The sequence below is a fragment of the Cyprinodon tularosa genome, unplaced genomic scaffold (genome assembly GCF_016077235.1).
Source record: "Cyprinodon tularosa strain WSP-4 unplaced genomic scaffold, ASM1607723v1 ctg1095, whole genome shotgun sequence".
Classification (NCBI taxonomy): domain Eukaryota; kingdom Metazoa; phylum Chordata; class Actinopteri; order Cyprinodontiformes; family Cyprinodontidae; genus Cyprinodon; species Cyprinodon tularosa.
In genome coordinates, this window is record NW_024037888.1 from 21,520 (window position 1) to 93,608 (window position 72,089).

General features: G+C 40.5%; 2 protein-coding genes across 2 annotated transcripts; both read right to left on the reverse strand.

Annotated features, from left to right (window-relative positions):
• Nucleotides 1–8,792: 8,792 nt before the first annotated feature.
• Nucleotides 8,793–32,391, reverse strand: fgf4 (fibroblast growth factor 4). Its single transcript, XM_038294080.1, has 3 exons — nt 31,996–32,391; nt 30,130–30,233; nt 8,793–10,186 (listed from the first exon to the last, which is right to left on the reverse strand). Exons 1-3 carry the CDS (start codon nt 32,342–32,344, stop codon nt 10,010–10,012), a joined length of 630 nt encoding a protein of 209 aa, XP_038150008.1. The 5' UTR covers nt 32,345–32,391; the 3' UTR covers nt 8,793–10,009.
• A 12,590-nt stretch (nt 32,392–44,981) lies between these two features.
• On the reverse strand, nt 44,982–48,188 carry fgf3 (fibroblast growth factor 3). Its single transcript, XM_038294093.1, has 3 exons — nt 47,575–48,188; nt 46,459–46,562; nt 44,982–46,085 (listed from the first exon to the last, which is right to left on the reverse strand). The coding sequence occupies exons 1-3, from the start codon at nt 47,816–47,818 to the stop codon at nt 45,690–45,692; spliced, it is 744 nt and encodes a 247-aa protein (XP_038150021.1). The 5' UTR covers nt 47,819–48,188; the 3' UTR covers nt 44,982–45,689.
• Nucleotides 48,189–72,089: the final 23,901 nt, after the last annotated feature.

Here is a 72,089-nt window from a genome sequence, read left to right on the forward strand (position 1 = left end):
CCCTAGGGGTCGTAGAAGGGTCGTTGAAGACCTCTGTTCTAGATCCTTCTGTCCACACCTGCTCCCAATCAGTTAATTAGTCCATTCTTTGTTTTGTTTTGCAGGTATACTGCTCCGCAGTTAGTGGTTGCTGGATTATCGTCATTCTTTCATTACCTCATTCCTTTGGCTTATTTCACCCCAAGTGTCTCCTAGTTTGTGTTTCCTGAGTTTCTTATCGATCTGTTCTGGATTCTGGCTTTTGTATTTTTATTTCATCAAATAGTATCCAATTATCCTGACAGTGCATTTCCACTTGAGGATATCAGAAATACTTTTACTACACTTAAGTATTTTACAGTAATAATGCTGTAGCTGCTCAAATATAAAACATTTTAAAATAAGTAAAATCACATGGTCAAGTAAACAAACCATCAATTCTTTCTACACTTTTAACACCAACGTGTTTAAAAATCTCTTTAAAACTAAAGTATGTTTTGTAACAGTCAGTATTAGAACATGGCGATACAACAAAAAAATATATATTAAAAATGAATCTCTTCCAACAGCCAGTGAGGGACGGAGCGACCGAACCCGACCCGGTGACGGTAGCCACGGCCCTGTGCTGCCCAGTAAGGCAGGCGGGGAGAAGTACGGGGCCACGGCTACCGTCACCAGGTCGGGTTCGGTCACCAGATTTGAAGGCCGATTACGTCATAGCGCGGCGCCGAGGTCTGGTCGGATTCCAAGAGTCCTCGTTATGCGGCCTTAAAATGCGTCCTTCTTTTTGCCCGATTTGAAGGACGGGTCTGATGTATCCTCTGTAGCCTTGGATATCCCAGGATTCATTGCGAGACCAAGCAAGCTCAGAGGAAAAAGGTAGTTGGTATCGAACAGTGGAGAAAATTGGAAGTTCAGTTAAATATAATCTAAGGATGTGAATGGTTCCGTCTGAAATGAATGAAAATAGCTGATTTAATGGTTATTCAGTCAGATATGTGGCGGTAATGTTTGATTTATCTAAAGGTTTTTATCTGTTACTGTGTAAATGGGTTTGGCTGGAATTTAAGGACAGATTCTAATATATCTGCAGCGTGGGGACTATAAATCTGATAGGAGTTTTTATTGCTGTTTTGCACAATATGCTTAACTAAGTACTTTTTTGTTGTTGAATAAAAGAGATATATTTTTATACACACATTGTTTAGATTTACTTATATCTTTCTACCACTTTTATAGAATAGAATAGAAAATCCTTTATTGTGCCGCAATGGGCAAATTTACAGCAGCAAAAAGATTATTGAAAATGGTCACACAAATGTGGACCTTAGAAAAATGTATTGGAATAACATAATAGGAAAGAGTTAAAATATAAACAATAAAATACTGATAAGTGTTTTAACAATATTAAACTGGGGAATAAATAACCAATATGCAGCTATGGACATTTTTACAGTGATGGATATTTGAAAATATCAGCAACATCAGAGATGTGCAGAATGACAGCAGCAGGTTATTTAACTGACTAAGGTTTCTATCATTACATTTGATTTGATTTGTTCCTGCTACCGGTGGTTGGAACCTTTATTCCACTCTGGATTCTCATGAGTCTTTGTTCACTTTATAATAATAAAAAAAAATTAATAAAAAAAATTAAAAGAAACAGTTTTTTTTTGGAAACAGTTTTTTCAGTATTCATTCTTTTCCTACTTTGTGTATCAACTATTACAGTTGATAAGCGAAAGATTGCACGACGGTGAAAGCCGCCAAAGGCTGGACATGTTTGAATCTACAGCCAAAACTCTTTTAGTCTCCTTATTTTTATGGACTTGGAAGAATCCAGTCCAGGTAGACTTGGAAGATGCAGCCATAAATTCAAACAATGCCCTGGTCAGACCCTGTATTTCAGTGAACGCATGGAGTCAGAGTAAACAAAATGCACACCAAGGAGAAGGCCAGTGGCTGGAAGTTGGAGGGGATCTTGCTGGGAGTTGCAGGGGAGGGGGGGCTGCTTTTCGGCTAGCATTTGACTGGGAAGGGCCATTTTGAATGGCCGCTACTGTAGAAACACAAGTGCTTGCAGGATGGAAGTAAATGGGATGCAAATAGTCCAACTTTTAGACCTTCTGAGACCATTAGCATAATTTAATCTACAGAACTGAGGAACTGAGGAACATTCCAACTTCCTGTGCCAGATATTTGAAAGTCACTATTTCTTTTTTACAAAAACGATTTATTTAACAAACTAGTTAAATATTTAGTTAGCTCACTGCTTGCTAAATATTTGGTGCAAGCTACATACTTAGCTAGCCAAATATTAAGGTTGGTAAAAACATATTTAGTTTGGAGTTAAATATTTATTTTACAAACTAGAAAATAAGTTTGGAAAATATTTAGTTAAAATAATAAATATTTTGTTTGTAAATAATTTAAAGCTTGCTAACAATTTTTTTATTGTCAATCTAAATATTTGGTTTGGAATTCAGATTTTTATAAATGAATGAATGAAATAAAAAAAAGACTAGGTAAAAATAACCCCCTCATTTTACTCTTAAAACTCGCTAAATAACCATAAATATTGCTCCTAATTTTTGACTGCTTAACTTTACAATCGGCGCCCCAAAAACATTATTCCTTGATTAATTTAGAGAACATCCCAGGGAAAAGGAGCATCAATACTCTTAAAGTTCTCTTTTATTTTCCTTTTACTTCTTTGTTGTCTCAGAAGTTCAAATTCCAAAAACGTGACCAAGAATATTACATGCAGTTTACATTTGACACCTAATGAAGCCACGCTTGACTCCATGAGTCTGAGATAATGACCTTTACTTTGTGGTACCAGTGAGCAGCTAGGCTGCCTCCTGGGACCAGCGTCCAGCTCATGGACCCAAAATGGCCGGCAGTTGTTCTAACGCAGAATTCAAACTCCCTCCTCCATAACCGCACCACCACCCCTTCATTTTCTATCATGTTAGTCAATATTTGCACCATCAGCTAAACATTGTGACCAAATTATAGAAACAAAGACACAAACTCTAAAGAGGAAACAGTTTATTTTTTCAGTGAAACCACAAAATGGACTTTAGGATGTGCACAGCACATAAGTACATTTAAAGACCTGTATAAAACTACAGGACAACTTCACCAAATCAAAAGTTACAAAATAGTTATAAGACCACTTAGGTTTAAGAATAAGCTGTCGTCACTTTCTCTGAATGGAGGTCTCCAGGCAATGCCACACAGAGGGCTATGATATAAGCATTTTACAGATGTTCACAGATGTGGAAAACTTAAACAGAGTATTAGGGCCAGGCTAGAGATTTTTTATTTATTTTTCTTTGTTGAGTTTTATGAAAACTCTTACAAGAAGCGCTGTCTTCCCTAAAATGATGAATGTTGAGCGTCTTTGGAAGTTATACTTTTTTTTTTTGCATTAAATTATCAGTATTAAAACAGTATTAAAAAATTCTGCAAACGACTGAGCTGGAAGCTTTCTGAAAACAGGTTGTGATACCATGACTTCATTCTCCTAATTTTATGACTTTATTCTCGTATTTAAAAAAGAAAAATCCCTAGCTTGGCCCTAATACTTAAGTTTAAAAGAGAAATTCAGACATTTTACAAACATTTACTGAGCAATTTATTTACAGAAAATGTAAACTTGTGAGGACAAATAAAAACTGTAAATACGTTTTTTTCCTTTTAGCTCAGTCATTAAACCATGTAGATTTATCAGCAGGCAGGACATTCGGATGACAGCGGTTCTCAGAGACCTGAGAGTCGTGGATGGAGGATCCTAATGTCAAAGTCTGATAAATCAACGTCTCTTCTTTTCTTAATTTGACTAGTTTAATAATGCTAAAATTTAATTGGACCTAAGAGGAAGCTTTGCACGTTTAACTCCATATTTAATTGTTCAACTTTTCTGTAATTTTCTGTGAGATTTCTGCTGCAGGATCAGGCCAGATTTTCTTCATTTCTATTATAAATCAGGTTTTCTATGGATAAATTATTTGAAGACTAAATAATAGCAGCAAACTGGCTTCTCATGACCTCCATGCTTTAGTTCTGGAGCGATTCAAATCACCAGTCGGTGTTTGTGCTGCTGAAACCCCAATGATTTTAAAAACAACCCCATAATTCTGCATTCCTCTTATTGATGTATCTTTTAAAATAAAAAAGGTTCTCTTTTATTTATCTAATCTACAGCAGTTAAATTTTATATACTGCTCTGTTTACTTGCTCTAAAAACATTCTAAATGACTTCGTTTCGAGTAAATTCTGGATGCTACCCACTCAGGACACTTGGAATACATTGGACGAACAGTATGGAGGAATATTGACACGTTTTTTGTGGACTTTTATGGACCTTTCTGCCTCGGGCGCCATAGACCTCCATTATTTGAATGTCAGCAGACAGCAAGAAGCCTCCCAGATCTCCAGATGCATTTGAGATATCAAAAAAGTACTCCAGAGTGTTGTTCAGCATGGGGGTGAGTAGAAACTGAAGGCTAATCATGTTTTGGGTGTACTATTCCTTTAACGTCACATTGGAAAACCTCAGCTCAGGTCTGACTCTGACAGCTGGAAACAGGCAGCACCTTTCTACTTATTCTACTTCTTATCGCTTTGCAATGATGGGCTTCAATGGGTAAATATCACCACTTTCACATTTTAATAACAGAAAGCACCAATAATATTCAAATTTGAAATGTAACAAGCGCAGATAACCCAGAGGAAGATCAGTGTGAGGGTGAATACAGAGAGTAAAGACAACCGTAATCCTCTATTCTATAACCATAGCTCTACCATGTTTACGTCCCCATGAGTCATTCAGATTCAGTATGCATCTAATTACCAGATAAAATAGAGCATGAAGATGAAATAAATTGCTCTCAGCAGAGATGTTGATTATTTATTAACTAAATTCATCCTTCTGTCTTTGTGCAGGAAGTCTTAGTATCTCCATTTACTTTCAGCCATTGAGGCCAGAAACACTTTGAACAAAAGCAAATCTAGAATGTAGATCATCACTAGCTTAACTTGGCTGCAAACATTTAGCTCTAACTGACCAATCAGAGCACAGAAAGTGATTGGTTGAAGAAAATGTTTCTCACTAATATTGTTAAAGTCGTAGGGAAATCATGTTTAACTTTAAAATCCTTCCGGTTTAAAAGGAAACGCCGTTTTTTTTTCCATTGGTCCTTGATTTTCTGTTATTCCATCATGTTCTACTCTCCCATATGAGTTTAGTGTCATTTGGACACCAGACATCCGCCGTTAGATTTTTATTTTTATAATTTTTTTCAAAAACAAAGTGGAGCGTGTATGACGTCATCCGCGTGGCGGACTGGAGTTGTGACAGGCAGCCCGGGCCACAGGCGGCTACGCTCTACCCCTTCTATTCATTCTAGCTAATCTGAATCATTCAATTCCATTTGGAGAGCGAGATCATCTGTGGTAGCAGCACTAGACATCTTCCAGGCATGTGAGGAAAACTAGCAGCAGTTCAGAGAACAGGATGAATGAACGGTAGCGGTTATATATAAAGATATAAATATAAAAATCTAACGGCGGATTTTGCTGGTATGCTTTTGCACCATCGGTCTGGAATTTCTAGGGACGAACAGCAGATTCCCACCAAAGCGCAATGGGGAGCCTATTCGAGAACTCGCAAGAACTTCGGAGGATGGTCACGAGAACTTCAGTGGCGCCTGCGGGACAGTTTATCTTCCAAAACAACAATGACACATCTGCAAGATATCACGGTCATGGAGATGGATCTAGAGTTGCTAGACATCCAAGAGGAACAGGTTCTGTTAACGGAGTTGGCAAAAAACCTATTAACCTTTTGCCATAGGTTGTCCATTGTAGTTGTTCCTCGTTTTTTTTAAATGGTGCGCCCCGGGACCTGATCAAGAAGGATGACCACAGCTGGAAAGGCCTACCTAGGACCAATCAAAGCTGCTTTTTTTCTGCGCACCTACGCTTGAGGTCTGCGTGGGTTTGCGACTGTCTGACGCATAGTCAGGATTTTTTTGAGGTGCCCAACGACTTTTGTAGAACCTCTGCGGGGGGGCGTGGTCGCGCACAGAGACAGATTTGACAGTTGCAGAGGCTATGCGTCAGTCACCAATTTAGTGCTACTTGGTCCCAATGTAATTTCCCATTGGGAACCTGCTAGCACTAAGTTGCTAACTGGTTAGCAAGATGCTTCCGAGACACAGGCCACAACCAAACCTGCTTGAGAATCACCCACAACAACAGTTTCTGCCCCTTGATAAACGACCAATCACAATCACTTCATTCACTCATGTAAAGTCGGGCACCACTCGGGACAATTCGGAAATGCAACAGCCGCTTCCCTACGACTTTAAAGTAACATCAGTAGCACTGCTGATCAGTTATTTTAATTTTTTCAAAAATACTTCTGCTGCCTGATCATGCTGTTGTGTGTTACAGGAAGACCTTACTCTTATGTACATATATTTATTTATATATTTATGTAAATAAAGTCCTTTATTTATGTATATGTAAATAAAATGCTAGCTCAAAGACTTTTTGAAGGCACTTTATTTCTATATATTATTCCTTTATCCAGACAGACTTCTTTGGCACTAAACAAACAAAATCCTGTTATTTTTTTCCACTTTGTTGTTCTTTATCAGAACTGATGAGCTTTCCTTGTTTTAGACTTTGACAGCTGCCTGACTATAAGGCACTACTTTTAAATAAGAACAGCTTTATCTTGGGTCAAGGCTTTTGCTTGACTGTTGCATTTCAGCTCTCTGACCTTCCCTATAGACTGCAAGGTTCTCCGCTTATATCATGTCGAAGAGTTTCCTTCACCCTACTGTTGGACGCAGAGCTGTGACTGAGACTGACAGCAGAAAAGTTCAGAGTTCACCCCTCTGGCATTACTATAAACGGACACAGTTGAAGCTGTTGGGTTAAATCTCTCCACCTCCTCTCTTGTCTGTCTCCGTCTTTCTTCTCCCTCTCTGTGTAATATGATATAGATTCAATTAGGCTGCAGTGCAACACATGCTCCCTTTAGCCCATCTTGAACCAGGTGCTGTCATGCTAGACCATCTTCAGAGATTGCTGTAGAGACCTTTCCATTTTAAAAACCTAAGAGTAAATTCTACTGTTCAAAAAATGGCCAAAAATGCACATGGTTACATGGCTGTAAAGGTTTGCTTCAGATGATCTCTTTGGATATTGGAATCTCTCCCTGCTGTGTTAAAGGTTTGCAGAGAACAGAGATATCTAAGGCATACCTGCTGCTCTGGAAGCTTTTTTTAAATGTTTAATTTGGTCGCCTGTTGTCTTTTTTTCTGTTCCTCTCATCTCATCCCGGTGTGGAATAGATTTACTCTTATTCTTCTGTGCTTATTTTCGCTGTTTTATTTTCTCTATTTTAATGCTCCTATTCCTGTCTTGATCTCTCCTAAGCCCAGAACACAATGAATCCGATCTGACAGAAAATTGTGCCTTAGAAAAGGGATAAAGCAGTGATCCTCTTTGAGCCTCACAGAAACCAGAATAAGGAGAAGCAGACAGAGCAGGTCAGCGCAGCGTATCTCTCTCACCTCTTTATGGAAAAAGAAAAACTCAGATAAACTTCCCAGATCTCTCTTGGAATCACCTCTCTCCCTCGGTCACCATAGAAACCGTCCCACACCGTTTATTGCTGCGTTTGTCTTTTCTTTACACATAGAGCTCATTATGTTTTCAATAGATGGACATTATCTATCTGTTCTGGTTCTAGATGCTGCACAGACTCCTTAAGTGGAGCTTTGCTTGTCTCAATGTGTCCAAGTCGAATGTGGGAATTTGTTTTAATATGTGTATAGCACAGAGACAGAAGTGAAAAAAACCTGATTAAGATTAAGAAAAGATTAAAATCTCAGACACATCTGGGGTGTTCAGGGCTTTAGTTTCCCTCCCCTCTTTTTTTCTCATTGTCATGATTTCGGGGGCGGATGACAGGCTTTATTGTCCATTTCATTCCCCTGCTAGCTCCACCCAGTTTCTCATTACCGCTCATCTGTATCACCTGCTCCACTCTCTATTTAACCTGCCTGCTTCCAGTCACCAGTGCCAAATTATTCGGTGAGAGTCTCCTAGCGAGTATTAGTGTTTTCTGATTGCTTGATCCTGACCCGTCCTGCCTTTTGACCTCTGAGCCTGCCTGTTTACGTTCTGATCTGTTTGCTTGACCTGTCCTCAGAATCTTGCTTGATTCTGACTGTTTATGTAACCTTGAACTGCTTCCTGACACTTTTCTGAATCCCTGATCTCCAGGTTCTAAATCCTGGGAACCTCCTTGAAACCAACTTTGGCTTCGCCCTCTAGATTATCCAGCCTTCCTTTGTCTGCTCGGACCTGATTCCCTGCCTGTTAGCTAACCTCGTCCTCTGGGCACGGACTAAACATTGAGAACAGAGGTTCCTGCCTTAGACGCCCACGCTGTTCTCTGCAGATTTTTATCACTTTAAATAAAAACACTGGTTTAGATATGTCTGCCTTAAATACTGGCTCCTCTGTTCTGAGCTTTGACATTCACCTCCCTTTCCTTCTCTGTTGTATATAATTTTACTTCCCAAATCATTCTTCAATAAAGTTTAACTTTTAAAGTTAAACCCAATCCGGGTTTTAGTCTAAGATACCTCAAACTTTTGACCCTGGACTAGTTGTGTAATGTTTAAAAGGTCTTACTGTTCTTAATTAATCATAATAATCAAGCACCTTCTATCTGACTCAAATAAGTCTCAATGTCAGCTATTTACAAAATTGTTCTCCACTGATTTTTTTTTCTTCAAAAGTTCAACTTATGTTTTAACGTGATATTTTCAAAGGCTCTGTAGCAGCAGCTTTGGTTCTACGTCTAACACGGGTAAAAGCAAATGGTACTTATCTGTAAAATTACTGCAGCAAAGATTTAAAAGAAGTCTGGAGAAATTAGTATAGATATGCCTGATAGGAAGGAAAGTCAGAACATTAAATCAGCTGATTCTAACCACCTGCATGGTGTATTCCTCAAAGGAAGAGCTTGTCAGGTTATAGCAAAGCTAAAGGTTGGTTTATGCGTGACATCTCTGCAAGGCCTAATTATGTCATTTTAGCATCCATGCTCCTCAGCACAGCCTGACATTTCTGCACCACTCTGATGAAAGAATTTTAACATTTCAATGTGGAAAAACATAGTGGACAAAAAACAACTCCTACTGACGGGGGTTCATATATAAAAACATCTATTAACATCTATGATTTGGCCCATAAATATCATCACCATCTACAGATTGTGAAACTTTTGGAAAGAAGTTACTTTTGGGTGACACAGAGAGGCACTGAAAATGCTGGAAACAGCTGAGGGATGATGTATGCTTGCGGTCTGTCCCTACACTGCCCTCTAGAGTCCACCAGAATATTGGTACGTGGAGGAACAATGTAAACAAACCTGAAGAATGCGAGGTGAATGCAGGAAATGCTGTGTCTGATTTTCTGCTAAGATGTGTTCTATAAACCTTTTTCTAAAGCTCCTCCAGATCCACCTCCGATTAGAAAAGGAGAAGCATGATTTTTCACCTGCTTCACAAAAAGTGCCGCATTACTTTTAATTTCTATTTTGCATACAAAGCTTCTGACAAATTTCCTTTTCCACCCACTCCCAATAGAAAAACATCAAACATTTCAGCCCTTTCAATGATAACTTATTCGTTTTTCAAGCTGTGCAAAGAATACATCGAAAGATAGGGTTTCACTCTGTAGCAGCATATGTCTGATAAATAAGAAATGAAAACATAAATAAAATGTTAAGTATATTGACTGTCCCTCAGTGAAAATACATCCACTCCTATAAAAATACAAAACAAATGTAAAACATAAATAAAAACAACTGAAAATGTACATAATAAAATATCAAATACGATACACTTACAAAAAGCTTTAAATGAAAGTGCATCATAGCTTGGAGAAGCCCCCCGCTTTCTCCCACCCCAACGTTCACTATTGTTGTGACGTTCATTTAGATTCTGGGCAAGAAATGTGTGACTGTCATAGCCGGAGACACTCTGTTTCCTCTCTTAGTTTTGCCATTCTTACTGAGGCCAATGAACATCCTCGGGTAGACTACCGATTCATAGGCGTTGTAGTTGTTGGCCAGGAGCTTCTCTCTGAACTTGCACTCGTCACTGTAGTGTAACTGCAACAGAAAAGAGATTCTTTAGAAAATGCTAATTGTGTGAAGGAAGGCAGAAATGAAACAAAGAGGCCAAGACATTTTTGGTTTGCATTGTTGTTGTGATTTCTATCAAACAATTGTGTTATTTCTGACTGCAGGGTTATTATTGTGAAGCAGCCTTTTCAGTCTGACTTTACACAAAAAAATCTGATTGTGAAAAGTTGAATGAGGCAAGTGGGGCTGGACACTGGATTCTGAGCCTGTTGTGTTGTGTTTTGTTTTTTGTCTACTGGTTAAGGACCAAAATGTTTTGATGTGCATTCTTCGACTGCATGCCAATAAATGCAGATATTAATCTAGAGCTATTTTGCTCTAGTCTTTATGAAGCAGGCTCTAACCTCTACCTTAGTTTGTTTAGGAGGCAAATACAAGAAACCTTATAAAGGTTGTAAACACATTCTTCTGTTCCATCATCAAAATATGTTTAACACCTCCACAGATAACCCCATCCAGGAAAGACACAGCCAATCAGACACGCTCCAAGCTAATTCTTTGAGCCACAAAAACAGGACTACACTGAAAAACAGGCCAAGCTCCAACATCTAGAAACAAAGGTGTTGATGGCAGCAGCACAGCTGATATTTCTCTCCAGGATGGAGTCACAGCCAAACAGGAACAGACCAGATGAAGCTACTATGAGAAAGAAAATGCAGAGAGAACATAAACTTGTGAGAATAGAGATAGAATGAAAATAGAATGATGAAAAACTGGTCCCTATGTCCTCCAGCAGTCTAAGCCTATAGCAGCACAACTATAGAGATAGCTCAGGATAACCTGAGCCACTCTAACTAGAAGCTTTATCAAAAAGGAAAGTTTTAAGCCTAGCCTTAAAAGTAGACAGGGTGTCTGCCTCACGGATTAAAACTGGTAGTTGGTTCCACAGGAGAGGAGCCTGATAACTAAAAGATCTGCCTCCCATTCTACTTTTAGAAATTCTAGGAACCACTAGTAAACCTGCAGATTGAGAGCGAAGTGCTCTGTTAGGAACATAAGGAACAATCAGATCTCTGATATCAGATGGAGCTTGGCCATTTAAGGCTTTATATGTGAGAAGGAGGATTTTAAATTCTATTCTGATTTAACAGGAAGCCAATGAAGAGAAGCCAGGATAGGAGAGATAGGTGCTGAGTTCGAATCTAGTGGCTGCGTCCTACGAAGGCTAAATTCGTAGGCCGATTACATCCAAGGTGATTCAAGGTCTGTTCAGATTGCCGACAAATGCAGCCTTCTTTTTGCCCGAGTTGAAGGACAGGTCTGCTGTATCTTCCGTAGCCCTGGGTATTCCGTGATTCAATGTCAAGCAAGCCGGCTGCTCTGTGCTCAGGGGAAAAAGGGAAATGGCGCCAAACAGTGGTGAATATTGGAAGTTAGGTTTAATATAATACAAGTATGTGAATAGTTCTGTCTGAAATTAATGTAAATAGTTGTTAAATTGTTATTGAGTCAGATATGTGGCTTATTTATCTGTCTGTGTATAAATGGATCTGGCTTATATTTAAGGACAGATTCTAATATTCTAATATAACTGCTGGGTGGGGACTACATATCTGATATCTGAGACAACGGTACTGCTGCTGAAGCTCCTCAGAAATGTTATTTGTCATGATTTTGGTCCTGATGGAAGGCTTGGTTGGTCATTTCATTCACCTGTCTAGCTCTGCCATGTTTCTCATCACTGCTTTTTTAACCCCTTGGTTCTAGTCATCAGTGTCAGATTATTCTTGAGCCTTTGGTATTGGGAGTTTTCAAGCATTACTAATAGTGTTCTGATTGCCTGATCCTGACCCATTTCTTTATTCTGACTTTGGAGCCTGTCTGCCCCTGTCTGATCTGTTTGCCTGACCTGTCTCCGGACTCCTGTTGGATTCTTCTCTGGACTGAACCTGAATCTGTCTCTTTACTTCACCCCGTGGATTATCCTGTCTTCCTTCGTTTGCTTGAATCTGATCTCCTGCCAGTTCTGCAGCCTTCTAGGCTTCCGCATGTGGAACTCTCTAACAGTGCCCGCTGCGCCTTGTCAGCCGACCAACTGGAAATATCCTCGTTCTCTGGGCAGGGACTGAACTAAAAAAACAGACTTTCCGGCCATAGACGCCCCAGCCTCAGCTCCTGCTGATCCACAAACGATCATTGTTTTAATAAAAGCTTTTGAAGCTATCCCATTGTCTGTCTTGAGATCTCAAAGACTCCCCATTCCAAAGGGGTGGACCCGTTCTTCCGGTTCAATTTGCATGTTTTCTAAGCCAAATCAAGGCTTTGTTTTGGGCTACTCTACAAAGCCTGGAATTCAATGCTAATTCTGACATTTTGAATTGAAAAGCTTCCCGGATAGGAAGCGAAACGTCTTCAAACTTGGAAACAAAATCCAGGGGATTGTTTATTAACTTTTTCGGAATGACTCTGACCTGGATGACTGAACTTCCACAGCATACTCATTTGATTCACCTGTCTAACTCTGGTAACCTGGTTTCTCATTATTGCTCATCTGATCAAACTGTTCTTGCTTCTATTTAAGCTGCCTGCTACATGTCATCAGGGCCAGATAATTTTTTAGCCCGAGACACTAAGGACATTGCTCATGAACCAGTCTCATCAGGTAAGAGCCAGTAAGCCAGTGTTACCAAGCCAGTGGGGGAACTGTGTCAGTGTTACCTCATAGTTCCTGATTACCTGATCCTGACCAGTTCTGCCTCTGAACCACTGAGCCTGCCTATTCCCATCTGATCTGTTTGTCTGACCTGTCTTTGGACTCCTGCTGGATGCTGCTTGTTTCTTCTGGTTTTGAATCCTTAGCACGTCCTTGACACCTGCTTTAACTTCACGCTCTGGATTATCCTGTCTTCCTTCTTATGCTTGGATCTGATCTCCTGCCAGTTCTGTAGTCTTCAAGGCTTTAGCGTCTGGAACTCTGTGTGCGGCAACCCCTACGTCTTGTCAGCTGACCGACTGGAATCAACCTCATTACCAGGTTCCTGCCTTAGACGCCTTAGCAGCCGTTACCACAGATCCCTTTTTAAATAAACACTTTTTGAGTAATCCCATTATTTTTTTTCATGAATACTGGGCCCTCTGTTCTGAGCTTTGACAAAATCAATTAATCTTATTTATAAACAATCCCATAAAATCATTATTGCTAAGAGCAGGTGGGATAGACAGATCAGCAGAGCTATGGCTCTGGGTGAGGTTGGCAACTGGATTAAAAGAAAAATCCACAATTAATCTTATTCTCCTCCAGTGTTAATTTCGTCAACAATGAAGATGACAAAAATATTTCGTCAACGCCCCTTTTTCCCATGACAATGATGATAATGCACAAAAATTGTTTCCAGAAAATAAAAATGACGAAAATAAAAAATGATTTTCGTCAACGAGACTAAGACAGACAAAATTTACGATCCATTGACGAATGGACATTAAGTATGTATTAATGTAATGGTTTATAATTAATATGTAATTGATGATATAAGTGTTCCTTGAGCTTCATAGAAGATTACGCGTTGTTGCGCGGTTTGTCCCTACAGGGCGCCTGTCCCACAGTCCCTCGCGCCGCTCAGTCAGCAGCAGCATAGGGTTTATACTCCTAGCTCAACTTTGCAGTTATTGCAGATACCGGTGTGTGGTTTGTTACACAACGCCTGGATGTATGGAGCCATTTCGTTTACGATGCAAAGGAAAACACCGGAGGAAGGACGCCACCAAAGAGTCACAGAGCGAATCTCAAGCAATATCTGAGGTGCCGACATGCTGCCATATGGAGTAAGGTAAGGAACGGGTGGGCCTGTAGTAGTGGGAACCGGTGTGTGTGCGCACACAGGCACATGAATGTTAATGTATATGTGTGTGCGCGGGTGCGCATGTATGTGTGTGTTTGTATGCATGGGCGTGCATGCATGTGACTGTGTGTGTCTTCCTGTGCCTGTATCTGTCTATCTCTCTGTGATAGAAGAAAGATCCTCTACTGATACACTGTATATTAATCGTTTACATTTCTTCCTCCCAAATAGATACCTGATAAAGTGACACCACAGCCAAATCAGAGGTCAGGGAAGGAAGGGAAGTCTGTTGCAAAGATGTTGGGAGCCCCCCCCACCGTAAAAACCTGACTCCAAAGAGCAGAAAGCCCTGGAGAACTCAATGGCAAAGTGGACTGGGCGTTCTGGCCTCACTGCAGGGACCATTGAGGATGAAGACTTTGTGGATATGATGAAACAAGCCGACAAAAGGTTCAATATGTACAGTGTGATATATATTAAAAAGAGAATCAGAGCGTGCAGTGTTATATAAAGAAAATAAAGAAAAAGAGAAGCTGTGTGAAGAATTTTTATTCTGTACAGTGTGATGTATATATGTTTAAAAAAGCAGTGTGTGGAGAAGTTCTATTATTATTAAAGGTCAGAGAGGACAGGGTTAGGAGGAAATATTGTTATTTCTTTATATTCTATGCCATATGTCAGCACAAGGTCCAAAATATGAAGATGAGAATGTGTGGGACTATTCACATTTTGAACAAAGCCAATTTAAGGCTGCTTTTAAACTATCACCTTTCAATGTCAGCATGGATATTAAAATCCTCTGCTATGAAGTCCCTGATAGCATTCAACTACAAATCAGAAACTCTAAAAAAAGCCAGAAAAACAACAACAAAAAATTCAGAGTAAGGACCTGGTGGACAATACAAAGTTACATAAAGAAGAGGTTTTCTGGCTTTGCAATTTGGATTAGTGAAAACTAAGGGTTAAATCTTCAAAAGAGTTTTAATTATTAACTGCCTTTTGAGTAATCAGTAAGTCAGACTGAAAGATTGCTCCATATACTTTATACATGCTCCTTTTTCTACCTTTAGTATATCCTCTTTGATAATTTGAGATAATGTACAAGTAAATTACTCTACTGTGAGATTAATAAAGTCAATCAATGAATCACTTTCTGGGTATGCGAAAATTTTAATAACTAGAAGGAGTTGCCTCATTTATGCTCACATAATCCTCTTGCTGCAGCCAAGTTTCTGGCAAAATAAATCAATGTGATTATCACAAATCAAGTCATTAACTAGCAGACTTTTCGAGGAAAGAGATCTTATGTTCAATAAGCAATATTTTATCATTTTAATTTTTTCCCAATTGGAGTTATTTTTATAAGATTATCATGATTTACTCCCTTGGGAATCTTTTCTAATTTACTTGATTTTGGTTGTGGGCAAGGCACTGTCTGGAAAGAGTAATGAGTGGGTAGCAGTAGAGACGCTAGAGAGGTAGGTTAAAATGTGACTCTGCTTCCTGGGTTGTCAGGTCTTGGAGAACTAATAAACTCGTCCAGATTCCTAGAAAGAAGAGCTGCACCATCCAAAGTGGGATGGATGCCGTCTCTCCGAATCAGACCAGGCTTTCCCCAAAAGGATTGCCAATTCTTAATGTAGCCCATGTTGTTTTCAGGACACCACCTAGACAACCAGTGGTTGAATGACGACATGCGGCTAAACATGTCATCACTGGTCAGATCAGGGAGGGGACCAGAGAACATTACGGAGTACGACATTGTTTTGGCAAACTTACACACTAATTTTAGTAATCAGCCAAAAAGGATGTCCTTACCGCCAGCATGAGTATCAATCTATATAGTGTCTTTTCCACATTTCTTCATTTTAGATTGTGAATCTAATAATTAACATCAGCGATAACAAATACAATAACCATAGAAATGTTAATATCTCTGCCAACCTTTAAGATTAATTTCACCAACTGATAAAACTAATAAATAAAATCATCATATGCTCACATAGAGGACAGGTACACAGAAAAGACACAAGGGCTGACCCCTTCTCCCTCCCTGGGAATGGGTGGGTGGGGTGTGTGGTTAGGGCATGGTCTGTCTGGGTCATGTTGGGACCATCCTCGGGGGTCCTGACCCGTGGGCCGTTTGGTCTGTATTCTTCTAAGAATATTTGTACTAAAATTTTGTGTTTGTGTTTAAAGTTAAAACACAGTATGATGCGCAGAGAGCCCAAAGGTCTCTGGTCAGTGAGCGGAAGAACACTGTTAGCATATGTTTGCTATTCAGATGTGGTGATGGTGATGACATCACTCCTGCTGGTGCTTCAGGAGAAGTAGAGCATTTGGGAGAACTTACAGAACCATTTCTACAGTAGAGCAACAACATGCACCTGGTGACATGAACACCACCAAACACTACCATCAGACAGAAATGGCTCTAAGCTGGAATACTGGCGTTCTTGACACTACAGCATTATTCTACGAAGTGATTGTGTTGTTGGATTTTTCTGTCTGTTGCTGGCTTGTAGTTACCTATCCCAGCTCAAACATGAACGTTTGTGTTTTCCAACCTTGGATTTACTATAGGTTGAGGGCGACAGTGGCGTCGGATGTAGGAGTTTGACCTGAAATCGAAGGATTGACGGTTCAAGCCCCGGCTCTGACTTTCATTGTCGTTGTGTCCTTGGGCAAGACACTTCACCTGCATTGTCTACTGATGGTGGTCAGAGGGCCTGGTGGCGCCAGTGTACGGCAGCCCCGCTTCTGTCAGTGAGCCCCAGGGCAGCTGTGGCTACAACGTAGCTTGCCACCATCAGTGTGTGAGTGTGTGCATGAATGAATGTAGTGTAAAGCCCTTTGGTCAAGTTACCTGACTTGAAAAAAGGCGCTATATAAGTACATGCCATTTACCATTTACCATTCATTACTATTCCCCCGTTAGATGATTTCCCATTGAGACATGATATGACTACCTATAGCTCTAACCTTGGCAATTATGTAAAATCTTTATTATTAGTAATATCTAAATGCTAATCCTAATCCTAAATCCTAATGTAATCCTCAACATCACAGAGAGTGTCCACTGTCGCTTGTGCAGTGCTCTGCTCAGACTTTACCTGCATGGACCAAAGAAACTTTCCTCACATCAGGGATAAAGCACTCCCTAAAATAGGTCTGGGAGAACTTAGCAAATGCCTTGCCAAATTGTCAAATTTGATGAGCGTGCCACAATTTCAACCTCACAGAAAGAACTGACTAGCCTTGCTCATCAGTGGGAGACACTGGAGATGGCACCTTTACCTGGCTATAAAGTCATGACAGTCATTAAACTGTTAGAAGAGGGTTTGCACAGTGAGGATCATAAGGAGGGCCTGGAGTTGGAGAACACTCACTACTCCTCTTGTAATAAATGTCCCATACAGTAGCAGCCATTCAAAACAGCACTTGCCTGCCGAATGGCAGCCTACTACCCTGTGACTACCAGCCAGACATGGGCAATTTGGAGTCAACAAGTCATCTCCATGTCATGTATTTAATCTACCCAGCCAATTAACCAGGTGAGTCCAATCTGCACAGGTTAATTCACGGTGAAGATTGGACTCACCTGCTTCAGTGGCTGGGTAGAACAAATACATGACATGGAGATGACTTGTTCACTCCACATTGCCCATGTCTGCTACCAGCAATATCCCCTCCAACTTCCAGCTACTTGAGTGACCGCCTCTTGAATATTTTTTTACTCTGACTCCCCCTTAACTGAATTACAGGGTCGGACCAGGAAATGACGGTTCTCTGTTAGGGATGGGAATCGAAAATTAGTTCCTGTTCAGAACCTGTTCCGTGTTCCAACTCCATGGCACTGTTTGGCAGCTCGCTTAACGATTCTCTTAACGGTTCCATGCAGCACCAGAGCCCAGCACTGGGCAGCATAACTTAAGTCACGTTTTTTATGCAAGTTAAGCACACGACATTCGGTAAGCAAGTACGACGTGACCAAGTGTAAGTCTAGTAAAGCAAAACAAAAACAGTTGCAGCAATCGAGAGACTGGCTTCATGTTAATGGAGAGAAAGATGGCAACAAGACACTGGCAACAAGGCAACAATAACATCCGTGGGAGGAAATACATCCAACATGCAGAAAAACCTGCGCACACAACATGGCATAAATTTGAATGAATGCCGTGTTTTTGATGCTTCCAGACAGAAGCTAAAGTTACGACCAGCATGGAAGGAAACTCTGGTGGTTAGTAGCTAGTTTTATATCACTGGCTGTGCTTAATGTGGTTCCTAGTAAATCAGATGCCATTTCTGGAAATGAACCATTTCCTACCTCTCTTTGGTGTTATTAAACATGCTACGAAGTTGATCCACAGTTGAGGGAGCGAGAGAGGGAGATTAATTTATTTCTTGAAATCATACAGTAATGCTTTTTCATTAAACTGATGCCTTCTCCATTAGATTTAGTTGACTGTGACGAGATGGGTAGCCTGGCTGGCTCAGAGACTGGCAGCTCCTGTTCACTGCCTTTTGTTTTCGCAGAAGCAGGCAGAAATAGAATGCCCCAGGCAAAGATAAATGAATTTCACGGTGCACTTACCAAGTTCATTGTTTCACAGAAACGATAAGAGAATCGATAAGGAATCGAATCGTTTCACAGAATCGATAACAGAGTACACAAATTGTGAAAGACTATTTTAGAACAAATGTTGATGTTTAAAAAGGAATGGTAGTAGAACAGCCAATGACCAACCAAGGACTTGTGAATGACCAACCAAGAGCCAGCCAAGGATCAGCCAAGGACCAAACAAGGATGAGCCGAGGATCAGCCACGGACCAGTCAAGGACCAGCCATGCACCAGCCAATGACCAAACAAGGATGAGCCAAGGATCAGCCAGGGGCCAGCCAAGGACCAGCCGATGACAAACCAAGGTCCAGCCAGGGACCAACAAAGGACCAGCCAATGACGAACCAAGGACCAGTCAAGGACTAGCCAAGGACCAGCATATGACCAAACAAGGACCAGCCAAGGATCAGCCAGGAACCAGCCAAGGACCAGCAAAGGACTAGCCAAGAACCATCCAAGGACCAGCCAAGGGCCAACCAAGGACGCGCAGTGACAAACCAAGGACCAGCCAGGGATCAACCAAGGACCAGCCAATGACGAACCAAGGACCAGTCAAGGACTAGCCAAGGACCAGCATATGACCAAACAAGGACCAGCCAAGGATCAGCCAGGAACCAGCCAAGGACCAGCAAAGGACTAGCCAAGAACCATCCAAGGACCAGCCAAGGGTCAACCAAGGACCAGCCATGGACCAGGCAATGACCAAACAAGGACCAGCCAAGGATCAGCCAGGAACCAGCCAAGGTCTAGCCAAGAACTAGCCAAGGACTAGCAAAGGACCAGCCAAGGACCAACCAAGGACCAGCCAATGACCAACCAAGGACCAGCCAAAGACTAGCCAAGAACCAGCCAAAGACCAGACAAGGACAAGCCAATGACCAACCACGGACCAGCCAAGGACAGGCCAAGGACCAGCATTTGACCAAACAAGGACCAGCCAAGGATCAGCCAGGAAAAAGCCAAGGACCAGCAAAGGACTAGCCAAGAACCATTCAAGGGCCAACCAAGGACCAACCAAGGACCAGCCATGGACCAGGCAATGACCAAAAAAGGACCAGCCAAGGATCAGCCAGGAACCAGCCATGGTCTAGCCAAGAACTAGCCAAGGACCAGCCAAGGACCAATTAAGGACCAACCAAGGACCAGCCAATGACCAACCAAGGACCAGCCAATGACCAACCAAGGACCAGCCAAAGACCAGCCAAGAACCAGCCAAAGACCAGCCAAGGGCCAACCAAGGACCAAGCAAGGACCAGCCATGGACCAGGCAATAACCACAGAAACGATAAGAGAATCGATAAGGAATGGAATCGTTTCACAGAATCGATAACAGAGTCGGAATCGTGAAAGTCCTATCAATTCCCAACCCCATTCTCTGCAGATCATAAAGTCCACAAATTGTGAAAGACTATTTTAGAACAAATGTTGATGTTTAAAAAGGAATGGTAGTAGAAAAGCCAATGACCAACCAAGGACCAGCCAATAACCAACCAATAACCAACCAAGGCACAGCCAATAACCAACCAATGACCGACCAAGGACCAGCTAATGACAAACCAAGGACCAGCCAATAACCAACCAATGACCAACCAAGGACCAGCCAATGACCAACCAAGGACCAGCCAATAACCAACCAATAACCAACCAAGGCACAGCCAATAACCAACCAATGACCGACCAAGGACCAGCTAATGACAAACCAAGGACCAGCCAATAACCAACCAATGACCAACCAAGGACCAACCAATGACCAACCAAGGACCAGCCAATAACCAACCAATGACAAACCAATGACCAACCAAGGACCAGCCAAGGAGCAGCCAAGGACCAACCAATGACCAGCGAAGGACCAGCCAATAACCAACCAATGACTAACCAAGGACCAGCTAACGACCCACCAAGGACCAGCCAATGACCAACCAAGGACCAGCCAATAACCAACCAATGACCAACCAAGGCACAGCCAATAACCAACCAATGACCGACCAAGGACCAGCTAATGACAAACCAAGGACCAGCCAAGGACCAGCCAATAACCAACCAATGACCAACCAAGGACCAGCCAATAACCAACCAATGACCAACCAAGGACCAACCAATGACCAACCAAGGACCAGCCAATAACCAACCAATGACCAACCAAAGACCAACCAATGACCAACCAAGGACCAGCCAAGGAGCAGCCAAGGACCAACCAATGACTAACCAAGGACCAGCTAACGACCCACCAAGGACCAGCCAATGACCAACCAAGGACCAGCCAAGGACCAGCCAATAACCAACCAATGATCAACCAAGGCACAGCCAATAACCAACCAATGACCGACCAAGGACCAGCTAATGACAAACCAAGGACCAGCCAAGGACCAGCCAATAACCAACTAATGACCAACCAAGGACCAGCCAATAACCAACCAATGACCAACCAAGGACCAGCCAATAACCAACCAATGACCAACCCAGGACCAGCCAATGACCAACCAAGGACCAGCCAATGACCAACCAAGGACCAGCCAATAACCAACCAATGACCCACCAAGGACCAGCTAATGACCAACCAAGGACTAGCCAAGGACCAGTCAATGACCGAACAAGGACCAACCAATGACTCATCAAGGAAAGTGGGGAAATATTAAATGGCTACTACTGTATGCTGCCATCATGTCGTGTCTCATTTCAACTTGCTCACAGATGCCTACCATCTCATTGGTCTAGCGTACCTTGCTGTCCTTTCCCACACTTTTCCCCCCACAATTTTTGAAGTCATTTTTTCTTGATGTTTACTTTGGCTGCCTGTTGTCTGCTTTTTGCTGTTATGTTCTGTTTTCTGTTCTTCTCGTCTCATTCGGGTTTTGAAGCAGACTTCTAGGAGTTACTGTAGATATTCTGTCTAGTTTTAATGTTTTATTATCTCTCTTTTCATGGATCCTTTCCTGTCTTTACCCCTCTTTCTCTCTCTCCCTTAGTTCTTATCCCCTCTCTCTTTCTCACCTTCCTTTTCATCTCTGTATACACTCCTACTCCCTGAATCATTTTCATTATGTAGCTGTTGGGCTATCAGCTAGGTCTGGGACATCTATTTCCAGAGCTGTATTGGAAAAACTACGATGGAGTATCAGGGCCAGTCTAAAGATTTTTTTTTTTTAAACGAGAATAAGTTGCAATTTATGACAAAGCAAATGTCTGGTCAGCAAGGAATAATCAATGGATCATTATTTACCTAAAACTAATATGTTTGCAGTGATTTAATGAATGTAGTGTTTATTATAAAAATAATAAAAACAATATTTTTCGATGCGATCACTGAGTCTGGGAGCGGCCATTTTTGCCCAAATATAGTAACCCCTCCCTCCTGCCATCTTCCAGCAGTGACGTCACGGTGTGGTAAGCCTAGCGCCATTCTCCCCGCTTTGCAAGCAAAATCAATGGGAACTACTAGACACATCTGCAATCAACAACAATTATTGAAGATTTCCAGAGGACTTCACCATTGAAATTCACCAGAGCTATAGTGAAACTGACAATGCCCACGTGCATGGAGGTTGGATGTTGGAATATCGGATCAGGTAAAAGTGACAAAAAGAGTTATTCCACCTTTCTGATTCCTGATCTTCCACGGACGGGTTGGTCGTTGGATCACCAACTTGAAGAGGGAGGATTTGCCATCGAACTTCTGGCCAGAGAAAAAACACGTAATATGTAGCCAACATTTGGAAGAAGAATGTTTTCAAGGTGACTTGGATAATAGCGCGTTGTGACAAACACCAGATACAGCACTGGGACTTGATCAACAGCCGATACCGCACCGTGACGTCACAAACCAGTAGGTGGCAGTATTGTTCTTTGACAAACATGGATGCCTCCAGTAAAGCACATTCACATGAAAATTACTCTGAATTAAAAACACTGATCATTTATTGAACAGGATGGAATCATTTCAGATTTAAAGAACTTTCAGAAGTTTGGATTCTGAATATGAGTGGACTTCTCCTTTAAAAGCAGCCCTGTCTTCCCTAAAACGAGGAAAGTTGAGCACCTATTGAAGTTATACTTTGGCATCGGTTTCACAGAAAATGTGAAACCGATGCCAAAGGAAATGTCTTTTAGCACAACAGCATTAAATTATTACTAGTATCAGAGCTTTGAAATGATTGTACAAACGACTATAACCTTGATGATTTCTTTCTGAATGGGTTGTGGTTAGGGGTGTGGGAAATAATCATTTTGGCGATATATCATGATATAATATCAATCTTTCACTTCTTAGTATCGATTTTCAAAAAAAAAAATTGTTACATAAAACATTGATGGGAAAATGGGCTACCTCTGCACCACCACTCTGGCAGAAAGTGCTGTGGAGCCTTTTAACTGTGCGTGCAGCACCAAATCTGTATTGAGGCAGTCACAGTGGAAGAAACCCCAAACAACATGGATAATAATACCAAATCAATATTTTCTGATGAAAATATACAGCACTTGCTGTTTTATCTCATCATTTGATTTTGATAGCTGGGGAAAATATGGCAATATATAGTGATACTGCAATATCGCGATAATATCGTATCGTGACCCAAGTATCGCGACATGCATCGAATCGCAACACTCATGCCAATACTCACCTCTAGTTGTGGTATGATGCCTTCATTCACCTAATTTTTTTAATTTATTCCCCTTATTCTTTGATTTTATTCTCATATAAAAAAAAGAAAACACCCTCAAGCTTTGCCCTAATACTCCATTGTACAAAACAAGACACAAAGAAATTAATCGGGTAAAAGGAAGAATGACTTTATCTCAGAACTCTGTCGGATTCTGGGTTTTCTCTTCAGCTAAGTAAAAAAAACCAATGCTATTTATCATTCTGAAAGTGAAATGTGGTTCTTTGAATTATAAAAGCATTAATCTTCCTTTAATCTTCTTACATTCTATTACAATAACAGTTGTTTTAGGATTAATGTGATGTTGCACATCATTGTTACAGAAAGAAAATGATTCCTGGTTTTTCATCTGTGTTTCACTTATCTATAAAATGTGTTGTTGATTTTCATCTAGTCCTTAGCACTGGCAGGCTTTTAAAATATGTCTCTACAAGTCAACTTATGAAGGTTTCAAAGAGGTTCAGCTTATCTGACCAGGAAACATATCCACAAAGGATGATGCTGCCCCTACCGTGTTCACAATGGGAAGGACGCGTTCCTGGTGCCCTGCTAATCCTTACAGTCAAAACTTCTGGACGTCTTACACAGAACTTTGAACATAGCATAGGAGGCCTATTTGTGGTCTCATCTGAGTATGACCAACAAAAAATCTTTATTTTAATGTTTTTGCAATATCACACAGCTCCAAGGGGATGAATACTTCTGCAAAAACAGTCTAAAGCAAATAAACAGATTTTAGTTAAAGTAGTGAGGAGTTTGAATCATTTTCTTAACAATGAAAAATGTGAAGGAGGGGGGGGGGTGCAGGGAGTGTATTGTGTCTCCTGCACCAGTAGAAAGGGAAGTTTTTTATTTTTCCTTGACAAAAAATATATAGTGTAGTCCAATCCGGTTCATCCTAAAAATGTATAATGTGACCTCTGTTCAGAAAGAACTCTGGTAAAAACATGCAGTGTCTCCTCAAACAGCTTTTCCTGAGTAGAACATTTAGACTACATTAAAAAGCACCAAAAACCAAGCAGGCAGGTTCGATCACAATTCATAAAGACCATGTGCCTTTTAATGAAACCCACCTAATTTTGGGTAATCCTTGCCTATTTTGCATACCCAAATGGAAAAGAAAATAACTGAGCAACTGTAAGTCCAAATTACAGTTGTTGTTTGATACATCATTTGAAAGCTAACACCTTCTAGTTTCTGAAAATATAACATAATAGTGAGACTAAAACCAAGCTGCATTGGTTCAAACATGACTCAAAGTTAAGGTTTTTATTCTCGAAAATAATAGGTCTTTTTTGAACAGCAGTAATAAAGACATGTATGATGTATATATATGTTTGTGTGTGTTCGGTGTGTGTGTGTTTGTGTGGTGTGCCCTTTTAGTGAAAGAATTCATTGAGCAATTATTTAACTGTAAAATGTTTTATAAAGAAAAATGAATCTTAAAATATAAAAAGTTTAATTTAGTGAATAACTACTCGGTGTTTCATTGCCTGACAGGTAAGGAGCACTTGTGAGACTTCAGCGGCTGTCCCTGAATCAAATCAAGTCATCCAAAGATGCGGACCCTTCTTTCTTAACATCGCAGACAAACATTTGAGGAAGGAAGTCGTATTAGCAAGATGCTAAGCATTAGTTATGACGAGCTAATGTTTCTGACGTAAAAAACAATTCTCTCATCATGTAATATTTTTTTTACTAATATGCTGGATTATTTTTAATCTGTGGACCCTTGTGGATGAATGGAGTATAAACAATTGAAGATTGGATTTGTAAAACGGCTTCTGGACGCCTTCAAAGGGATGAGGTTATGGCTGCTTTGTCATGTTTACATTTGAACATGCTGGTATATCTGTGTTAATTGTGCAGTTTGGACTAAGGCAGAACCAAGGCGTGAGCTCCGGGGCTGGGAACTGAGCGACCGAACCTGACCCGGTCACGGCAGCCTGGACACGGCGGACCTGTGATGGGTGATGTGACGTTATACTGTGCCTTACCGGGCAACCGGGGGGAAGCAGAGCATAACGTCACCGGTCGGTTTCGGTCGCTAGGTCCCCGGCCGCCGGGGTTTCCGGTCCGGTAGCTTCACTTCCAGACCTTCTATTTCACTGCTTGCTAAAAGGGCTGTGGGGAGATCTTTAAGCCACATGGTAAGAAAAGGACTCCTACTGCACCTTTAAACAAACCAAAAACAAAGAATCTTATGGCCTGTCAACTGAGTTGTAGAATCCTCTCCCTATAAAGATTGAATTCTCTGTAAATTAATGCAGATCATTCTTTAATAAGATCCTGGTCAAACGAACATGCAATGTTTGTTTTTAAAAGCTAATCTGTCTAACAAACCTAGGGAATCACTTTTTTTCACAAAAATCTGACTAAATCAGGATATAAAACAATCTTTTTGGCTGTAAGGAGAGCGGAGACAGAGACACACTGAGTTTACTGAAGAGAACCTGCTGCCGGCCAGGTTAGCTCTGGGAGGATGTTACTATGGCAACAGAAACAGAGGATGAGGAAACTCTCCTTGTGAAACAGAAAACTCAAGCGTTTCCCTGATTTCAGGTTTAGAAGATTTAGTTTTCTCTACAGATATGTATTTGTTCTGCGCCCCGTGGAGAGTTATACTGTTTTAGCCAGTGGTGGACAAAGTACTCAGCAGTAGTACTTGGGCAAAAGTATTGATATTCATAGTCACATTGTACTCAACTACAAGTAAAAGTTACTTAGTCAAACATTTATTCAAATAAAGAACTCAAAAGTACAAGTAAAATGGTACGGTTGGCCTGGTGCTCAGAGCAGTGCGCTTGTGCTCCGAGAAAGTAGCAAGTACCCGGTTCGATCCCCAAAGCCTGCACCCGGGGTCCCTGAGCAAGACCCTTAACCCCACACTGGGAGCCGCACAATGGCAGCCCACTGCTCCCCAAGGGGATGGGTTAAATCCAAGATGATCTCCTTGATCTTCTCCACCTTCAGGATCGGGCTGTTATCTCTGCTCCACCAGCTGCTCCACCTCCTCTCTGTAGTCCAGGTCGTTGTCGTCTCTGATGAGGCCCACCACCGTGGTGTCGTCTGCAAACTTCACCATGTGATTGGGGGTTAAACAATGGGACGCAGTCGTGTGTCATCAGGGTGAACAGCAGGGTGCTCAGGACGCAGCCCTGAGGGGAGGGGCTTAGACTGATGACATCAGAGGCGCTCTGTCCGACCCGGACTGACTGAGGTCTGTTGGTGAGGAAGTCTAGCAGCCAATAGCAGAGGGGTGTATTGAAGCCCAGCTGTTCCAGTTTGCCCATCAGATGCTGTGGGATGATGGTGCTGAAAGCTGAACTGAAGTCCAGGAACAGCATCCGCACGTGAATGTTCTTCTCCTCCAGGTGTGCCAGGCTCAGATGGAGAACAGCAGAGATGGCGTCCTAAGTGGAGCGGTTCCGTTGGTAGGCGAACTGGAACGGGTGGAATGTTGGCGGCAGACTGGAGACGATGTGTTCTTTAACCAGCCTTTGGAAGCACTTCATCATGATGGGAGTCAGAGCGACAGGCCGCTAATCATTGAGTGAGGTGACCTGAGGCTTCTTTGGGACTGGAATAATGGAGGCAGACTGGAAGCATGCTAGCACTATGGATTGGTCCAGCCAGGTGTTAAAGATGTCTGTGAGGACACCAGCCAGCTGATCTGCACACTCCTTATACACCTGCCCAGGTATGTTATCAGGCCCTGGGGCCTTCCTTGGATTGACTCTCCTCAGAGTTTCCTCACTTCAGCTACGTCCAGGTTTAGTGCCTCCTCCCACTGGTGTGGAACAGCTTTCACTGCTTGAGGCTGTTTAGTGACTCAAACCTTCCAAAGAAGTTGTTCAGTTCATTTAGGAAGTCAGTGTTTGCTGCATCTACTGGGGGGGAGGGTGTGTTGTAGTCTGTGAACATCTGAATGCCTTTCCACATCCTCCTGGTGTTGCTGTCATCGTGGAAAAGATCCTGGATCTTCTGGTTGTGGTTCTGCTTCGCTGATCTGATGGAAAGGCTTAAGTTGGCACACGTTCTCAGTGCCTCTTTATCACCAGCCTTGAAAGCGGAGTTCGGTGCTTCTAGCGATTTCCAAACCTCTCCATTTATCCAGGGTGGTTGGTTGGCTCAGATGGTGATGTTATTTTTGATGCTGATGTCCTCAATGTATTTGTTGATGTAGGCTGACACAGTCATGGCATACTCATCTATATTTAATAAGTTGTCATATGTTGCTGCAACCTTGAAGATGTTCCAGTCAGAGCATTTAAAACAGTCTTGGAGTGTCTCCATGGCGCCCTCAAACCACACTCTGACCTCTTTAACTGTTTAGCCCTGATCAGCTGGGGCTTATATGCAGGGATAAACATGGCCGAGAGATGATCTGATGACCTGAGGTGGGGCCAGGGGGGTCTGCTCTGAATGCATCTTTGATGTCAGAGTAAACCAGGTCTAAAGTGTTTTCACCCTGAGTTGCTGGTTGTTGGTAAAAATGAGGGAGAACAGTCTTCAAGTTAGCCTGGTTAAAATCCCCAGCAATGATGAAAACACCCTCTGTGTGCGGATTGGAGCTCAGAGAGCTCTGGTGTAGAGTCTTCATGGCCTCTTTAGTGTTAGTGCTGGGGGGCACATAAAAAGCAGTGATGCTAACCACACTGAACTCTCTGGGCAGATAGAATGGCCTGCAGATAACAGTCAGAAACTCAATGTCTGGAGAGCAGAAGCTGGAGACTGATCTAGCATTTATACACCAGCTGTTGTTGATGTAAACACAGAGCCCACCACCCCGAATCTTACCGCTTAGCTCTTTATTCCTATCAGCGCAGTATAGCGTTAGCCCCTCAAGGCTAATAGCATTGCTGGATGCAGCCATGACTCCATCAGAATGATGGCGCAGCAGTTACTAATCTCCTTCTTTGATGACAGTTCCTGTCGGAGATTATCCATTTTTTTTATCCAACTAGCAGATGTTGGAGAGCAGGATTGATGGAAGTGGAGGTCTGTGGGGATTTCTCTTTAGCTTCACAGTTAGCCCCCCTCTGCATCCTTGCTTTCTCCGTCTCGCACATCTTTTCCTCCGGGAGTTATGTTCCGCTGTTGTGTTGTTGAGATCCGTCCGTAGCACTCCACAGCTTTTTAAACGGTCAAAAATGTCGGGATATGAAACATTTTGAGAGCATAGTTTCAACAGGCGTTGTCGAACATAGATGTGGGTTTGAAGTCTTATTTGTGTCGTTTTAAGCGGCATATTCAGTGAAATTTTAAAGAGGAGCTGCTCTTGGTCTCTGTCTTGGAGCGCCTCCATGGTAACATTATATCAATATATACATAAGAGTAGTCACTTTTATAAGCTCTGTGCTTTATGCACCATTAGTCTGTTATGAACTGCTCAGAACACAGTTGATGATCTACAGTATAAATGTTAACAAAGATTCTGTTATGAGTGGCTCAGGTTATCCTGAGCTATCTCTATAGTTCTGCTGCTATAGGCTTAGACTGCTGGAGGACATAGGGACCCCTTTTTCATCATTCTGCTTCATTCTATCTCTATTCTCCCACCCTGCAGAATCTGTTAGTTCAATCTCTAACGTTCTGCTCTCTCTGCTTTTTCTCATAGTAGCTTCATCTGGTCTGTTCCTGTTTGGCTGTGACTCCATCCTGGAGAGAAATATCAGCTGTGCTGCTGCCATCAACACCTTTGTTTTTTAGATATTGAAGCTTGGCCTGTTTTTCAGTGTAGTCCTGTTTCTCTGATTGTGACTAACTGGATGAGTCGATGCAATCTGACTGGATGATCTGGTGAATTGTAAAGTGACCTGAGATGACATGTGTTGTGAATTTTTGCCATAGAAATAAACTGAATAGAATTGGATTTCAGTACCCATAAGGCAGTGCTAGCATAGTTGGTTTTAGAGGTGCTCAACCTCAGAGTCTAGCACCCATAATGGCTGAAATAGAGACCGAAGGGATTGCTGCCTCACATGCTTTTTCCCAGCTGTTGTTGTTTATCATCAAGCTCTCAACTGCACAGATTTCATCGGCTCAGTGTGTTTTTATACATCAGTGCCTTTATATGCCTGCTCGTTTAAGGTTCAGTAAATCCATGCTGTTATACATAAAGGTCTTTTTAATTTCATCCACCAATGGGCTGCCTTTTTATCCTTAACTTCACAATATTTTACCAAACTTCACTTTAGGTCATTTTCAATGACTGCATAGCCTTTTCTTCCCTCAGAGGTGCACTTGTTATCCAGTCAGTTTTACCTATTTGATTTTTCTCCCCACTGAGGCACAATGAAGGGCAGATCTATTCTATTCTATTCTGTATTATTCTATTCTATTTTATACATGTTTTTTTCACCTGAAAAGAAGCTGAGCTTCTTTAACATCTCAGTAAAGGTGTCTAATGAGTTAACTTTGTCTATTTAAATGTGTTGACATCTATCTATACTGTAATTAGACAAGGAGCATCTAATTACAGTATATAATAGGAAACAATCTCTAAGTATTGTCAAGGTTTTTGTCATGAATCCTAATAATCATGAATATTCAGGGAAAAGAGAAACTCCAATAGCTAAATCTTGCAGAATAAATGAAAGTTTGTGTTTTTAATCAGGTGTTCCTCCTGCGGCTGTATATTTGTTCATGACTCTAATCGTCCTTTTTCATTAACTTAAAGTTTAATGATTTTTACACCCAAAGCATTATAACTAGGATTCATATCACTGAAGGTCTGGACTGATAAACTGATTTCCTGAGCAAAGACATCTGTTTGATAAAGCAGTAACAAATGGAGAAGTACAGGAAGTGTGAATCCAGTCATCAGATGTGTATCAGAGTAAACTCACAGATCCGTAGAGCTTTCCACGCCGGTTCATGGCCACAAAGAGCCCACTGTGGACTCCCAGCAGAGTGACCACGCCTCTCTCCACGGGAGAGATCTGCAGGAGACCTTCAGAAAACACAAACACTCTTATGGCCACGAAACCTTTCCGGTTCTATGTGTCACAGATCGATTTTACATGAAGTCTAAATGTCTCATTTTATGTCACCAAATAAAGCCTTAGAAGCACTAAAGCAAACTGTTTTTAAAAAGCTAATGAACTCGCTCTAATAATATTTTGTTAGTTCATAGAAACTCCAATGTTTTAATGAAAACAGATACTCTATAGATACTATAGATCAGGAGGGCTGCAACCTTTCATGTCCAAAGAGCCATTTCACCCGACCAAGTCAAAGCTGTTTACAGCCAAAAAGTAGAAAAACAACCTATTTACTTTTTTATTATCTCATAGAGGAAATTAGCCAACAATGTATGTATTTTTTGCTTTTAAAATACAAACCAAAAAAAAATTAATGAAAAAACATAATTTCCAAGCTAATTAAAAGTAAAATGGCTCTAAAAACATATTTCTGCTTCTTTTAATGTCCTTCTTATAAAAAAAAACAATGAATCTTTTAAGACCGTACCAGTTTTTAGTAAATTATTTAGCTCTTTATAAACATTTTAGCCACTATTAAGAGCCACTGCAGAGGGTCCAAAGAGCCACATGAAGCTGCAGGTTGCAGACCCCCCAAAGTACAAATACTTTGTTACCTTCCTCAGTAGAACTGTTGGCTATTTATATTTTAATGGAGTCATTATTTTTTTACTTTCTACTCCTTACATTCGAAAAATAGACTCATTAGTTCTGTTTCATTTAAGCTCATTTTCATTCTGGCCTGTTGGTATTAAAAACACAAAAAAAAACATCAAAATAATCAGTTTCATTCAGACATTTTTTTCAGACATTCATTTCTTTGTGGTTGAGCTCGGTGCTGCCCCAACCTGTTGCTCACCACAAACCAAAAATTAATAGCTTTTCAAGAGGATGCAAAGTTAAAAGGGACTCTGTTACCATTAGTTATAAAACTAAGAAAATAAAGTCTAAGGAAGTTATCATCCAGAACTGTAGAAAAATGAATTAAAATTTAATAGAGTAGAGCAGTAAAGCTTCTGGCCTTAACAGTTTTTCCTGCATTACTTTTATTTTTATACTTTAAGTAATTTTAAAAATGCTACTTTAACATTTTTACTGGAGTAAAAAGCTGAAGTTGATCCTCTAACTTCTACAAAAGTGTTTTTTAAACAGCAGATTTATACTGGAGGAATAAACATGTCGGCTCTGTTTATCACTATTTCTGATGAGGTTTTTTTTCTTACACTCTTGAGTTTTTGGTTTTAAATGAGAATGAAGAATAAACCCAGCTATGGGTCCCTGCAGCGTTGGACGCATGGAAACGTGCATCAATCAGAGTCCTGCAGGCTGCAGATCTAAAGGGGTCCCTGGCATGCCAGTGCTGGAGCGCGGGGTGACCTGCCCTTCCAGCCCGGCCTGTGTCCTAACTTTAGGGTTCTGCTTGGCTGCAGGCCCGGATTAGAGCGAGCTCCGGTTACACTTGTGGCGCAAAAGGTTTGCGCTTATTTGAGGTGATGTTTTCCAGCAGCGCGGATCAATATGAGCAGAGCAGCATCTCCTCTTTAGGATGGAAATCGATCAGGTGAAGCTGAGGTGGTGTTGAGAATTTACTAATCCTGAATAAAATGTAACAGTAAAACGTTTTGATTTTACAGCCTGAATGAAATACTTTAATCTGCGTTACTGAGCAACAGGTTGAAAAAGGAAAGTTTCAGATTCCGGTTGGGGATGATAATTAAATTAAAAACCACTTACTGTAAGGATTCTCGCTGTGAACGCCTGTTATTCTGCCATTGGGTAAAACCTGTAAATGAAATCCAATCCCGACGTTGCAGTAAAGGCGCCGCAGCCGCTTAATGCCGAGCAGGTAGTCTCCGTCCCGGCTCATCTCCTCCCGCTTCTCCCCCGGGATCCGCGCCAGAGAGCGCGAGTAGAGGGCCTCCCAGCGCTCCGCCGTCCGGTTCAGACCGGGGGCGCATCCCGCGAGGGCCGTCACCAAACCCAGCACCATGAGCGTCCTCAGGGCGCACAGGGACCCCATGTCAGCTCTGACGCCTCCCGGCGCGCGCTCCCCCACTGAGGTGACGCTAAAACAGCGAGTCATTCCCAGACCTGCAGGCGCACTGACTTCACCGCCTGGGCGACATTGATCCGCAGCAGCCATGCCTCTATATTTATACCAGCACACACATTACATCACTGCTCCACACTTTTCAGAAACCCCCAAAGCCAACACCGGCTGCAGCAAACAGCGGAGCGCGTCATTGTGATCAAATAATAGAGAACTTATCTCGGAGAAAAGCTTGAAAAATATGTTAATAAAAGTTTATTATAATGGGAGAAAAAAAGTCTTTGTGTGAAGCTTTCATTATCAGCAGCAGAATATCCTAATTTATGTATTGAAGGATGTAAAATAGGAAACAGCCAAGTGAACAGACTGCGTGGTTGAGACAGGAGACAGATCTATAAATGAACAATAACAGGAAAAAACACAGGTCCAATTCAGCTAAATGAAAAAAGCGCCACTTAAGACTGGTGGAGGGGAAATCATGTCGCAGAGCAAACAATGGCAGAGCTAAATAGAGACGACTGTTACAGAAGGTTGGACCTATTCTGGGGCTGCTGGGCAACCCTCATTTCAACCAAAGCACCCCTAAAATATCACTTTTAATACTCTATGAACTTTTTACAGTTAAAAAAAGTGACATTGTAAAAACTATACACTCATTCTGTCTGGTTCATCAGAAATGATCATAAACAAACAGTAAAGCAGCCTGATGTAATACAGTAATAGAATTAGCTGTTTGGACCTGTTCACTTCCTGTTTGGATTAACTGAGTGTGCAGCTGTTCAGAGGATCTCCATCTGAAGTTAAGTTATTTTCTCTGTGATATCTCTGTATCTAAGTAACTCTAACTGACTACTTTAAAACATAGCACCTTCTGCTGCACTTTTCTACTGAGCACTTGTCAGTTACACACGGTTTTATTTCTGATAGCAAGGAGTAGCTAGCCTAGGCTAGCGCTAGCTTAGCATTGCTATGGCTTCTCTCTCTCCCTCCCTTGACTCTTTTCCAACTCTTCCTTCTTCCTCTCCTCTCTCCTGCTCTCTGTGTCAGATGTTCAGTTATTCCTCTGCCTCCTTTAGTGATAATGGGATGTGTAATAAGTGTAGTATTTTTGTAGCTTTGGAGGCGAGGGTGTCAGAGTTAGAATCCAGGCTTCAGGCTGTTGAAGTAGGCCCCCCACGTAGCTGTCCTCCAAAAGTGCCTGAGCAGCCAGGCGATTGGGTAACTGTACGCAGAAAGCGTAGTCGTGGATCTCTGCCCACTGGTCACCACCAACCCGTTCACGTTTCTAACCGGTTTTCCCCACTCAGTGACACACCCACTGAGAAGCCCACTCTGGTGATTGGCAGCTCCATAGTCAGAAACGTGGCATTAGAGACACCAGGGACCATAGTCAAATGTTTGCCGGGGGCCAGAACGGGCGACATCAAATCCTACCTGAAACTACTGGCTAAGGATAAGGTTAAATACAGTAAGATTGTTATTCACGCTGGTGGTAATGACACCCGGTTACGCCGATCGGAGGTCACTAAAATTAGTGTTGCTTCGGTGTGTAAGTTTGCCAAAAAAATGTCGGACTCCGTAATTTTCTCTGGTCCCCTCCCTGATCTGACCAGTGATGACATGTTTAGCCGCATGTCGTCATTCAACCGCTGGTTGTCTAGGTGGTGCCCTGAAAACAACGTGGGCTACATTAATAATTGGCAATCCTTTTGGGGAAAGCCTGGTCTGATTCGGAGAGACGGCATCCATCCCACTTTGGATGGTGCAGCTCTTCTTTCTAGGAATCTGGCCACATTTATTAGTCCTCCAAAACCCTGACCACCCAGGGTGCAGACCAGGAAGCAGAGTTGTAGTTTAACACACATCTCTGCAGCTTCTCTACTGTTACCCACTCTTTACTCCATCCAGACAGTGTCTTGCCCACGACCAAAATCTAATAAATTAGCAAAGATTCCCAAAGGAGTAAATCATGATAATCTAATTAAAATCAAAATAACTCAAATTGGGGAAAAAGTTAAAACAATTAAATGCGGTCTGTTTAACATAAGATCGCTTTCCTCTAAAAGTCTACTAGTTAATGACTTGATTTGTGATAATCACATTGACTTGTTTTGCCTTACAGAAACCTGGCTGCAGCAAGAGGATTATGTGAGCATAAATGAGGCAACTCCTTCAAGCTATTTAAATTTTCACATCCCCAGAAGTTCTGGGCGAGGAGGAGGAGTAGCAACAATCTTCCAGTCTGACTTACTGATTACTCCCAAAACAGTTAATACCTACAACTCTTTTGAACATTTAACCCTTAATTTCCCTGATCCAAATTTCAAGGCAAGAAAACCTCTTCTTTTTGTAACTTTGTATCGTCCACCAGGTCCTTACTCTGAATTTTTAGATGAGTTTTCAGAGTTCCTTTCTGATTTGGTATTAAATACTGACAGGGTCATCATAGTGGGAGATTTTAACATCCATGCTGACATTGAAGGCGATAGCTTAAGAGCAGCCTTTAATGCTATCTTAGACACTATTGGCTTTGTTCAAAATGTGAATAGTCCCACGCATTCTCATCTTCATACTTTGGATCTTGTGCTGACATACGGCATAGAATGTGAAGAAATAACAGTATTTCCTCACAACCCTGTCCTCTCTGACCACTTTCTAATAACCTTCAGGATTACTTTAACAGAGTTCTCCTCCCCCAAAAGAAGGTTCAATTTTAGTAGATCTTTATCAGATAGTGCAGTTATAAATTTTAAAGAATCTGCTTCACTTTCTCTCTCCTCTGTGTCACTGAGCAGTGCTGCAGAGTGCAAAAGTTTAGCTTATTCCCCTTCACAGGTTGATGATTTTGTTGATGGGGTTGCTAGTTCTCTGCGTATTGCCTTAGACAACGCAGCTCCTTTGAAAATGAAAACCGTTAAAAATAGAAAGCTTGCTCCTTGGTTTAATGCAGAGCTGCGTACTTTGAAGCAAAATGCTAGGAAACTGGAGAGAAAATATCGCTCCACAGGCCTGCGAGAGTCCTTCCTAGTCTGGAAAAATGGTTTACTGCTGTATAAGAGGACCCTTTGTAAAGCAAGAGCAGCATACTTCTCCTCATTAATAGAGGAGAATAAGAATAATCCTAGATTTCTTTTTAATACAGTTGCCAAACTCACCCAGAGCCATAGCTCTGTTGAACCGTCCATTCCACCTGCTCTTAGCAGCAATGACTTTATGGGATTCTTTATAAATAAGATTGATCTTATTAAAAATAAGATCATAAGCACTCCTCTATCCGCGATTGTACCTGAGGTAGTCATGGAATCTGAACTGGGTTTAGACTGCTTTGATCCAGTTGAACTCTCTGAATTAGCAAAATTATTGTCTTCATCTAAGCCTTCAACTTGTATGTTAGATCCAGTTCCAACCAGGTTATTTAAGGAGGTATTCCCTTTGATCTCCTCCTCCATTTTAGATGTGATTAATCTATCTCTGTTACAGGGATATGTACCTAAAGCTTTTAAGGTTGCTGTAATTAAACCTCTGCTTAAGAAACCGTCTCTTGACCCAGATGACTTGGTCAATTATAGACCTATATCCAATCTTCCTTTCTTATCCAAAATTCTTGAGAAAGTAGTTGCCAAACAAGTTTGCGATCACTTCCACCATAATGAACTTTTTGAAGAGTTTCAGTCTGGCTTTAGAGCTCATCATAGCACTGAAACAGCTCTGGTGAAAGTCACTAATGATATTCTCATGGCCTCAGATAATGGACTTGTATCTGTGCTCGTCCTGTTGGATCTTAGTGCTGCATTTGATACAGTTGACCATAATATTCTTTTAGAAAGACTTGAATATTTTGTTGGAATTAAAGGAACAGCACTAGACTGGTTTAAATCTTATCTATCTGATCGAATTCAGTTTGTTCATGTTAATGATAGATCTTCAACACGCTCAAAGGTTACCTGTGGAGTACCACAGGGATCAGTGCTAGGACCAATTCTCTTTACTTTATACATGCTCCCAATTGGTAGAATTATTAGACAGCATGGGATTAATTTCCACTGTTATGCTGATGATACCCAGCTATATCTGTCTATAAATCCAGATGAAGCTAACCCATTACATAGATTACAGGCATGTCTTGAAGACATAAAAACCTGGATGACTCTTAACTTTCTGCTTCTGAATGCAGACAAAACAGAAGTTATAGTCTTTGGACCAGAGTCTCTGAAAAAGAAACTGATTAGCCAGTCACTTCATTTGGATGGGATTAAACTGATTTCAGATAATAAAGTAAAAAATCTTGGTGTTGTTTTTGATCAGGACCTGTCATTTAAATCCCACATCAAAGAGGTTTCTAGAATTTCCTTCTTTCATCTGAGGAACATTGCAAAAATTAGAAATATCCTGTCCAGGGGTGATGCTGAGAAACTAGTCCATGCATTTGTTACTTCAAGGCTGGACTATTGTAATTCTTTACTATCAGGAAGTCCACAAACTGTAGTTAAAAGCCTTCAGCTGATCCAAAATGCTGCAGCCAGAGTTCTAATGAAAATTAAAAAGAGAGATCATATCTCGCCTATCCTGGCTTCTCTTCATTGGCTTCCTGTTAAATCAAGAATAGAATTTAAAATCCTCCTTCTCACATATAAAGCCTTAAATGGCCAAGCTCCATCTTATATCAGAGATCTGATTGTTCCTTATGTTCCTAACAGAGCACTTCGCTCTCAATCTGCAAGTTTACTAGTGGTTCCTAGAATTTCTAAAAGTAGAATGGGAGGCAGATCTTTTAGTTATCAGGCTCCTCTCCTGTGGAACCAACTACCAGTTTTAGTCCGTGAGGCAGACACCCTGTCTACTTTTAAGGCTAGGCTTAAAACTTTCCTTTTTGATAAAGCTTATAGTTAGAGTGGCTCAGGTTATCCTGAGCTATCTCTATAGTTATGCTGCTATAGGCTTAGACTTTTGGAGGACATAGGGACCCCCATTTCATCATTCTGCTTCATTCTCTCTCTGTTCTCCTATTCTGCAGAATCTGTTAGTTCAATCTCTAACCTTCTGCTCTCTCTGCTTTTCCTCAGAGTAGCTTTGCCTCGTCTGTTCCTGTTTGGCTGTGACGTCATCCTGGAAAGAAACATCAGCTGTGCTGCTTCTATCAACACCCTTGTTTATAGATGTTGGAGATCGGCCTGTTTTCCAGTGTGGTCCTGTTTCTCTGACCGTGACTGAGTGGATGTGCTTTCTTCGTCCTCTGGCATGGGAGCTGCCTTGGAGCTCGTCTGCCTGGCTGTGTGTTTCCTGGACGGGGCCGCCTTTTACAGCTGCTTTTTGTATCTCTGCTTCTGTCTCCTTGAACCCCAGTCGGCCTCGGCAGATGGCCGCTCACACTGAGCCTGGTTCTGCTGGAGGTTTCTTCCTGTTAAAAGGGAGTTTTTCCTCTCCACTGTCGCTACAAGCATGCTTAGTGTGGGGGATTGTATTTGAGTCAATGAGTCAATGCAATCAACTGGTTTTCCTTAGATAGAAAACTTTGTATCAATTTGATCTGGTTGAACTGTAAAGTGCCTTGAGATGACATGTGTTGTGAATTTGGCGCTATATAAATAAACTGAATTGAATTGAATTGAATTGATGGAGCTCCTTATCTAAAATGTTGAGCAACGCTTTGAGGAAAATGCTTCATTCAGGTGTTTCTGAAATGTTTAGTCCATAGGAGGTTCTAGACAGGGGCCAACGGGGGCCAGTGCCCCTGTAGATCGTGTCCTGGCTCCTGTTATGGCCCCTGTACTGAAGGCATAATACTGAAAGAGGTTCTAATGATGAACACACATGGTTGCTGATAGTTACTTTCTCTTTTTTTTCTTTACAAATTCTGTTTTATTAATGATTTAAAAACAATAAGCTTCAGTGGGATTGAGATAGGATCCCAGTTCCCTTCTGCTAAATGTTTTTTCAAAACAAATAAAAAGAAAAACTTTTACAGCTGAATTTATCTTGAGTTCTAATTCAGATCTGATAGAAAATAGTAATTTTAACTTAAATTCAGTCAAAAATATGTAAAATTCCTAAAATCTGAATGTATATTCACCTAATGAGACAGAATTTTAATGAAGCCTAATTGAATAGAAATTTCCTTTCATGCAGCTCTCTTAATATATTTCAATCTCTTGCCCAGTTTTGAAAACACACTTTTGCACTTTTTACAGTAAAAAACAAAAAATTCAATATTTACATTTACTGAGTGATTATTTATCTTTTTTTTTCAGTTTCTAGTTGAATTTAAAATCCATTTTCTAATTGCCAGTGTTAAAGTTAGGCTCTCTGTCTGCACCTCAAAGCTTTCTCTCTCCAGTTCTTTCCGCTGAACAGAAATCACTCTTTAAATAACACTTCGTAACTTAGATGTAATAAATAAGCAGGAAGCATTACAACAGATTCTGATAGAAATTATAATCTTACTCAGATCAGAGAAGTTTTTTAGAGTTGCAGAAGGCAGCTGCTCACCTCTGGACTCACCTCTCAGGAAGTGGCCCAGATTAACAGTTAAAAAGGCATTTTATAAATCTCCAGTCTAACACATCATCACATCATTACCTCATTATTTCATCACATTACACATGTCAGCAGATGATTAGAATCCATGGATTCAGCCTTATCAAATTATTCCACTCTGTTCTTAGCTGAAGGACGCTGCTCTCATTCCCACATCTATTTCACGTACAGAATGAAGATCATCACTGGATATCCTGACAGAGAAACTGGCCTAATTAGATTAAAACATCAGTTCTGACGCGCAACAGGCAGCTAATATTAAGGTGTAAGAAACTCACACATCATCAATGCTAATTATGCTAACAGCAGTCTAAAGAGGGAGAGGCAGGGGCGGTCCTAGGAGGAGAGGTTTAGGGGGGCTGAGCACTCAGAGAGCTGTCTGCACAGACAAGATTCATTTCACTGTGAAACAGCAAAAAGCAGGCTTTGTTTAGAAGAATACCCCAACCAATTAGAGCTTTTAAATCAACTCATTTCATGGAAACCTTTCAATCAGTTTTCATGAAATTAGTTTTCTCTTTTGTGCCAAAATGACTTCCATGATAAATGTAAAATAATTGCCTGAATGAAACGTTTTTCTTTGCTAGTTTAACAGCTGCTGCTATTCTGTCTGGTTCCTTTCCTGGTTTTTCCTCACCTTTCACACACCTGGCTCCTCTGCTCCCCCGTTACACCGCTCACTCTGTAGACTGGCTATTATAAAATGGATTAAAAATTCAAAGAACTAGAAACTGAGAAAATAATAACGACTTACTAATGATTCACTACATGTTAATATTGATATTGTGGTTTTAAAGATAATCAAACTATTATATTACTAGTATCTTTTTTAAATTTGTTTTGAAAAAAACATTTAGCAGAAGAAAACTGGGATCCTATCTCAATCCCACTGAAGCTTTCACCTTATTGTTTTTAAATCATTAGTAAAACAGAATTTATTAAGAAAAAAAAAGAGAAAGTCACCATCAGTAACCATGTCTTTTCCAGCGCAGATCATCATTAGAACTTCTTTCAGTATTATGTCTTCAGTACAGGGGCCATAACAGGGGCCAGGACATCATCTACAGGGGCACTGGCCCCCGTTGGCCCCTGTGTAGAACCGCCTATGGACTAAACATTTCAGAAACACCTGAATGCAGGATTTTCCTCAAAGCGTTGCTCAACATTTTAGTTGAGGAGCAGAGGAGCAAGGTGCGTGGAAAGTAAAAGGTCAGGAAACACCAGGTGACCTCTGACTGTCACCAAGATTTCTCTCTGCCCTGGGAGGGAATTCAGAAGATCTCCTTTAAAAGGAATTTAGGTAAATGGTTCATCATAAGGGAATTATTGTCAGTCCTGAAATTTGAGTAAGATTTTTTGTTCTCTATAACAGCTTTCTGATGTTCTACAACTAATCATGTTTTTTTGTCCTGTTCATAATGTAGGTCAGCTATTTATAATGAAACTCATCCCAAGTGCTTTAATTGAGGAGAGTTTAAATTAAAAGTCAGTCAGCGAGGAATAATTATTGGATCATTATTTATACGTAAAAATAATACATTCACAGTGATTTAATGAATTTAGCATTAATCAGTAAAAAACTAAAAATAATAATTTTCATCGCGATCACTGAGTCTGCAGCGGCCATTTTTGCAGTGAAACTGACAATGCCCACGTGCATGGCAGCTGGATGCTGGAATACATCGGGTAAAAGTGAAAAAAAAAAGTTATTCCACCTTTCTGATTCCTGATCCTCCACGGACGGGTTGGTCGTTGGATCGCCAACTTGAAGAGGGAGGATTTGCCATCGAACTTCTGGCCAGAGAAAAAACACATAATATGTAGCCAACATTTGGAAGAAGAATGATTTCAAGATGACTTGGATAATAGCGCGTTGTGACAAACACCAGATACAGCACTGGGACTTGATCAACAGCCGATACCGCACCGTGACGTCACAAACCAGTAGGTGGCAGTAGTGTTCTTTGACAAACATGGATGCCTCCAGTAAAGCACATTCACATGAAAATTACTCTGAATTAAAAACACTGATCATTTACTGAACAGGATGGAATCATTTCAGATTTAAAGAACTTTCAGACGTTTGAATCTTGACTACGACTGAACTTTTCCTTTGATTTTTTATCATCTAATAACCGGCTAATAGAATAATTATAACAGTTAGCTTTATAGTTCTTTTATTTCAGTGAATCATTTTAACGCTAATAAAAACCCAACGGTTAAGATTACTGTACATATTTGAAAAAAAGAATGTTTAATATCTGCTTAGAGCTTGTTATTTTGAAAGCTGCATTTTTCTGACCTTAAAGCCTCTTTTGCTAACTTTCTGATATGACAGAGCTGTTATTTGTCTTTATGTTGAATTATAGTCTGAGTAAACCTTTGATCCTTCCTGCTCTGCTTTGATCAGGCAGATCCTGTTTTCTGAGGTACACTTCCGCTCAGAAGGTGCTACTGTATCACTTCATCTTTTTCTTTGCTGTAAAAAGTGCAGAGAAAATGAAGATGTTTGAGGTTTTCTGAGAACAGACACTCAACATGGAGGACCAGAGGCTAAAGCCATGACCTGCTTTTCTTGCAAAGGAGTACTTCTGTAACCTAAACAGTGGAAAGTATTCAAACTGGGAGTATTGACGACCCGAAGAGCTGAGAAGTAGCCAGTCCTCAAACATTTAGCCAAACCCATCATCGTCTCCGGAACCAGAAGGGCTGCTTGATCATTGCATGTCCAGAAGTGTGATAAACTAAACCACATGTGATCCATCCCACCATCCGGGTTACTGCTTGGTTGACCTTTTGACCATCTGAGATTATTTGGTCAAAAGCAGATGTGTCAAAAAGTTTATTCCTCCTGTATAAATCCTGCTGTTTAAAAACACTTTTGTAGAAGTTAGAGGATCAACTTCTGCTTTTTTACTTCAGTAAAAGTGTAAAAGTAGCATTTTTAAAACTAATTAAAGTGTAAAAGTAAAAGTAATGCAGGAAAAACTGTTAAGGCCAGAAGCTTTACTGCTCTACTCTATTAAAGGACCATTTTTCTACAACTCTGGATGATAACTTCCTTACACTTCATTGTTTTATAACTAATGGTAACAGCGTCACATTTAACTCAGCATCATCTCGAAAAACGATTTATTTTGGTATGTGGTGAGCAACAAGTTGGGGCAACACGGAGTCCAACCACAAAGAAATTAAATATCTGAATTAAACTAATTATTTTTGATGGTTTTTATTTTTCTAAATACCAACAGGCCATAATGAAAATGAGCTTAAATGAAATAAAGCTATTAAACTATTTTTAAAATATAAGGTGTAGAAGTAAAAAGTTGTCTTAAATAATTACACTGCAAAAAATGGAAATATAAACAAGTCATTTTATCTTGAATTGAGGAGGTAGGTGAGACACTTTTATAATGGAACAAGACAATTTACATTTAAAATAAGAAAAAGCAACTGCATTGTCTTATTACAAGTGCATATTATCTAATTATATCATTTTAAGATTAAAAATAATTTTATTAATAATCTCATTCTATTGGCAAATCATCCCATTAACCTTCTAAAATGAAGGGTTAATACACTTGATTTAATAATTTTTTACTTATTTCTAGGTAATATTTGCAGTGTACTCCAGTAAAGTATAGATATGCAACATTTTCACTTCGGTAACGTAACAAAGTATTTACTTTGCTACTTGACACCTCTGGTCAAAAGTGAACTAAAATATTTGGAAAAACTCTGTAAAAGTTTTCAGATTCCTTATCTGCTAAAACGCTGGTATGGTGGTGGTGGGGGCTGGGGTTGAGGGGGGGTTATACCAGATGTTTAATAAAAAACAAAAATCCTCCCAGATCCATGATGGACGCCTGGTCAGATGACAGTAATGTTGCTTGAATCACTTCCAGGATTCTGGAGAGATTTCTTTTCAAAGCGTAGACAACCTGAGGTTTTTCCGTCGCTGTCCATGGTTCTGCAAGCTTTTTCTTTTATAAGCTAAACAAAGTGGGAGTTAGACTTTTCTGGTCTTTGAGCCACAAACACATTTGGAAGCTGCTTCCTGTTTATTTTGTTGTTTATGTTGCTCTCAGTAATTGTGGTTTCAGGTTGCAGGTGAGCAATGAAATTATGCCAAGGGTTAGGGGTTTTAAATTTCACAGGGTGGCAGCTGCAATTTGGAGCTTAAAATGTCTGAGCATTCAGTGCATGCATTCATCGTCTGTCTGTTGAGTTCTCAGCTCAAAAAGAAAGCTTATAGAAGACAGATTTATGACAACTAGATTCAGAAATGGTATTTGCTCCATAGTCAATATTTTGGAATAGCTGCTGTGCTATGAAGTAGCAAATATTAATTTTATAAAATGCATTTTGTTTTTCAAAAAAAAGCATAATAAAAAATAAAATAATTTGTGGATGCGCCACTTTGTTTGTGAGGTCCAGCTTTCAAAAAGTTGCAGGGTGGGCTGGGTTGGGCTTCTACGTAGGAATAAATCACTAATTGTCTGTTTTCTGCAGATGTAAATGTTTATTAAATCAATTTATTATTTGGGTTTTTATGGAATTCCTTTGAACTGATCCCAAAAATAAAAATAAGAAAAAAAATCAAATTAATTATCAAATAAACTTAAAAAAAACATGACTAATTGCTGCCTGTAGAGGTCACTGTTTACAAACCAATGTCCCTTCTCCAGCCGCTGCTCACCAGCATGAGCTTCAGCACTAAAGGATTCTTACATCTGGATCATCAAACTGTTGCTATGGATGCAAAATAATGAAGAAAACAGCATCTTCATGTGTTTCCTGTTGAAAGAAGCACCACTGCTGTTTTAAATGACTGACTGAGATAATAAAAACGCTCAGATAATTACAGATCTCTGTTGCTCTGTTGCTTAAATCCTTCATGATGAATTCAGAGAGCAATCCCAGAGGGAAACGTCCCTCAGACAGATGGCTTTCGGACAGGGGCCACAAAAGGCCCTCACCTCTCTCCGGTCCTGCATTCCTGCTGAGTAATACTAGAGTGTGGCATTCATAACAAGGTGCAGCAAGGTGTAACACTTTGTATGATACCGTTTGTGCTTTCAGGAGGGCCAGCCTTGTTTATCCACGGCAGCTTTTGGTCGGCTTTTCAAAAAACTGCCTTAAAGTCTCAGGCGGCATCGATTCCCAGGCCCCCCCTGGGAGGAACTTTTGTTCTGGCCAGGAAGCCTCCCCTGCCTGCAGGTATAGGATGACAAGGCTTTATATGCTGCTGCCTATAGATGGGAAAAAGGCAAAACCTGAACTTCCAAAGGAGTTGTGCTGCTGCGGCCGGTGAATTGAAGTCCGATGGTCTTCTCTGTGCAGCACTCTGTGAGAACGATGGCCGCCCTCTTCTCATTAGGCCACATAGGTCATTTAAGCCATTCGTTTTCCTCAGATTTGGTTTAAAGAATCTTTAAATTATGAACAATGAGTCTTGTAGTTAATTACTGTTCTGACCAGGGCAGAAACAATTAATGGGATTAATCGTTAATTGGAGTATAGAGACTCTGAAACATGCCTTTAGCTGACAGAGCGACCCACTGAGAGCAGGGATTATACCAAGATTTTAGAAAATAATATATAAACATTTTATATTTAAGGTAAAAATCTTTTTCATCTGTCAATCTGCTCTAACCAAAACTCCTTAAGTGGAAACGTTTCATTTTCCCCTGTTTTAATTCTGTTAAAAGTCTACTTTGAGGAACATTTGACTATCGGATTATTAATCTAAGGCCGCTCAGGTTTCTACCCATTCAAAAGGAGTTTTTTCTCTCCACTGTCACTGCCTTGAGATGACTTGATGTGAATTGGAGCTATAGAAATAAACTGAATTTAAATGAATCGATTAATCAAGAAAATAACCGACAGTTTAATCAATTTGCAAATCAACATTAGTTGCAGCCCTATTTCTGACTTTTAAATGCGTAACAGTTCCACTAACTGTTCTTAGTTTTAAAGTTGATAAAAAATGAGTTGAAGCTCTGAAGAGGTTTTTACCAGAAGCAGAAGAAACGATGAATTCTAAAATGACCCGACATGTAAAATATGCTTCAAAAGCTGCATTTCTGCTCATAGAACATCAGGAAATGGAGAAGTTGTAATAAACCAGCCAGGGTTCGTTTTTTCCTCTTTGGGTCGGTACCATTATGTTCTTTATGATGGAAGCGGGCGGCAGGTGAAATGTGGAAACAGTCTCATCAATAACTTACAACTTAGACGACAAATAAATATTCATATCATTAGTAAAATATACAAAGTACTTCTTTCTGTTTATACACAGTAGACGATCACATGGGGAGAACATTGCAGTTGCTCCGGTCTCACACTGATCTCCATTCGCTTCTTAATGTGAAAAAGACAAAAAAGTGCTTCTCCCTGTTCAGTCCTGCCATCAGCATCCATAACCATTAATAGCAGTTAATAACAAAATATTACTTTGATTCTTACAAACATAAAGCTGTGATGCTGCTGGGGGGGCCGTCGTGCAGGGCAGCCGGGGGGAGCAGGACGGACAGTACAGCATCTTAACTCGCTTCTTCACACAACATTTGCATTTCTAGTTTAACAGACGGTGCAGCAGAGGAGGCGTTGTCCAAAGCTCCGGATAACGGATAAAGGCAGAATACCAGCATCCAGTCGGTGGCCTTTGAGTCTCTCTTCCTTATTGAATGAATTATCCTCCATCTCTGCACACCGACAAAATATTCCAGCAGTCGGGGAATTTAGAATCCAAGCCATAATCCCACATCCTCCTCCAGCTGCAGTATGTGCCCAGTTCCTGGATCCAGGAGGATGCAGAGCGCTAGGAGACGAAGTCCCTCCTCTAAAAGTCTGCGGAGTCATCTGGCTGCTGGCCTCCGCTCTTCCTAGCACGGTGCCGCCGTCTGCGGCGTCCCCCGCGCCGCCCCTGCTGATGCCCATGATGCGCACCTTGGATGTCCCTCAGCTTCCTCACCATCTCGTGGTCCTTGTTGCCTAGCACCCGAGGCAAAAAGAGCGAGGCTTTATCAGTGCTCCGCGTTTTAAAGCCTCGCCGTGGCCGCCCCTTGCCGTTGATGGAAATGTACCATTGTCTCTTGACGGTGGCTCTCCGCTTGCTGTTGCCACCACCAGTTCCCGGCGGCAGGGGCTGCTCTGTGAAGTGTTGCCGTGATGCATATGTGTTGTACCCCAGCTCATGGATACGCTCCACAAACTCACATTCTTTGTTGAAAACCTCCTGAAAAAAAGAAGAGGAGAGAAGGAATGAGCAGGGGTTTTTTATGCGAGTCTTTCTTCTTCTACATTTCCATTTGAACATCAGAGGCAAAAAAATTAATAAATAAATAACTTAGTTTAAACTTTAAATCTTTAGACAGCATGATTTGAAATGTTTTTCCAAATTCATCCACTTATAAATCAGAGTTCATCAAGAAGCAAATGAGAAATCAAAACTATAGAAAATTACAGTTAGTTTTTAGTGATACTGAGGACTTAAAATCCCGCTCAGTTTATCAGAACTGGAACATTTGGGGCAAATCTCTGTGCATATAGAGTTCTAGCCTCTAACATAGAGAACATGAAGAGTATAAGGATGCTGTATGCATACTGACCGAGGCGTACAGCCTTCCCTTTTCGTTCATGGCCAGATATTTGCCTGAAAAAAGCCCTTTTATGGCCACCACACCCACGTCCACTGCTGTGATCTCCATGATGCCTGCAGACAAACAGAGTAAATAAAGTCAAAACTTGAGGAAATGTACATATATGTAAAAAAAAAAAATGCAATCTATTTATTTATTTAGTTAATTTAGTTGCATATTTGTTTTAAGTCCTACCAGTGGTGCCGCCAGGAATTGATATTGGGCCCCGACCAATAAGGATGCATTTATTTTTATTGGTGTAAAATTCTGGGTGACAGACATTGACCTTTTGGTCAATATATTCATGCTTTATTAATGCTTAAAAACAAGGGAGAACACAAAAATAATTCATTTCAATGCTGGATTTTCTATTTTTTATTTGAAAAATAGAGCATGACAAATCTTTCCTCTTCGTTTGCGGCCCCCCTGTCAGTCAAGGGCCCTTACAATCTCTAAATATGATTAACTAAATGCCAAAAACTGTAAATTTTTACTGTGATATATATATATATATATATATATATATATATATATATATATATATATATATATATATATATATATATATATATATATATATATATATATATATATATATATATATATATATATATATATAGCCTATATATATATATATATATATATATATATAGCCTATATATATATAAAATATTTCAAATCTTTAAATAAGTGAATTAGTAGTTGATTGAAAAGTTTGTGATAGAGAGGGTTTGAGTTTCTCTCTGTGGGGTAGCCTGTTTATTGGCAGTTTTGATCAAAGGCGCATTTAGCGCCATAGAGTCGCTTTAACAGTCTCATTAGATGAACACATCCGTTAAGTCTGCGCCTTTTATCCTGCCTGAGATTTCCACGCAGTGAGAAATGAATCAGTGAATAAAACCTTTTAGTGATGAAGCCTGAAATAAAAATAAAACAGCCAAAAGTAGCAGCAGCTGCTGGGCGTTTCTATCAAATTAAATTTATAATTTAAAAGTGCGGTTTGAAAGATTTAGAGAAGTTTCAGCGCGCAGAAGTGCGGGTCACCTTGAGTTTTAAATAAAGCAATAAAAGAGAATGAGTTCTTACTGAACGGGTTGTTTTCCTCCAGGGATCCATCTATCCTCCCGCTGGGATGGATCTGTAAATGATATTTAGTGGCGCAGTAAAGTTTCCTGCGCCTCGGCGCTCCTCCGAGGTGCTCATACACTCCCCCGCGGCCCCCGGCGTCTCTCCGCTGCCGAGGGTCACAAATCTGGCCTGGCGAGCAACGGGCCCGGGGCCAAACGGGATCCAGCAGACTTGCCAACAGCAGCAGGGGAAACATCAGCATCGTGGCATGGTCGGCGGGGAACAGCTGCTGCAAAGAATCAGACGATATTCGAGCGGCCCTCCGGGTCCCATCAAAGTGTGGGGCCCCTAAGGCTGCAGAGCTCCAGCGGACATGTGTGACAGCGCAGCCGGCGCGCGGCTCGGGATCCTCCTGTGCAGCTGAGTGAGAGCCTCGCCTCAGACTGAGCGCACATATAAAAGAAGCTTGTGGCGACAATAGGCTGAACTTCGACCAATTGGTACAAAGGAGAGGGGAGGCAAAAGGTATTAGCCCTGTGTGAAGTGAGAGACAAGCGGCGAGGATAAAATTACATAGTGGCAAAGTGCGGAACAGCTCTCCTCTCTGAACTCCTCTCCTGGAATCTCCTAAAAGAGCAAATTAGACATCCTAAATTATACAGGCGCTCTGAGGCTGCGCCAGCCGCAGCAGCAGGTGAGGAATAACACTGCAGCTGCTGCAGCTGCTGCAGGCTAGGAATAACCCTGCTGCAGATGCTGCAGCTACTGCCGCTGCAGTTGCTGCTACTGCTGCAGCAGGTGAGGGATAACGCTGCAGCTGCTGCAGTTGCGGAATAACACTGCTGCTGCTGTAGCTGCTGCAGGTGAGGAATAACACTGCAACTGCTGCAGTTGCTGCTGTGGCTGGTGCATCCTCACAGCACCAATTTTGGATGTCTAAAAATACAGCTGCAGCAACTGCAGCTGCTGCTGCGGCTACAGCTGCTGCAGTTGCTGCAGATGAGGAATAACACTGAAGCTGCTGCAGTTGCTGCCTGTGAGGAATAACACTGCAGCTGCTGCTACTGCTGCAGTTACAGCTGCGGCTACAGCTGCTGCTGCTTTCATCTCCAACTCTGAAAACTTTTACTCCAAACTGTGTGTCTTTCCTAAATGTTTGAAAGTCACCTGACCTCAGGTCTGCTGCTCATTCAACCTGCAGAGAAATCCACACTGCAGCAACCTCCTAAGCAAAAATAAGTGGATTTACCCTTAATTTGAGTAGGAAAATAAGATTATACCCCATTAGAATGAGCCTTTTACCATTAAAATAATTAGTTATTATGCACTTGAAAGAAGAGACTGCAGTTGTTGTTTTTTTCTTGTTTAAATGTAAATTGTGCAGTCGCATTGGCAAAGTTACTCTCTTATCTGCTCAATTCAAGACAAAAAAATTCACTTATTTTAAGAAAAAAATATTTAGATAAATTTTTTTTGCTTCACTGGAAAAACAATCTAGAAATAAATGAAGTGTATGTATCCTTAATTTGAGCAGATAAATTAGATATTTTGCCAATGGAATGAGTATTTTACACTTAAAATAAGATAATTAGATTATTTGCACTAGAAATAAGACAATGTGATTGTGTTTTATTATTTAAAGTGTAAATTGTCTTGTTCCATTGGCAAGATGTCTCTTTAACTTCCTCAATCCAAGAAAAGATGCACTTATTTTATGAAAAAAATATTTATCTAGATTTCGATTTCTTTCCAGTCCAGTGTGTGCACAGCAGAACAGAGAGCTCAGGAAAATGTCTTCACTCCAAAAACCATCTAGAAATGAACAAAAATGTCTTGAATTAAGTGTATTTACCATAAATCTGAGTAGGTAAAAGATAATTTGCCAATGGAATGAGTATTTTTACTCTTAAAATAAGATAATTAGATAATATGCAGTTCTAATAAGACAATGCAATTATTTTTTCTTATTTTAAATGTAAATTCTCTTGTTTCATTGGCAAAATATCTCACTTACCTCATCAATTAGAAAAAAAAATGTACTTATAGCAAGAAAAAAATGACTTATTTAGATTTAATTTTTTTTGCAGTGTTCTTATTTGCTCCTGAATGTTTCTAGGCTCCTCTTGACCTGCAGAGGCGTCCAAAGTATTCATGTTTATTCCTCCAGTATAAATCCTACTGTTAAAAAAAACTTTTATTGAAGTAAGATGATCAATTTCAGCTTTTTACTCCAGTAAAACTATAAAAGTACCATTTTTAGAACTACTTACAGTATTAAAGTAAAAGTAATGCAGAAAAAATGTTAAAGGAGAAGTCCGCTCATATTCAGAATCCAAACTTCTGAAAGTTCTTTAGTTATGAAATGATTCCATCCTGTTCAATAAATGATCAGTGTTTTTAATTCAGAGTAATTTTCATGTGAATGTGCTTTACTGGATGCATCAATGTTTGTCAAAGAACACTACTGCCACCTACTGGTTTGTGACGTCACGGTGCGGTATCGGCTGTTGATCAAGTCCCAGTGCTGTATCTGTTTGTCACAACGCGCCAAGGGCGTAGGTTTGATTTGAACTTTGGTAGGGACACTATCAGTCGGTTGTCATTGGTGCTATGCAATATGCATGTCCTTTTTTATGCACAGTGTGAGCATCCGTACTGATAAGAGGAATTCATTGTTAAAAGAGAAAAGCATCATTTTGCTACATTAATAAAAATTGTATAAGCACTACACTCATTAGATGCTGTTTATTAATGTTTGAAGTATCACCGGCTCTGATGAATGTGGAATTAGGACTGTTTTCCACTTTGAATATGGTTTCATTTGAACGACTAAGAGAGAAGGTAAATACAGTATTTTCTTCTGAAGATATAGAATTGTGCAGAGTTAAACCCCACTCTTATATTTTTAACTACTATTCTCTCTCTGTATCAAGCAAAAATAATACATTCATTAAAATATTAACTTCACTATAAAAGTGGAACATCTGGGCTGTAGTTACTCTGTGTAGCCCATTTCATGTATTTTATCTGGGACTGAAAAAATGAATCATATTAATTGATTATTTCAATAATCGTCAACTAATTTAGTGAGTGATTCATCATTAACTGGAGAATAGAGACTCTAAAACATAATAAAAATGTAAAATATGCCTTTCTCCGACAGAGCAACCCACTTAGATCAGTAATTATACCAACATTTTAAAAATACAACATATATATATAATATATAAGATAAAAAAAATGTTTTTGTCTGTCAATATTCTTCATCCAGAACTCATCAAGAGGAAATATTTTAGTATCACCTGGTTTATTTAGACATCACCTGAAGCACTGAAGGGCAGCTGCTTCACCTACAAGCTGCCCTGCATCATTATTACTGGATATCTGTGTTTCCTATAATCATATAATGTATAAGTACATTTTTAATAGTAAAGGATTAAATGTAACACAACCTTTTATCATCGTCCTATATTGCTTACTGTCTGACTGTTTAAATAGCTCCTTATGTATATTTTCTTTTTTAGTAGCATCATCTACAAACACAACACTGAGCATGAGCCTAAGTGTATTAAAATATAAAATCACTTTTATCAATTATAAAAGACAATATAACACTATCTTATCTGTAATTTAATAATATCCAAAATAAACAGTCAGATTCAAGCATTTTTACCAGACATTAATGTTTGTACTAATTTACTTGTGTGGAAATCTATGTAAGATAAAATCAATGTTAATATTCTTCCTCTGTTTGTTCTTGTCTTTATCCTATTTCTAGAAGTATAAATAGTCAATTAAAATATTATTATTATGTGGAACCCTAATTATGCTTTTTAAACAAAAAATAGCAGATGTTTAGGCCCCATTTCTTGTTGTTATAGGCTACTCTATAAAAGAAATAACACCTGCTAATAATTATACCTGAAAGAGTCATCAAAAAATGAAAACAGTAATAGCAACTAAATATCGGTAAAAAGGAAACCCTCACATTTTCTTTCTTAATTGGCTGTGGCTAAGAATCAGAAATGTTGATGGCTTACAGCCTTTATTTGCCAATTTTTCCAGCAGTCGTCAGAACTCCTGGCTGACTCAGAATATTTCGTTTTAAAAAAGAAAAAAAAAAGGTTTTTGTTTTGTAGTGCACATGATATTCCTTTTTCTTTTTTTAATTGGGACTAGTTTTGCAGCCTAATATTAATTGTAGTAACCGCGGCATTCTAGTGTGAATAAATTTTCAATTTTGTGCTCCAAGTACAGACGGACTAGAAAACAGCCTATCAGAGAGAGAGAAGGCGGAACCTAAGGCAGAACAACCAATGAGAGTGGAGTTAACCATGCGCTGCTACGTGAAAGGGACAGGAGAGACCAGGCAGAGGAGCTGCGAGAGGAAAAGAAGCCACTGCTGCAACAAGTACTGCTGTAAATTATAAACATGGGGACATGTCCCTATGGTCCCTATGCAAACCTACGCCAATGCAACGCGCTATTATCCAAGTCATCTTAAAAAACATTCTTCTTCCAAATGTTGGCTACAGATTATGTGTTTTTTTCTCTGGCCAGAAGTTCGATGGCAAATCCTCCCTCTTCAAGTTGGCGATCCAACAACCAAACCGTCCGTGGAGGATCAGGAATCAGAAAGGTGGAATAACTTTTTTTTTTTCCACTTTAACCGATGTATTCCAGCATCCAGCTGCCATGCACATGGGCATTGTCAGTTTCACTATAGCTCTGGTGAATTTCAATGGTGAAGTCCTCTGGAAATCTTCAATAATTGTTGTTGATTGCAGATGTGTCTAGTAGTTCCCATTGATTTAGCTTGTAAGGCGGGGAGAATGGCGCTAGGCTTACCGCACCGTGACGTCACTGCTGGAAGATGGCAGGAGGGAGGGGTTACTATATTTGGGGGGAAATTGCCGCTCCTAGACTCTGTGATCGCAATGAAAATGATGGTTTCAATTCATTAAATCACTGGAAATGTATTCGTTTTAAGGTGTAAATAATGATCTATTGGTTATTCCTCGCTGATCGGATTTTTCCTTTAAGGCCAGAAGCTTTACTGCTCTACTCTATTAAAGGAACATTTTTCTATAATTCTGGATGATAACTTCCTTAGACTTCATTTTCTTAGTTTGGTAACAGCGTCACATTTAACTTGTCATCATCTGGAAAAACTATTTATTTTGGTATGTGGTGAGCAACAAGTTGGGGCAGCACCGAGTCCAACCACAAAGAAATGAATTGTCTGGATGAAACTAATTATTTTTATTTTTTTCAGTACCAACAGGCCATAATGAAAATGAGCTTCAATGAAACAAAACTAATGAGTCAATCAATTTTTTTTACTTGAACACTTCCGCTAAACACGGATAGCGTCCTTTCCTTCAGACACGCCTGAGTGGTACTGATCACTAAAGTGGCTCCTGCATGCTGCCTTAAGTCTCTGATCACTTGCCTTACAAATGGAATCCCCCCCATCCCTCAGTGAGATCTAGAAGCACTAGATCTATATCCAGCCATTCAGCAAAGATCCTGCTACATGACTGTACATCTGATTTGGGCATTTGACCAATTAGATGAGCCCTGGAATGATTTATTACCTACTGGAAACTAAGATGTAAAAAAGTAAACAAGTCAAGAAAAAAAAGGTAAAAAAGTAATTGAAAAGTTAATGAGCATGGTTTACAATTCTATTTAGGTTTATAAACTGAAAACTGTGCCTCTAAGGTTATATTGGACCAAAAAAATGTCTTCCTTTCACTCTCATAGTGTTTATCAGGAATTTCTTATAGAAGCATTTTTATAATTTTTCTTAAAATATTCAGGAAGTTGGCGTTTCTTGTTATTACAATAACTTTAATTTCTAACATCCAAATATACATATTTTGTGAATGTTCCAAAGGTAATAAGGTCTTGTCCTGGATTCCAATAACAATATTGGCTGGAAATGTTGATTTTCAAAGTATTTCACTGAGTTCCCTATAAAGGGTTAAGAAGTAGAAAGTAGAAGTAAAAAATGACTCCAGTAAAGTATAGATAGGCAACGTTTCTAGTTTAGGAAGTATTTAGTTCCTTGACACCTCTGCAGCGTTATTAAAGAGTGTTTGTGTGAAAATAAGACGGATTCATTTAGTGTCAGAGGGTTCCCGGCTCTGCACAGCCTCCTCCATCGCTCTCACCCTTCATTCTCAGCCAAATGCGTCTCCCAGCCTTTTTCCAGCCTAATGCCCCGGCTCTGGCGAGGCGGCAGCCGGTGGGCGGAAGAGCAGCAGGCTAAATGACTACTGCCTAAATTGCTTCCATCTTGGTCACATTATGGTTTGCATTCTGGTAATTAGCACCATCTTCTACAAATCTCTCTGCCCTTTGGCGTTACTCCACTGCTCCTATGAAGGCTGGTGCTGAGAATCCCCCAGAGAGTAGACGCTTAATTTGTCTTCCCCTCCCATACATCACCCGGCTAGTTTCCTCTGTCACTTCATTTATCCCATTGATCAGGAAAAATCCAACTCTTTTAATTATAAATGGGCTTTATGCCTCTGAAATCCCTCACAAGTCAGACAACACACCAAAATATCAGCCAGGCGGTGTGTATCGCTGGTTGTTCTGGTGGCCATTTCTAAGCAAGAGGCCCTTGATGTGGCCAAATGCTGAAAAGGGTGGAACCTCAGATGTGGTGTGCTGTTTCTCTCAGAAACTATTTTAATTATGCTCCCCTCCATGCCGCCCACAAAGCCTCCCAGCAATAAGCAAGGCAAACGCTGTGAGTTTGGGAAGCGCACGCTCACGTGGAAGGCTTCCTCTTTACATCAGGACGAGTGCGTGTTGAGAAAAACCTGATATACGGCTTATTGTTTCAACATCATGGGGACAAATTCAGCTTCACCCTCCGGTCTGGCAGCAGCACCACAGCAGAGGCCTGCAGGGCAGAACACCAGGGTTTCACACTGTATATCACAGCTTTAGGCACGAGGACCACCGTGCAAAAGGAATGAGATGCTGAACACAGCAGGTGGGCATAGAAAGCCTGACAGACGGGAAACTAGAATTCACTGCTTTACTTTACCGCTGTGAAAGGCAGATCTATGAACCACAGATACACATTGATATCTATCTACCTATAGGTAGATCTATAGATATCGATAGATAGATCTCTAGATCGATCTATAGATAGATAGATCTATAGAAAGATCGATCTATAGATATCGATAGATAGATACATAGATAGAAAGATAGATAGATAGATAGATTCTTGTATCTATGCTTCTTTTTCTATGTCTGCTTCTGTCTCCTTGAACCCCAGTGGGCCTCAGCAGATGGCCGCTCACACTGAGCCTTGTTCTGCTGGAGGTTTCTTCCTGTTCAAAGGGAGTTTTTCCTCTCCACTGTCGCTACAAGCATGCTTAGTGTGAGGGATTGCTGAAGAGTCAATGAGTCGATGCAATCAGCTGGTTTTCCTTAGATAGAAAACTTTGAATCAATCTGACTGGATGATCTGGTGAACTGGAAAGTGACCTGAGATGACATGATGTGAATTGGCGCTATAGAAATAAACTGAATAGAATTGAATTGAATATAGATAGATAGATCTATAGATAGATAGATCTATAGACAGATCGATCTATAGATATCGATAGATAGACAGATAGATAGATAGATCTATAGATAGATAGATCTATAGAAAGATCGATCTATAGATATCGATAGATAGACAGATAGACAGATAGATAGATAGATCTATAGATAGATAATCTATTGATAGATCTATAGATAGATAGATACATAGATAGATAGAGAGATAGATAGATAGATAGATAGATAGATAGATAGATAGATAGATAGATAGATAGATAGATACATAGATATATAGATTGATCTATAGATAAATAGATCTATTGATAGATCTATAGATAGATAGATAGACAGAGAGATAGATAGAAAGATAGATAGATACATAGATATCTAGATCGATCTTTAGATAGATAGATCTATAGATAGATTGATGGATAGCTAGATATATCTATAGATAGATCTTTAGATAGAATGATAGATAGATCTATAGATAGATAGATCTCTAGATAGATAGATCTATAGATAGATCTATTGATAGATCTATAGACAGATAGATATATAGATAGATCTATAGATAGATCGATGGATAGCTAATTATATCTATAGATAGATTTATAGAGATCTATAGATAGATAGTTCTATATGTGATAGATAGATAGATAGATAGATAGATAGATAGATAGATAGATAGATAGATAGATAGATAGATAGATAGATAGATAGATAGATAGATAGATATGTAGATAGATTTGTAGAGATCTATGAATAGATCTATAAATAGATCCATAGATACAGTAGATAGATGTATCAGTCAAATATGGGGGAGTGGCGGCCTATAGGTTAGGGCGTAGAGCTTAGAATCCAGATGTTCTGAGTTTGAGCCCCACTCCTGCAGACTGCCACTCTGGGTCCCTGAGCAAGACCCTTAACCCCACCCTGCTCCCTGGGCGCTGCATGATGGCAGCCCACTGCTCCCCAGGGGGAGGGGTTAAAGGCAGAGGTGTGAGGTCAATAAAGTTCCCTTATTATTAATGTCAGAGATGGACTGACAGGTCTCTGTAAGGTTGACTCTAATTCTTTGAGAGGATTTTGGAGGGATCCCCGATACGATACGATACGATACGATTTTGGGGGCCGATTCTTGAAGCCATTATTCCTTTTTCTTCCTCCATTTATGTGATAAACTGATGCAATTATTATAAATATTATAAATGTTTCAGAGTGTACCAGTTCAAAAACAAATTTAAAAAAACATATTGCCTGATACCATAAGGAAAAAAAAGCTAATAAACATACACATATAGAACAATATTCTATGCAAATGAAAAATAGCATCCCTTCATTAGAAAAAAGGCGACTGAGGCACATAAACACTTAAAGTTTAGCTTTTTCTTCCAAGTTAAATCAGCTGTGTTCAGCAGCTTTGTGCTGCTCCGTATGTTGACTAATTGGCCCTCCATTGAAGGCTAGATGCCATTAGACTTCAGGTCCCGGTGACAGCGCAGATCCCAGTCACTGCTTTCACCCGTGTTCAGAAGAGAGGAGAATGTTCTAGTTTATCCGACTTAAACGATTCAAACTCTTTCCTTTTCCATTTCCAAACTGGGAAGGTGATTTAAAATCAAACCGCATGAAGCTCTCCTGCACACAACTCAAAGCTTTTAACCTTTCCTCCTGTTCCCTCTCATCACCAATGAAAGCAAGGATTTTTTCAGGCCTCCTTTTTTAATTGACCTCCCCAAAATACCCCCCCCAAACCCCACTTTGGACAAAAGAGTTTCTTTTCTGCAATAATACAAATGTTATTAGCCAGGTCCTTTTCTTAGTTCCTTCTTTTAATGGAGGGAGAAGGAGGTACCAGTAATCCAGAGCAAATCAAAATGACCTTTGAACCCTTTCTGCTGTACTTTTTCTCATGGGCAGATTTCTTTAGTGAAGCGGTGATCAGAGGGCTGAATCCAGCCGCTGCCTCTCGTCTCCTGACAAATCGCTGCTGAGCCTCTTTTGTCCTCAGGACTTTGATCTCACCTGCTTGTCAGACGCTTCAGAAAGAAGTCTAGTACAGTTCCAGCACAGAGCAAACAAATCAGCAACTATTTTCGCCGCCCTCCCCTGCTTTATCTTCGCCTCTGCTTTGTTCCACACCATCCTCCCTCAAAGCTGGAAAAGCACTCGGTTGCTTTTCTTACATTTTTTAAAAGGTTCAGAAATAATTTTCTACCTTTTAGTCTTTGGGTCTGGACAGCAGGTTAGCAGAGTCACAGTGAGATTACAACAAAAACACTGTGGTTTAAATCTCAATTGGGGGATGTCTGTGTGGAGTTAACATGTTCTCCCTGTACATGTCAGGGTTTTCTGCAGGAAATCCTTTTCCCACAGTTCAAAAGCAAGCATGTTAGGGTTAATTGGGGCTTCTAAATTACCCTGAGGAGAAAGTCTGTGTTCGCTGGGCTGTTTTTCTATTGGCTCAGTAATAGACTAGCCTTCAAAGCTGCAAGTTCATGGACAGATTTTAAAGACTAGCTCATGTTGACCCGCCCTGGTTTTCTTTAGGTCATAAAAATGAGTTTAAAATTGGGTCTTTCTAGGTTCTAATGAGCTTTAGCCTTTAAATGTTCACCCTTTTCATGTTTGGACAGAGAGCATGCCGTTTATTGGGTTTGTTCAATGAGAAGACGATTTTTCTCCGAGGGTGATGCCACTTCTTTAAGAAAACGTCCAGTGTGTATTGATGCAACATCACCAAAGCAGGCCTTCCACCAACAGAGAGAGACTCTGGCCGTTTCTCAATTCACTAGAGCTCGAGTGCGGACTTGTGTTCTCACCAAGCCTGTTCGTGACTAGAACCCAGGGAAGTCTGGACTCGGGGAGAACGGGAGCACAAATATGGGCCAATACGAACAGGAGCGTACTGATGACATCACCATATTCAAAGCTTGTCTGGAGCTGCATTTCACCTCCTGTTATTATCAGTGATGTCAAAAGTTCACACATTTGTTACTTCAGTAGAAGTATAGATACTGCAGTTTAAAAACACTCTGGTAAAAGTTGAAGTATCAACTTGAACTCTTTAAAAAACATTCAGATGCCACTAGATGAACTGAAAGCTGAATTTTTCGCCTATTTCTATAAATTCTCTGAGATAGGGCCAAGGATGAGGGAGGTCTTGCTGGTCTCCGTCTCCCGATACGCTCTCGCCTGTGTCCGACCTTTCAGACATTTCAACATCTTTTTCTGAATCCCACATTGTAGCATGGCATAGACAATTCACGTTAGCAGTTTGAAGAACACCTGCTTGCTTCTGATGATTTCCTTTAGCTAACCAATGAGTGTTTGCGTTCTATGACTCATCCAATCACACTAGTTTTTATTAGATGTGGATGAAGCCAATGATCTGCATTGGATGGAGCACATGACGGGAAATAAAGATTTAGAAACATTAAACCAGAGGTAACCAATTAAAAATCAGCGAGTCTGAATAAAGAAAATCATCAACCAGTAAAGGTCCAGAGACATTTTTTAATTATCTGTTACTTTAAACAGAATTTAATAATGAAACAAAATGAGGTGTTTATGCATTCATGCTATACAATGAATTATTAAATAACAAAAATAAATTGCCAAAAATTGCATCCCATGCTGTTTTACAGAAATATAAACTTGTAACTGATGTAACATTTTCTACATGTTTAAACATGTGTTCTGAGCTATTACTGTGAATTTCATGTGTGTGGGACAATTTTTAAGTTAAAAACAAGCAGGATGCCATTTTTGGCAGATCCTTGCCAAAAATGGCATCCCGTGCTATCTCAGAGGAGTTGACACTGTATTCCTGTCGCTTTATGATCTGAAGCCTCATTTAGAGCTTTTAAACAGACTTTTGAAAAACATTGATAATTTGCTGCTGTAATATTATAGATTTATTAGAACAAAAAGTTAGCAGATGTGCATAATAAAAAAATAACAGAAATACAATTATAGAGATTCAGTATTGTAAGAAAGCCCACACTGTTTCTGAATAAATACATTATTATAGGAGTTAAGTTCTGTTCCTTTTATGTCTCTTTCCTTGTAAGTCTGAAATGTCCCATGCTCCTGAATGCACCATAGCTATCTGACGCTCGTGAATGCATCACACTGGTCTGTGAACACTGTGCTGTGTAGATGAGTGTTTGATTTTCCTCTTAAGACAAAGCTTTGCAGTTTCCAAACTCCCGTCAGCATCACTGTTTATTGTTGTGTGTGAAAAACAAATAAATCAGCTAAACCTCGAACACAATCTTTGGATTTAATGTTGTTCATAATATCCGTACTTTTGTAAATGAATCTGCCAAATAACCAAATTTTTTTCCCATGAGAGATATATTTAGATTGAATTAAATTCAGTTTATTTCTATAGCGCCAAGTCACATCATGTCATCTCAAGGCACTTTCCAGTTCAACAGATAATCCAGTCAGATTGATTCAAAGTTTTCTGTCTAAGAAAAACCAGCTGATTGCATCGACTCATTGACTCTTCAGCAATCCCTCACACTAAGCATGCTTGTAGCGACAGTGGAGAGGAAAAACTCCCTTTGAACAGGAAGAAACCTCCAGCAGAACCAGGCTCAGTGTGAGCGGCCATCTGCTGAGGCCGACTGGGGTTCAAGGAGACAGAAGCAGACATAGAAAAAGAAGCATAGATACAAAAGGCAACTGTCAACCAGCTCCACAGGCGGCCCTGTCCAGGAAACACACAGCCAGGCAGACGAGCTCCGAGCCAGCTTCCATGTCAGAGGATGAAGAGAGCACATCCAGTTAGTCACAGTCAGAGAAACAGGACTACGCTGGAAAACAGGCCAAGCTCCAACATCTAGAAACAAAGGTGTTGATGGCAGCAGCACAGCTGATATTTCTCTCCAGGATGGAGTCACAGCCAAACAGGAACAGACCAGATGAAGCTACTATGAGAAAAAGCAGAGAGAGCAGAATGTTAGAGATTGAACTAACAGATTCTGCAGGGTGGGAGAATAGAGATAGAATGAAGCAGAATGATGAAAAAGGGGTCCCTATGTCCTCCAGCAGTCTAAGCCTTTAGCAGCATAACTATAGATATAGCTCAGGATAACCTGAGCCACTCTAACTATAAGCTTTATCAAAAAGGAAAGTTTTAAGCCTAGCCTTAAAAGTAGACAGGGTGTCTGCCTCACGGACTAAAACTGTTAGTTGGTTCCACAGGAGAGGAGCCTGATGACTAAAAGATCTGCCTCCCATTCTACTTTTAGAAATTCTAGGAACCACTAGTAAACCTGCAGATTGAGAGAGAAGTGCTCTGTTAGGAACATAAGGAACAATCAGATCTCTGATATCGGATGCAGCTTGGCCATTTAAGGCTTTATATGTGAGAAGGAGGATTTTAAATTCTATTCTGGATTTAACAGGAAGCCAATGAAGAGAAGCCAGGATAGGAGAGATATGATCTCTCTCTTAATTTTCATCAGAACTCTGGCTGCAGCATTTTGGATCAGCTGAAGGCTTTTAACTACAGTTTGTGGACTTCCTGATAGTAAAGAATTACAATAGTCCAGTCTTGAAGTAACAAATGCATGGACTAGTTTCTCAGCATCACCCCTGGACAGGAGATTTCTCATTTTTGCAATATTCCTCAGATGAAAGAAGGAAATTCTAGAAACCTCTTTGATATGGGATTTAAATGACAGGTCCTGATCAAAAACAACACCAAGATTTTTTACTTTATTATCTGAAATCAGTTTAATCCCATCCAAATGAAGTGACTGACTAATCAGATTCTTTTTCAAAGACTCTGGTCCAAAGACTATAACTTCTGTTTTGTCTACATTCAGAAGGAGAAAGTTAAGAGTCATCCAGGTTTTTATGTCTTCAGACATGCCTGTAATCTATGTAATGGGTTAGCTTCATCTGGAATATAGACAGATATAGCTGGGTATCATCAGCATAACAGTGAAAATTAATCCCATGCTGTCTAATAACTCTACCGATTGGGAGCATGTATAAAGTAAAGAGAATTGGTCCTAGCACCGATTCCTGTGGTACTCCACAGGTAACATTTGAGCATGTGGAATGTTGTGATTTTATGTTCAATTCTATTCCCAGCCTGCTGAGAATTTATATTTCTGACACTTTAAGATGTTTATTTCCCTCCCCGGTAGAGGTGGTAAAATATCTTATTTAATCAGATATTATTTCGTCTGTTATATAGTGTTTATGACACACAGCCCTACTAACTCTGTGTTAGAACAATAGATGAAAGAGTGATTCGAACACTAATCATGGTCTGGGGGTTGGGGCTACAGAAGTCCCCCAGCTGTTATTCACCAAAGCTGCATGTTCTCCTCTGGTTATCCTGTCAAGATTAAATATGAACACTGGTTCCCAACGTCCAAAAACCATGATCATGGCATATGACACAATGGGAAGATCTGTCATTAAGGTGAAGAAACTAAAATCGATCAGATAGATAAGATTTAAACCAGTCTAGTGCTGTTCCTTTAATTCCAACAAAAAATTCAAGTCTTTCTAAAAGAATATTATGATCAACTGTATCAAATGCAGCACTGAGATCCAACAGGACGAGCACAGATACAAGTCCATTATCTGAGGCCATGAGAATATCATTAGTGACTTTCACCTGAGCTTTAAAGCCAGACTGAAACTCTTCAAAAAGTTCATTATGGTGGAAGTGATCGCATATAGTTTGGCAACTACTTTCTCAAGAATTTTAGGTCAGAAAGGAAGATTGGATATAGGTCTATAATTGACCAAGTCATCTGGGTCAAGAGACGGTTTCTTGAGCAAAGGTTTAATTCCAGCAACCTTAAAAGCCTTAGGTACATATCCCTGTAACAGAGATAGATTAATCACATCTAAAATGTAGGAGGAGATCAAAGGGAATACCTCCTTGAATAACCTGGTTGGAACTGGATCTAACATCCAAGTTGAAGGCTTAGATTCCATGACTACCTCAGATGCTAGCCCACCCCCTTCAGAGACAAACCAGTCGCGCTACACCATATCAGATTAGGAGTGCTAATGATCTCATTTTTAATAAGATCAATCTTACTTATGAAGAATCCCATAAAAGCATTACTGCTAAGAGCAGGTGGAATGGACAGTTCAACTAAGCTATGGCTGTGGGTTGGCCCTGGCTGCTGCAGTTGGGCTAACATTAGTCCTGGCTACTGCAGATGGGCTAACGTGGGAGAGCTGGGTAGCGCTGTGGCTAGCTGTGCTCAGTAGCTAACAGGTTAGCTCTTTTAGCTCAGCCAGTTAGCCATTTTAAGCTACACTACTTTTAGCTTTAAGTCAACAACAACCATTTGTTTTCTTCAAGTAGAATTACTGAAGTTGTCTTCATCTAAAATCTTTATGAAAGTCATTTTTGATATGGCGCATTTGTCCTCATATGCCCTCAGATCTTAGAAAAAAGAATAAAAATAAGCTGAGACTTTTCTTGTACCCTTGTTAAATGGCAGAGGTCAGTCTAACTTAGAACGTAGTACTGTCCTTTAAGACTGACAATGATTATTTTTCTACTTTTGGCTTCTTTAGATCGCCAATGAAATGTAAAATAATAGCAAATATAGTGAATAATATGTTGAGACTCCAAAAGAGATTTGATCATTAAGCATCGGGTGCAATACAGTTTGTCCGAGTAGAGTTGCCATATGATGATGTCATAAGAAGAGGCAGGGCCCCAACTAGATATGGTACCTACAGCGGTTAGCTTCGGAGCTCCGCTGGTTTGTCACTTCTTGGTCTGCTGTTCTTGTGAACTGGAACAGTGCTAGGACTGATGATGTTCAATGAACATGAGAATGCAAAAATACTCATACTTAGAGACGGTCAGAACTGTCTGATCACTTGGAGGCGTCATTTCCCAGCTGCATTCATCTCATCTTTCTGCATTTGCATTTTGGAGATTTGCAAAGTTTTTCTGTATATAACAACTAAAATTTTACGGATGTGTAAGAGTTAGAGTCAATGGACATAATGATGGTATTATGTTTTGAATATGTAAATATCTATAAAATACTTTTAAATACAAAAAAATATAATGACAGTAAATGCCTTGGCCTCACTAAGCGTGTCCTTGATCCAAAAGATGTCTAAGAACTTGGAGCGAGCAAGAGAGCGATTGCTCTGATCGTCCAAAACGTGTCCATCGCGATGGATAATCAATCCCAGACTGTGTGGAATAGGCAGGTCATCCGCAAAGAAATCCAAATCTTCCATATTTTGAGCAAGATCATTAGGCGGAAAGGCTTCCAGTACTGCAGGCCGATTAGAAGTGAGCCTGTGTAACCTGATGTTGGAAGCTGTAAGCATTTGTTGAATTTGATTTACAACACTGATGGCTTCTTCAGTGCTGAATGATTTCAGCCCATCATCCACGTAAAACTCACGTTCAACAAATCTTCGCACTGCAGGACCAAACTCTGCTTCCCCTTCTTCAACAGCCCTTTATAAGCCATATATGGCGACAGCAGGTGAGGGACTTTTTCCGATAGGTGTTGGCTCTCATTCCATATTCATTGACTTCACTTGCCATGTCATTGTTCTGGTACCACAGAAAGCGAAGGAAGTTTCTGTTGTCCTCCTTCACCACAAAACAATAAAACATATGCTCAATTTTAGCAGTGACAGCCACTGCTTCTTTCCTGAACCTCATGAGGATGCCCACCAGGCTGTTATTAAGGTCGGGACCTGTAATAAGGAAGTCGTTGCGTGACACTCCGTCATAGGCTGCACTGGAATCGAAGATGATGCGGATCTTGTCCGACTTCTTCGGATGGTAGACTCCGAACAAAAGAAGGTACCAGCACTCTTTGTTTCTTTGGAGTGGTGGTGCGATCTCTGCATGTTGTCGCTTGAGCATGTTCTCCATGAAGTCCAAGAAGTGCGTCTTCATGGCAGGTTTCTTGTCCAATGACCGTTGTAGGGGACCGGTGATAGGCAAGCCTAACAAGTGGAGGATGTCGACATTGGGATCCAGAGGTGGGATTTCATCTGCAATACACCTCAGGTGAGTGTGGTGGTGGGCAGCTCCTCGTGTAGGTGTTTCGGAGCGGTTGCTGGGGACCTGATCACAGTCAAGAAGGGTAGGTAAGGAAAGATTCAGGTTCTTGTCTACTGACTCTATGATGAACCCGCAAGCCATTCTTCCTGAAATCTCTGTTAGCCCTGCACGTCTTCAACGTATATGCACGTGAAGATCCCTTGATCCGAAAGATGTCTGAGAACTTGAAGCGAGCAAGAGCGCGAATGCTCTGATAATCCAAAATGGCGTACATAGTCTTGAACTGTTCTTGGCATCCAGCGGGTTACACATTGACTAGGCTGATTTTGGCAGATGCTCGTGGGCCTACTCCTTCTCCACACACCTGCGTACACTTTGAAGTTACCTCTTGGCTGTCCGCTTTGTCACCCTCCCCGCCATGACTTGTTGGGGGAGGAGACGCTTTGGATGACCAAGGGGCTGGACCAGGGTGGAGTGCTGATACATCAGCCTCACTCTCACATTCGGTACATTTGATTTCAGCTGTACACTCTTTAGCCAGGTGTTAAGTGGAGGAACAACACCGGAAACATATGGAGTACTTCTTAAAGAGCTGCTTACGCTCATTTATTGTCTTGAGACTGAACCCGCAACACTTCTTGGGCAGATGAGGCTTTTGATGGATAGGGCACTGTTTGCTTGGGTTGCCTGCACTGCTCTCGTTCTCACTGGCTGACTCTCCAGTAGAAGAGACTTGCTTCTTGTGGACCGCCACAGGTGTTTTAGCCTGTTTGCTTCTTCATTGTGTAGATGAAGAAGCAAAGAGACTAAAGCTGGGGTCTGTGCATGCTTTAGCCTCTGTGAGAACAAACTTCACAAACACAGAGAATGGTGGAAAGCTGACAAGATGGGTGTGTTTGTACTTTGAGCCATATGATATCCACTTCTCTTGTATGTTATGGGGCAATTTCTCCACTATGGGGTGTATGCCTGTGTCTAAGTATGACAGGCCTGGTAGACTGCCATCTAGCTTTGATTACTCCAGCTCTGACTGTAGCTCTGTCTGGCTGCTAGGTCACGCAGCTTCCGTAGGTCTCCTCGTGCCGTTCCCAGGCTAATGACAGTCTGGCTGGTGGGTGTCGGATGTTAACAGCTTTAATTCGCTTGATTTGCTCAGCTGAGTGCTTGTCTAGATACTTCACAAGAAGATCCAAATCTGTTTTTTACTTAAACTTTTCCTGTGCTTCTTTGTTTTTTGGGGGGTTTTTTTCTTGGCTTGGTCCCAAAAGGTAAGAGCTGAATATGACTTTACTTTACGGCGTTAATGATTTTTACCACTTGCCCTTTGGGCTAGTGACTTTCACATTTCATTTGCCCAGAAACTATTTTTACTTGCCCAGTATAATGTCTGATAAATATAGTTCCTAATATTCATTTTTGTATATATATCAATGAAACATGTTTGTTTTTTAAATGTTTTTTGTAATTCAGTATTTTTTAAGTTTCCAGGTTCCTGGTGTGTATATGCATGCGTCATATAATGAACTCAAGCCTACATTACCGTGTTAACATGCTTTTCAATCCTTCCTGCACATTCTTTTCAAACTAAACTTTGCTTTAAACTGTTGTGTGCTTGGAAAAATATAAATTGTAATGTTCAAAATCTAAAAACAACTTGACTGGTTAAAAAATTAAGATAAATTACAAGACAGAAGTCAATGTCACAAATGAATAACTTATTTTAGAGTCATGGTATGTTTATACAAGATAATACTATTAATATAATGTGACTTTTCTAGAGAATCATTATATATAGTTATTTTATACAGGGTTTCCAGTCTTACATCATTTCAGAACTTTTAACTGACTCAGGATTAGTTTTCCCTGACAAAATAAATGCAGCAACAAGACAATAATAATAACATAACAGGTCACCAATTTAACATGTTTAGCTCTATAACATCTAAATGCACCTCTCCAATGTCTAAGAGAAAAAAGTTTAATGAAGATTTTTTAATGTTTGACCTGCATCACTGTACAGAAGACTGATAGCGCTTTCTAGCTTGTTTGTCGTTTTGGTAACTACATCAAAATTATCGCTAGGTGGACAAAAATCATGCCATCTGGCGGAAAATCACCCGGCTTTTTCAAATCACGCACCTTTTTCAAATCCCGTGAGAATGTGTACAAAACAACAAAAATGGTGCCGGCAACGCTTCTGGGTCATTTTCATCGAATGTCTGTGATTTTAAAGTAATTTCGAGTGAATAATTTTGATCATTGCGCTTGCCCAGTGGGCAAATGCAATGAAATGCGTACTCTTCCAACAATAAAAACTACTTGCCCCGGGAGATCGGGTGATGGTTAACATCGAGCCCTGATGGTAGTTTGTAAACATGTTAGCACTGCAGCTAATGTTTGTGCATTATAGTTTGTAAACACGTTAGCACTGCTGCTAACGTTTGTGCATGGTAGTCTGTAAACATGTTAGCACTGCAGTTAATGTTTATGCATGGTAGTCTGTAAACATGCTAGCACTGCAGCTAATGTTTATGCATGGTAGTCTGTAAACATGCTAGCACTGCAGCTAATGTTTATGCATGGTAGTCTGTAAACATATTAGCACTGCAGCTAACGTTTGTGCCTGGTAGTCTGTAAACATGTTAGCACTGCAGCTATTTGTAGTATGATGGAAAATCGGGCCATTTGATTGTAAAGGAGCTGAAGAGACTGAACTGAGATGTATTAAAGTTGAACTGATCTTTTTAGCATCGGATCAAATCAGGTATTAATTTCACCAACATCCCTCATTACATATTGAAAATGCTGCTGAAGAAATAAGATAAATAAAAATAAAAAAATTCTATATCTGATATTGGAGTTAATCCTGAAATATTTCTAAAAATTCACCTGTTGCTTTTCTCTTTATGCAACGACTGTCGTGGTTCTAAGGTTTGGGGGTCAGAAACAAAACACAGGGTTTGACCATTTCTCCTGTGTATTTTCATTGTGGCTGAAATTGGTTCTCATGCAGAAAAGAGGAAATGTGAGTGAGAGGACAAATGGCGAGTGAAATGAAAGATGGCTCCAGGGCGAAAGCATCTTCAGAAGTTCATTCCCTTTTTTCTTTAAAAAGAAACTATATATTCCATCAGAAGTTGGATGAAAATAATCTCTGTTGTGTTTTTTGTCCTTTCCTCTTTCTTACATGTTTTCTATCCTTGCCACTCTCTCTTTCTCGCACTGTCATCTTTGTCTCTCTTTCACTTGCTTTCTCTCTGTAATCGGATAGGCCTGTCCTATACTTCCACCGCTCTTTGATTGTTAGCTGCAGGTTTCAGATGCCCACAGAGTGGCTGCACCTTCCAACAGGCGAATGATTGTGGTAGGATGAAACTTTAGAGGCCATCAATGACTGTGGCAGAAGCACACAGAAACACAACATTTCCCCACACGCCCACACACACACACACACACACACAGTAACCACACATACGCAGCCTTATAAAACAAACAAAGGGTTAATATCAAAAGTCGCGCCTACCCAGCAGCAGGTTTCGCTTCAGTGACCTCTGACCCTGTCATATATTTAACTGCTAGAAAAGGACAATAAATCTCTGAACTCAAAGAGGGAAAAAAAAGCAATGATGAAGCTAATGCCCCATTTCCAGTAGCCCACTGAAACCGACATTACGCTAACACATAACGCTAGCATGATTTCTCCATGTTTATCGAATGTAAACAGAGTCTGCTTGTTAGATCAGAAGCGACTGTGTGTTGACCTCCGTACGTTGTGTCAATGGTATCACGTAATTTAGCGGGTCAACCCGCTGTAGCTACCAGATCTGCTCGGGTCCTGCTTCATGCCAGTGACGTTATGCTACATGATTGGCTGAACGTTGTAAAACATAGTGGTTGCCCTGACAACGATAACAACATCACGCATTCAATGTGCTGAGGTGGTAGCATCTGTAGCATTAGCGTGTCTGATGACCGATTAAGTTTTACCTGATCGATCACAAATCTAAAAAAGAAAGTGTGTTTATGGTGAACAAAGTAACTGTTACACCATGCTATAAAGGGGGAGAGCTGGGTAGCGCTGTGGCTAGCTGTGCTCAGTAGCTAACAGGTTAGCCTCTTTTAGCTCAGTCAGTTAGCCATATTACGCTACACTACTTTTAACTTTGTGTGAAGTTTTCTTTATCTAAAATCTTTATGAAAGTCATTTTTTAGGATGTACCATTTGTCCTTTCCTGCCCTCAGATCTTAATAAAGAGAATAAAACTAAGCTGAAACTTTTTTTGTTTCCTTGTTAAATGGCAGAGCTCAGTCTGTCTTAGAAGGCAGTACTTTCCTTCCAGACTGACAATGATTGTTTTCTACTTTCTGCTACTTTAGATCGCAGAGGAAATGTCAAATAATAGCAAATATAGGGAATAATATGTTGAGACTCCAAAAGAGATTTGATCCTTAAGAAACGGGTGCAATACAGTTTGTCCGACTCGAGTTGACATATGATGATGTCAGAAGAAGGGGGCGGGGCCCAAGCGGATCTGGTTCCTATACTGGCTCTGGTGTTCCCCCGTATATGTTTTTCTTGTTGGGAGCTCCAAAACCTCCAGCATACCCCCGGGAAGCAGCACTGGAAATCCCAGCTGAGCGGCCGCCAACCTGTGGGGGTTCTCCTGTTGCCATTAGTAGCAGCTGGAAGTGAATAGAAAGAGTTTTTAAGATTTGTGGTGAAAACTGCAAGAACCAGAATATATAAACCAATATTTTTCATCAGCAGGTTTTAACATTTCTAGTTAATTTGGGTATTTATAAACTGTTTCTCCATGGTTCATAAAAATGAATTAGTGCAACAATAATGATCAGAACTTACTCTCTTTTCATTCTACATAACAATCCATTCTACCTGCTTTAAAAAAAAAAAAAAAAAAAAAAACTTTATGGTTTAACTCCCTTGATATTGAAGCGATGACAGCTTGCAGGCAGTGTCTGTCTCCCCCCCCAACAAATTCCAGAATTACCTTTTCTGATTGGTTGACGCTCTGGCGTCCGAGTCCATCCCCAAAGAAATTAATTGTCTGGATGAAACTAATTATTTTAAAGGTTTATATTTTATTTAAATACCAACAGGCCATAATAAAAATGAGCTTAAATGAAACAAAATAGCAAATAAATGTGAGGAGTAGAAGTAAAAAGTAAAAAAAAGTAAAAATAATTACTCCAGTAAAGTATAGATACCCAAGATTTCTCCTTAAGGTAATAAAGTATTTGTACTTTGTTACTTGACAGCTCTGCTCCTGAAGCTCGGACGCCCCGCTGGACCTCTCCATGCTGTCCCCTTTAGACTTTGCATTAAAATTAGACGCTTTGATGCCAGGACTTCACCCGTTGTGAACACAACACAAAGTGTAAGAGATTATTCTAATAGACTTTAATGATATATTTCTTCTTTCTCTGTGTTTTAGGCAGGACGGTGGTGCAGTGGTTAGCACTGCTGCCTTGCAGCAAGAAGGTTCTGGGCTTGATTCCTGGCCTGGGGTCTTTCTGCATGGAGTTTGCATGTTCTTTCCAGGTACTTCGGCTCCGCCCCACAGTCCAAAAAGTTTAAGTTAGGTTAATTGGCTTCTCTAAATTCTCCTTAGGTGTGAGTGTGTGTGTGAATGGTTGTTTGTCCTGTTTGTCTCTGTGTTGCCCTGCGATGGACTGGAGACCTGTCCAGGGTGGACTCCGCCTCTCCGTCGGGGATAAGCTCTGACCTGACTGCGACCCTGACAAGGACTAACCGGGAGAAGATGGATGGATTGTCACTTCCCATCCATCCCGGTAGCACTCATCATCAACCAGATAAAGTAGCAGCCATTCAAAATGGCCCTTCCCAGCCGAATGGCAGCCCACTTCCCTACAACTCCCAGCAATATCCCCTCCAACTTCCAGCCACTGCAGGGACACCCTCTTGCATATTTTTTTTCACTCTGAAACCACCTTTTAACTGAATATCAGGGTCTGAAAAGGAAATGGTGCTTCTTTTTAGATCTTAATGTCCAAAGTCGTGACAGAAAGAATATTTTAGTACAAAGATTGATTTTTAGGGGCGGGTTGTGGGGGGCTGGCCGTGGGCCAGCCAAGGACCAACCAAGGGCCAGCCAGGGATCAGCCAGGGACCAGCCAAGGGCTAGCCAGCGACCAGCCAGGGACAAGCCAAGGGCCAGCTAGGGACAACCCAAGGGCCAGCCAGGGACCAGCCAAGGGCCAGCCAGGGACAAGCTAACGGCCAGCCAGGGACCAGCCAGGGACAAGCCAAGGACCAGCCAAGGACCAGCCAGGGACAAGCCAAGGGCCAGCCAGGGACCAGGCAAGGACCAGCCAGGAACAAGCCAAGGGCCAGCCAGGGACCAGGCAAGGACCAGCCAGGGACAAGCCCAGGACCCAACAAGGAAAGTGGAGAAAATTTGAATGGCTACTACTAGGGTTGGGAATTGAAAAGATTTTCACGATTCCGATTCCCTTTTCGATTCTATGAAACGATTCGATTCTTTATCGATTCTTTTTTCGATTCCAATTTGGGGGAAAAAGGAGAACAAACAGTTTGATTATCAGAATCAACTTTGTTTACTTAACTATTGCACAATCTTACAAACTCAACAAGATCAAGATGTCCACAGGAAATGTGAAACTGGAGTAACATCTGTGTTTAAATGAAAAATGAATACAAGAACAAACTTAATAACCAACAATGTCTAATAACAAATGATGGGATAATAACCTATTTTAAATAACAAAAAATACTAATTATAAAACAGTAGTAGCACTGCAAAAAATGTAAATCTAAATAAGTCATTTGTTCTTAAAATAAGTTCATTTTTTCTTGAATTGAGTAAGTAAGTGACACATTTTGCCAATGGAACAAGACAATTTACATTTGAAATAAGAAAAAAACTATTGCATTGTCTTATTTCAAGTGCATATTATCTAATTATCTTATTTTAAATGTAAAAATACTCATTCCATTGGCAAACTATCTTATTTACCTGCTCAAATTAAGGGTAAATACACTTGATTTAAGATATTTTTACTTAATTTCAGATCGTTTTTGCAGTGAGGGAAAATTAACAATTGTTTTGCAGAAAGATGAGCATATCTGCTTTTTCTGGAAGGATACGGGATCTTTCAGCGCTTATGGTGTCTCCAGCCGTGGAAAACACCCTCTCAGATGGGGTGGAGGAAGCCTGCACACAGAGGTAGTTTTCAGCCAGTCCAGATAGCAAGGGCAGCGTATCTTGCTTCTTCCACCACCACAGTGTGGCGCTATCCCTGCAGGGGATGGAGGGCAAGCTTTTACAGAGCTGGATTTCCTGATCTACCCTCTGGGCTAAGGAAAGACGGGGCTTTGATTCACAAAGTGACCGCAGCTCGTTGTCTTCCTCCTTGAATAGTTCTTCCAACTTGCGTAACTTGCGTAACTTGCGTAACTTACGTAAAAAACGTGACGTAAGTCGTGCTCCCCAGAGCCGGCGCTATAGGCTCTGGTGCTGCGGGAATCGAAAAAAGAATCGTTCAGCGAGCTGCCAAACGATGCCATGGAATCGGAAAATACGGAACCGGTTCTTAACAGGAACCGGTTTTCGATTCCCATCCCTAGCTACTACTGTATCCATCCGGGTCACCATTGATTTTATTTTGTGAAAAAGATCTAAATGATATTTTTCCCTCCCTAAATATAGTAAACGTACTAAAACATTCAAAGGCCGTTTCTCCATATGCGTTCTTGAGCATTCTCTTGTGCTCGTGGCACATTATCAGCCTCAGTCCGAGCACTGTTCCAATAGACCAGGAATGCACCAAATCCCCGGATGTTGTTCTTGCCCCGGCCTTTTTTATCGAGTATGTATCAGAGCAGACTTGTCCGTTCTTGAAATTGACAGCTGTCCCAGCATGCACT

What these genes read in the sequence shown, in the direction of transcription:
- fgf4 (XM_038294080.1), bottom strand. Translation starts at nt 32,344, where the DNA reads ATGACTCGCTGTTTTAGCGTCACCTCAGTGGGGGAGCGCGCGCCGGGA. An exon ending in TCACAGCGAGAATCCTTACA is followed by an intron (nt 30,234 to 31,995) that starts GTAAGTGGTTTT and finishes TGTTTTCTGAAG; the next exon opens with GTCTCCTGCAGATCTCTCCC. An exon ending in GTGGAAAGCTCTACGGATCT is followed by an intron (nt 10,187 to 30,129) that starts GTGAGTTTACTC and finishes TTTCTGTTGCAG; the next exon opens with TTACACTACAGTGACGAGTG.
- fgf3 (XM_038294093.1), bottom strand. Translation starts at nt 47,818, where the DNA reads ATGCTGATGTTTCCCCTGCTGCTGTTGGCAAGTCTGCTGGATCCCGTT. An exon ending in GGAGGAAAACAACCCGTTCA is followed by an intron (nt 46,563 to 47,574) that starts GTAAGAACTCAT and finishes GTTTGTCTGCAG; the next exon opens with GCATCATGGAGATCACAGCA. An exon ending in AGGGAAGGCTGTACGCCTCG is followed by an intron (nt 46,086 to 46,458) that starts GTCAGTATGCAT and finishes TCTTTTTTTCAG; the next exon opens with GAGGTTTTCAACAAAGAATG.